Source organism: Lycium barbarum, chromosome 7 (genome assembly GCF_019175385.1).
Source record: "Lycium barbarum isolate Lr01 chromosome 7, ASM1917538v2, whole genome shotgun sequence".
In the NCBI taxonomy this organism is placed as follows: Eukaryota; Viridiplantae; Streptophyta; class Magnoliopsida; order Solanales; family Solanaceae; genus Lycium; species Lycium barbarum.
The window spans coordinates 89,425,941-89,498,029 of NC_083343.1; the positions used below are offsets into that span (position 1 = coordinate 89,425,941).

The window sequence follows — 72,089 nt, forward strand, 5'->3', positions numbered from 1 at the left end:
CCCCCTGCCTACCTACGGGCATGAACGCAGCATCCACAAGCAAAAAGATATCGGTACGAATAATATACTGAGTATGTAACGCATGAATTACAACATGACAAAGATATAAAGAAGCATGAGATAAAAGAGATAACATGTACATCTGATTGCCTCTTAAGGTGGATATCATGCATGCCTAGCTTTTCTTTTCAAACAATATCTTATACATACATATATACATATAGGATAGTGCCCGGCCATATAGGCGCGGTGTTCTCATCATCATTATCCTACGTCCGGTACGATATCATAAGCTGCTCACTGCAGCGGTGTGTGCATCTACGTGTCTGCCCGACCGCCTATAGCGCGGCGCGGTGTGAGAAATACATACATATACATACAGCATGTGTGAGAGCCCAATTAAAACGTTACCACTCTATCGGAGTGACGTAAAGTCCTTGAACCTCCGATTTCCTTTATGGAATCATCATCATCGCTATATCTCACCTTGAAAGAACAACTACTATAAGGTAAGATCAACAACAATGAATAAAAGCTATAATCATGGAGCAAGCTCAATAATATCATGAAAGCATCAAGAACTATATGCTTTGGTATCTTTGGAAATAGAACCATCATCATCATCATCATCATGAAGAGCATTTATTAACAATATCATAGGAACTTTGAGAATTATGAGCTTCTAGCATTTCTAGGAATAGGGACGTTATGGATATCATGTGTGGATTACAATAAAGGAATCATGCCTTTAGGAAGAAAGGGTTAGCCTTACATACCTTTACGTCTTCTTAAATACTTAATGTTCTCCTCCAAAGCCCGCAAAATCTACATTCAAAACGATTTATACTAAGGTTAATTCTTGAAAACATTTTTAAGTTCAAACTAGTGCAATTAACGAACTAACGAAATTTGGGCAGCATTTCCCCTATTTTGTCAACTTCCACCATAGCACAAAGCAACTCCCAAACAACAATAACAACATCCACAATATCATAATCAAGAAGGTAGATTCAATTTAATCTCAAATTTGTCCAAAATCCCTTTTCAAATTCATCTCATAGTCATCTTCTTCACTCCAACACTTTATGACTTCTCCACTTTAATTTTTTTCCTTTCCAAGAGTTACTAAACCCTTACATCAACTCAATCATATAAACAGTGGGAAGAACATACCTTATAGTAGAGGAACTTCACGTTCCTCAACTCCTTTCAAGACCAAGTTTATCATAACTTTGAAGAGAAGCAAGAACAATCACCATCCATGGATTATCTTTGGGTTTTGATGTTGATCTTCTCTCTTGATGATATGGAAAGGTTTGGAGTGTTATGGAACCTCCAAGAACTCTCAAGCTCCAAGAACTCTCCATAAGTTGGGGAAATAAATATGGGAGGTTGAAATGAAAATGGGATCTTTTCGGATTTAAAAATGTGGCAAAGTGCCCCCCCCCCCCCCTGCACCCATTTGCGGTGGAGATGCGGCTTCGCAATTGGGATATGCGGCAGCATCTCCCCTCCTATCCAAGGGGTAGAGGTTGGGAAGTGGGGGCTGCTATTTTAGTGAATTTTCGGCCCATATGCGGTCCAGCATACTGAGTATGCGGCCGCATATGGCCCCATTTTCTCCAATTTCGCGAAAATGCGATCCTTTCGATTCACTTGACCTCCAATCCTTATGGAACCTTCTTGGCACTTGTACAAAACTTTATTAACCATCTAAGGGACCTTATATCTCCCTCTCAAGGCAATACTAAGCAATGTATAACTCAAATGATATGAAATCCTCCCAAAACATGACTCAAACTCCAATTTCCTCCAACGAACTTACTTCCACTGATTCGTATGACTCCAAAACCTTAAGGTACACACTTAAAGTTATCGAATACCCTTCTTAACCTTATAAGGGCTTCATGTCCACTTTAGGTTTTTGTTAGTTCACTCATAATGCAAACGACATGAAATTTCCCAAGGTGTAACATGTACTATCGGAAAAGGGCCAAATATATCCTTTGTGGCCAAATATACCCTTTGTCATGCTTTGCGTTCAAATATACTCCTACCATGATACTATTGGTTCAAATATACCCCTCATCTGTTAAAGTTTTCCAAGGTGGATATTCAATCCTATGTGGCTGTCATGACCCAACTGGAGGTCCATAACGGGCACCCGGTGCTAACCCACCCGGGTACCTCTTATCGTACTCTCATATTCACATCTAGGTGAGCCACATGGATTACTCATAATTTATATGCGTCAATAGTTCTAATCTCGTTGGGAAACAACACATCTATATTATCGTCAACAACAATCCCATATCCATATACACAAGCCGACGAGGCTATCAAAATGATATACAAAATATGAGCCGACAAGGTTAAGGACATCTAATCATATACAACTGTCTATGAGCCTCTAAGAAGAGTAGAGTATGTCACATCATATAGGTGGGACAAAACCCCGCCATCACCATAGGTATGTACACAAAAGAATAATACCAAAAGCTGTAGCTCCGGATGAAATGGAGCTCCTTTATGTAGTCCCTGAATAAGAAATCTACGGATCAAGCCTGTCTCCCTGTCCACCTGCAAGCATGATGCAGCGTCTACAAACAAAAGGACGTCAGTACAAATAATGTACTGAGCATGTAAAGCATAACCAACATTATAGCAGGAGCATAAGAGACAGCATAAGAAATAGCATAAGATGGGAGAATCAGGAGATAGGAGCCATCATCGTAATTACTTACTTGTCTTTCATAGGGACCTTCCATTTCTAGTGCGTGCTCGTGTGAATACATATATACATATAAAAATATCCATATCCGTATCCATATTCATATCCGTATTCATATACATATTCGCATCCATAGCATACCCGACCATGTAGGTTCGGTGGTTTCACATACCCAGCTATGACAAGGCTCGGTGTCGTACATACCTGGCCCTACCAAGGCTCAGTGTTATCAGTACCCAACTGCAGTGGTGTGCGCGCAATAGGTATCATACCCGTCCATATAAGCTCGGTGTTACATAATAGTCATACATACTTAAATCCATATACGTAGGAGTTCATTAGTATCATCGTCATCATTGACATCATCATTTTTGTTATATCTATCCTTAGAGGATCAACTATCATATAAAAGAGGTAATAAAATAGTGACATATCGAGAATCGTAAGCTTGGTAATCTTAGAGACAAAGTCATTTGGAAGACATTATGGAACTCATGAAAGGATACATATAGCAAGGGAACCATGCCTTAATGAAAGAAGGGCTAGCCTTACATACCTCTTTGACTTCTTAACTATTTAGCGTTCACCTTTGAAGCTTGAATAATCTACATTTAGAAGGATTCATACCATGGTTAAGCCTTAATGATACTCTTCAATTCAAACTAGGATAATTCATGTTCTAATGAAAATTGGGCCGCATTTCCCCTATTTCGTCAACTTCCACTATATCACAAAACAACTCCCAACAACCACAATAATATCCACAATATCATAATCAAGTATTCACATTCGACTTAACCTTCAAAATTCATCCTTATGTTTAACTTATGCTAGCAAGGCCATACCCATTTTAGCACATTATCATAATAATGCTTCCTCATCACTATTAGTACCTTCCATAGCAATATTATATCCATATCATACTAAGAATCATAACTCAAGTTAGCTTACTACTCAAAAATATCATAAAAACTACATCTAGAACTCATCTTCTACTTTCTCCTTCTACCCAAGTTTTTCAACAACTAAACATTCTTGATAACATGTAATAAATATGAAAACTAACCTTTTTATCTCATAAGAATGTGCTTTGGAGCAAGCTATCAACTTATATGAAAACCCTAGCTTCAATATCCAAAGAATTCTTGGAGTCTAATAACCCTTGCAAGGCTTCTAACACATGGGTATCTTGATTTTTGCCTCTTGATATTTAATATCCTTTGGATTTTTTTGGCTTTGATTAGTTTATGGAGTGGAAGAGAGGGTTTTTGGAGAGCCTTTGGATTTGATTTGGTGAAATGAAATGTCCAAATGAAGTGGAGTAAATTATATAAAGCGAAACTTAAAATCCCGTCGGGCAATTCTGGGCCCATTTTGACGAGCCGTAAAAATTCCTACAGACCGTCAAAATGGTCCGTATAAATACCCAGTCAAATATGGTTCACTGTGACCATTTGACTCTGGGTTGTTACAATTTGACGAACCGCAGAATTTTCTGCGGGGCGACAAAATTCCTGCGGGCTGCCAAATGGTCTGCAGAATTTTCTACTCAGACAGTCTGTCATAAAACATGCGTAACTTTTTACTCAGACGTCACATTGACGAACGGTTTGTTGCGTTGGAAACTAGACTCGATGACTTCAATTTGGACAAAAGAAACACACCAAAACTCCTCATATTCTAGGAGATATGCCTCCCCCAATCTGGACTAAAATCCTGTCCGAAACGTTTACCAAGTTTTACGAAAGTTCCCACAAACTCCATTCCTTTATTTGTTTGTTATTAAATCCTTCCATAGCTCATTTCATTGGCTTAAACCCCTCATAACCATAATATGGAACATGTAATCTCATATATCCTAAGGTAACTCTCGTTTCCACGATTAGGACAACTAACGCCTAACGAATCTCAACGGACGAAACTACGAGATGTAACATTCTCCCCCTCTTAGGAACATTCGTCCTCGAATGATAGAATCTTGGGGATTCTACAAAAATTTCGCCAGAGTTTCCCCTATAATATGGCACTACCATCCTGCACAGCAACCCAAAATACATCGCCTCACAGGGCTATAATTAACACGACAATAACCATGGCCATACACGACCAAGAAAACATCAAGAAAAGCATTACATACCTGAGGTTAATGGCGTATCTGCCTGAATCTCTTCTGAAGGTGAAAATAAATACGGGTACCTGGACTTCATGTCCTCTTCGGCTTCCTAAGTCATTTCCTCTCTATTATTATTCTTCTATAAAACTTTAACTGAAGCTACATCTTTGGTTCTGAGTCTCTGTACTTGCCTATCTAGAATGGCAATGGGAACTTCTTCATAGGATAGTTGCTCAGTGACTTGCACATCATCTACCGGTACAACTCTAGAAGGATCTCCAATGCACTTACGAAGCATTGATACATGGAAAACTGGATGGACTAACTCCAAATGTGCATGTAGGTCTAATTCATAAGCCACTTGGCCTACCTTGCGTACAATTTCATAAGGTCCAATGTACCGGGGACTAAGCTTTCCCTTTTTGTCAAATCTCATGACGCCCTTCATTGGCGACACCTTCAAGAATACCTAATCTTTCACTTGGAACTCTAAGCCTCTTCGATGATTATCTGCATAGGATTTCTGATGACTCTGAGTTGTTAATAATCGATCCTGTATAAGCTTGACTATCTCTATAGCTTGCTGGACCAAGTCTGGCCCTATTAATTTGGTCTCTCCTACTTCGAACCACCCAATTGGAGATCTACACTTGTGCCCATATAAAGCCTCATACGGGGCCATTTGGATGCTAGAATGATAACTATTGTTATAAGAAAATTCAATAAGTGGTAAGTGATCATCCCAACTACCTCCAAAATCCAACACACATGCCAGTAGCATATCCTCAAGCGTCTGGATGGTGCGCTCGGCTTGCCCATCAGTTTGTGGGTGAAATGATGTGCTAAGACTCATCTGAGTACCCAAACCTTTTTGGAAAGTTTTCCAGAAATTGGCTGTGAATTGAGTCCCTCTATCGGAGATAATAGGTGCTGGAACACCGTGAAGTCGCACTATCTCTTTAACATAAAGCTTTGCATAATCTTCTGCTACATATGTAGTTCTGACCGGTAAGAAATGAGCTGACTTCGTCAGTCTATCTACAATCATCCATATGGAATCATACTTACGTCGAGAACGGGGTAAGCCTGCAATGAAATCCATGTTAATCACTTCCCATTTCCAAGTTGGGATTTCTATAGCTTGTAACAATTCGCCCATATAAAGCCTCGTATGGGGCCATTTGGATGCTAAAATAATAACTATTGTTATATGCAAATTCAATAAGTGGTAAGTGATCATCCCAACCACCTCCAAAATCCAATACGCATGCTCGTAACATATCCTCAAGAGTCTGAATGGTACATTCAGCTTGCCTATCCGTCTGCGGGTGAAATGTCGTGCTAAGGCTCACCTGAGTCCCCAAACCTTCTTGGAATGATTTCCAAAAGTTGGCTGTAAACTGAGTCCCTATATCAGAGATAATAGATACTGGAACACAGTGAAGTCGCACTATCTCTTTAACATAAAGCTTTGCATAATCTTCTGCTACATATGTAGTTCTGACCGGTAAGAAGTGAGATGACTTCGTGAGTCTATCCACAATCACCCATATAGAGTCATACTTACGTCGCGAACGGGGTAAGCCTGTAATGAAATCCATATTAATTACTTCCCATTTCCAAGTTGGAATTTCTATAGCTTGCAACAATCCACCTGGCTTTTGGTGCTCAATTTTCACTTGCTGACAGTTAGGACATTGAGCTACGAATTTTGCTATATCTTTCTTCATACCATTCCACCAATATATAGATTTAAGATCATGATACATTTTCGTTGCTCCTAGGTGAATAGAATAACGGGAACAATGGGTTTCTCTCAATATTTGGTGGCGTAAACCTGCCACATCAGGAACACATAACCTGCCTCGGCATCGGAGAACTCCATCTCTAGAAATCTCAAATGATGACTTCTCCTTTTGAGGGAGTGTATTTTTGTAATGAATTAGCAAGGGATCTTCATATTGACGCTCTTTCACTTCCACTACTAGTGACGGGACCGCTGCATTTTGAATGATAGCTCCCATACTACCCGAGTCCACTACTCGAACCCCTACGCTAGCTAACTGCTGGATCTCACAAGCTATCTCTCTTTTCTCTGGCTGAACATCACATAAACTTCCCATAGATCTACAGCTACATTTGCTTTCCCGGGATGATACAGGATGTCAACATCATAGTTTTTCAACAATTCCAACCATCGCCGTTGCCGTAAATTCACTTCTTTTTGCTTGAAGATATACTGAAGGCTCTTATGATCTGTATAAATATACATGGACGCCATACAAATAATGTCTCCACATCTTCAATGCATGAATTACTGCAGCCAATTCAAGATCATGGGTCGGATAATTTTTCTCATGTTTTGGCAACTGTCTTGAAGCATACGCGATCACCTTACCATGTTGCATCAACACACAGCCTAACCCAACGCCTGAAGCATCACAATAGACAACATAACCTTTTGATCCCTCTGGAAGTGTCAGGACTGGGGCAGAAGTTAATCTATACTTTAGCTCTTGGAAACTACGTTCACAAGCATCTGTCCATTAAAACTTAGCTAATTTCTAGGTCAGCGTCATAAGTGGTGCAGAAATAGAAGAAAAGTCTTCTACAAATATCCTGTAATAACCTGCTAAGCCCAGAAAACTACGGACCTCCGTAGGTGTTGTGGGCCTTGGAAAAGTCTTCACCGCTTCAATATTTTGGGTATCTACCTGAATACCATCGACTGAAATAATATGCCCCAAAAATGTCACTGAGTTCAAGCAAAATTCTCACTTAGAAAATTTGGCAAATAACTCTCGAGTTTGAAGAACTCTAAGAACGGTACGCAAATGATCCGCATGTTCTGCCTCGGACCTAGAATATACCAGGATATCGTCAATGAACACAATCACAAATAAATCTAAAAAGGGCCTGGACACATTGTTCATCAAATCCATAAATATTGTCGGTGCATTAGTTAGACCGAATGACATTACCCGGAACTCAAAATGGTCGTATCTGGTCCTAAAGGATGTCTTAGGAATATCTTTCTCCCTAACTCGCACTTGATGATACCCGGATCTCAAAGCTATCTTTGAAAACCATTTGGCGCCTTGCAATTGCTCAAATAAATCATCAATCCTCGGAAGAGGACATTTATTCTTGATTGTCACCTTATTTAGCTGCCGATAGTCAATGCACATTCGCAAGGAGCCATCTTTCTTTCGCACAAACAACACGGGTGCTCCCCACGGGGAAGAACTAGGCCTAATAAAACCTTTTTCAAGCAAGTCCTTCAATTGCTACTTCAATTCTTTCAACTCTGCGAGAGCCATTCTGTAAGGTGGAATAGATATGGGCTTTGTATCCGGTAGCACATCTATAGAAAAATCAATCTCCCGTTCAAGAGGGAGACCTGGAAGCTCTTCCGGGAATACATCCAAAAACTCATTCACCACGGAGATAGAATGAAGAGTTGGCGATTCAGCTTCTACATCATGAAGCTGAACTAGATGGTAAATACAACCTTTGGCGATAATTTTCCTTGCCTTGAGATAGGAAATAAACCTACCTTTTGGGGACGCAGTATTTCCTTTCCATTCTAAAACTGGTTCTCCCTGAAACTGGAAGCGAACCATTTTCGTTCTACAACCAACATTGGCATAGCAAGAAGCCAACCAATCCATACCCATGATAACATCAAAGTCCACCATTTTTAACTCATGTAAATCAACCATAGTACGATGGTCACAAATCACGACTACACAATTTTTATATACTCGGCTAGCTATTACCGGTTCACCAACAGGTATAGATACCTCAAAAGGTTTGATCGATTCCGATTTGACCCCAAACCGACCCGCAATATATAGAGTAACATATGAAAACGTGGAACCCGGATCTATCAAAGCATATACATCATGAGAAAATATCGATAATATACCTCTGACGACATCGGGGGAAGACTCAAGATCTTGGCGTCCAGCCAAAGCATAAATACGGTGCTGAGGACAACTAGAACTACGAGCTCTCCCTCTACCTCTACCATGGCTGACCGGCGCCTGTGAACCTTGCCCCATAGGGCGTTTCGATGATGAAGACCCGGCTGCCGGTCCTGAAGGCTGGACTCTACCCCTACCACCAACCGAGGGGCAATCACGCATGATATGGCCTGGCCGACAGCATATATAGCAGACCTCTAAACCTAGTCGACACTGGCCCCAATATAACTTCCCACACTGGGAGCACCTTGGCACGGGTGGCCTAGCCTGACCCGAATCACCCCTGAACTGAGAACCCGAAGCCCTAAAACTCTGACTTTGCCCAGAATAAGTAGATCTGTAAAATCTCTGGCCTGTAAACCGTGGAGGTGCACTAGTCATAGAATGGACTGAATGCCTAGAAAACTGTTGTCTTGGCTCGCCTCTAAACTCACTTGTTGGACCCGAAGATCTAGCCCTCCTGTTATACCCCATATCATGCTCACGCTCACTCTTTTGTTGTTGTTGGCTTTCTTCCAAATTCTGGGCATGGGCTTGAATGCATAAAATATCCATGTTGTCCTGAAGGGACGCAGTCAAGCACCTATCCATCAAATGTGGCCCTAGGCCTCTCACAAATCGATGCACTCGGTCACCCATATCCGCTACCATAGCCGGAGCATACCTAGCCAAAGAGTTGAAGCGAAGACTATACTCTAAGGCACTCATACTTCCTTGCCTAAGATTCAATAACTTATTGGTTGTAGCTCGCTGAACCTCTGGAGGCAAGTAGTGTCGGAGAAAGGCATCCACAAATTCCTGCCATACTGGGGGAGGTGCATTGACTCCCCGTGAAGCCATCCAAACTGTATACCAATGTACCGCGACATCCCTCAATCTATAGGATGCTAACTCCACCGATTCAATTTCCGAAGCATGCATTAATCGAAGTGTCCTCAACATCCCATCAATAAAATTCTGGGGGTCCTCATCCGGCTTCGACCCGAAGAATTTCGGAGGGTTCAAGCTAATAAAGTCACGGGCCCTTGCACTAACAGCCCTGTCACCTTGCCCTGTACCTTGCCGCTGAGTTTGGGCGGCAACTAACTGAGTAAGTAAATGAATGGTGTCACGACCCGACTAGGGGCCATGACGGGTACCCGGGGCTAACCACCGAGCACCGCTCATACCATTACCCATCGTACTCATCAAGCATTCATTTATTAATCTTATACACAAGTCATAAGAAAAAAAAACATTTTTCACTTTGAAACATAATTACCTTTATGTACATAAGCCCTTCGGCTATCAAACTAATGTACATACAATAAGGACATCGTGAGACCATACTACCCACACATACGTATCTACGAGCCTCTACTAGAGTACTAGACATATGGACGGGACAGGACCCCGTCGTGACCAAAACATATATGTACACAAAATAGTAAATCAATGGCACCTCCGGAATAATAGAGTGCTCTCAAAAGTCTGTTATTGGCTTCTATAAATCTGGGTCGCCTCCCTATCTACCTGTGGGCATGAACACAACGTCCAAAGAAAAGGACGTCAGTACGAGCATTGTACTGAGTATGTAAGGCGTGAATAAAATGAACATAATAGAGAAATCATAAGACATGAGATGAGGATATAACCTGCTTAACTTTTAAGAGTAAGTGCAATTTCATCATATCACATATACCATGAAATCACATATATCATTATATCACGTTTATCATATCTCATATGTCCTCATCGTTAACCCGCGTCCGGGTAACCATCATACGCCGCCCACTAGTGGTGGTCATGTCCGGCCCTCTAGGCACGGTGTACTCATACACAACCCACTAGTGGTGGTCATGTCCGGCCATTCATGCACGGTGGAACCATAAGCAGCCCGCCCTAGCGGTGACATGTCCGGCCATCTAGGCACGGTGGAATCATATCATCACATATATCTCATAACTTATCATGAACTTTTCATAGAGCATGCATTAGAATTTAAAAACAATCTAAGAAAATCATATCATATTCGCAGCATGAACTTCATAAAAAAAATATCGTATGATAGGCTTATAATCTTTAAACTTAGGCTCATCATTACCATTATCGTATTTATGGCATATCTCTTACCTTTATCTTATATGAAATCCTCTATGAACATAGACTCGTAATTCTTCCGAAACATTTGTCATAGGGCATGCATTAGAGCTTATAGACAATCTATGACAATATCGGGGTGACATAAGGTCAAGAACCCCCGATTACATTATGGAGTGATCATATTCATTATGTCTCACCTTGAAGGAACTAACATTTTAAGGTGAGTGTAACACAACGAGCAACCTCAAGGGATCGTAAATAGGGTCATTAGATTGTAGAAACATCATATCATATTCATAGCAAGAACTTTATGGAATTAGCATATCATGAACTTTAGAACTTTTAGGCTCAACTCATAGTCATCATCATCATACTCACATCGTATCTCTTTTCTTTATCTTATGAAAAGCTCTTTATAACCATAGACTCATAATTTCCGATGTGTAGGAAAGTCATGGAAATATAGGAGAATTCATGCCATGGAGTCATGCCTTAGAAAGAAAGGACTAGCCTTACATACCTTTTCGTTTAGCTATTCTATCGTTTGCTTGTTCTCCTTCAACGCTCACGTTGTTACCTTCAAGAGAGTTCGCATTAACATTAGTTAATCAATCACATGAACATGCTCAACTAAAGCTAGAGAAAATTGGGCAGCATTTCCTTTGTTTATACAACTTTCCCCATATTGTATATCAACTCCCAAACATCTATAATGACATTCACAATATTATAACCAATAATCTTCATTCACTCTACCGTATCCACATTTCACAATTTCACTTCAATCCCTCCATAGTTATGGTCATGGTTCACTATTACATTTACTCACATATAATGCTTATCCCATGTCCTTAATATCATTTATAACATAATTATAATCACAACTTATCAAGATTCATGACTCATCCCAAGCTACTACTAAAAATCTCATTATTCTCATCTTTGTGACCCATTTCCTATTTCCTTTCACAATCTAAGTCTTTCAACCTCTCAATATCTCAAACAACATGGAATAATCATAAAAATTACCTTAAATAGTGTGGGAATGAGCCTTGAGTGGAAATACTTCACTTGAGCCAAAACCCTAGTTCACTTCCAATGGGATGTCTTGCCTTGGATGAACTCCAATGAGTTTCTTACACTTGATTTCCTTGGTTTGATGAGGTTGATCATGAATCTTTCTTGAGTTCTTGTGGAAGAAGTGTGGAGAGTTTTCTAGAGGATTCTTGAGGTGTGGAGTGAGAAAATGAAATGAAATAATGAACTTGGGTCCTCCTTATATCAACTTAAAATCTGTCCCGACACGAACATACGGACCAACATACGATCTGTATCTTTTATACTGGCCGTATATCTGGCCGTATGTTTGGTCCTTTGCAGGTCCCATTCTGGGCAGAACATACAGCCTAACATACGGCCAGTATGTTTTATATGGCCAATATGAAAACATACTAGCCGTATGTTGGACCGTATGTTGCCCCAACTTCTCAGAATTCGCTATCGTCAACTCGTTTGATCTCCAATCCTTATGGAACCTTCTTAACATTTTTTTAACACGTCATTAACAATCTAAGGGACATTATAACTCTTCTCAAAGACATCATTAATTCATCATTAACTTATTACTCGTAAATCTTTCTTGATACATAATGTATACCTTGCCTTTCTTGGCAAACTTTCTTCTCTTACTTCGAATGTCTTTGAAATCTCAATTAGGATCATCAAATGCTATTTCTTACTTATTGAAACATCGAATGCTTGGTGCCCTTCGTTAGTCTATTCACTGTGCATCAACGAAAAAAAAATTCGAGGTGTAACAAATGGCCTCTTTTACATCTTCGCCTGACGCATCCGGTGGAGGAGCTGGAGGTGCTGGAGCTGGGGCTGAGGCTCCCTCATGCTCCTCAGAAATAGGTACTGAGTGAGAGGAATGAGATTGAGCCGCATTCTGGGACTCACTTTCCTCTACAACTGTGACGGTGCTCTTTCAGCGCGCTTTCCTACCACTGTCTTGCCCTTTTGGGTTGTCGTAGCTTTTCTGTTTACAAGTATTTCTGAAATACATAATACACGGTTAGGGTAAAAGAAATCATTATATCATGGCTCTATCGCACGATCTTATGAAGAAATAAGGTCATTCATTCCTAAAATGCTCGTAGCCTCCTGTTTATAAGTGTGGCGCGCAACACACCCATAAACAAGACTCTACTGGACACGGCTCATAGACCCACCCTAGGACAGAACTTCTCTGATACCACTTTTGTCACGAGCCAATCGGAGGGCCATGAAGGGCACCCGGTGCTAACCCACCCAGGTACCTCTTATCGTACTCTCATATTCACATCTAGGTGAGCCACATGGCTTACTCATAATTTATATGCATCAATAGTGCTAATTTCGTTGGGCAACAACACATCTATATCATCATCAATAACAATGCCCATATCCATATACACAAGCCGACGAGGCTATCAAAATGATATACAAAATATAAGCCGACAAGGCTAAGGACATCTAATCATATACAACTGTCTACGAGCCTCAAAGAAGAGTACAGTATGTCACATCATATAGGCGGGATAGGACCCCGCCATGCCCATAAGTATGTACACAAAAGAATAATACCAAAAGCTATAGCTCCGGATGAAATGGAGCTCCTCTATGTAGTCCTTGAATAAGAAATCTACGGATCAAGCTTGTCTCCCTGTCCACCTGCGGGCATGACGAAGCGTCCACAAACAAAAGGATGTCAGTACGACTAATGTACTGAGTATGTAAAGCAAAATCAACATCATAGCAGGAGCATAAGAGACAGCATAAGAAATAGCATAAGATGGGAGAATCAGGAGATAGTAGCCATCATCGTAATTACTTACTTGTCTTTCATAGGGACCTTCCATTTCTAGTGTGTGCTCGTGTACATACATATATACATATACAAATATCCTTATCCGTATTTATATACATATTCGCATCCATAGCATACCCGACCATGAAGGTTCGGTGGTTTCACAAAACCGGCCATGACAAGGCTCGGTGTTGTACATACCTGGCCCTACCAAGGCTCAGTGTTATCCGTACCCAACTGCAATGGTGTGCGCGCAATAGGTATCATACCCGGCCATATAAGCTCGGTGTTACATAATAGTTATACATACTTAAATCTATATACGTAGGAGTTCATTAGTATCATCGTCATCACTGACATCATCATTTTCGTTATATCTATCCTTAGAGGATCAATTATCATATAAAAGAGGCAATAAAATAGTGAACGTATCGAGAATCGTAAGCTTGGTAATCTTAGAGATAGAGTCATTTGGAAGACATTATGAAACTCATGAAATGATACATATAGCAAGGGAACCATGCCTTAATGAAAGAAGGGTTAGCCTTACATACCTCTTTGACTTCTTAACTATTTAGCGTTCACCTTTGAAGCTTGAATAATCTACATTTAGAAGGATTCATACCATGGTTAAGCCTTAATGATACTCTTCAATTCAAATTAGGATAATTCATGTTCTAATGAAAATTGAGCAGCATTTCCCCTATTTCGTCAACTTCCACTATATCACAAAACAACTACCAACAACCACAATAATATACACAATATCATAATCAAGTATTCACATTTGACTTAGCCTTCAAAATTCATCCTTATGGTTAACTTATGCTAGCAACTCCATACCCATTTTAGCACATTTTCATAATAATGCTTCCTCATCACCATTATTACTTTCCATAGCAAGATTATATCTATATCATACTAAGAATCATAACTCAAGTTAGCTTATTACTCAAAAATATCATAAAAACTACATTTAGAACTCATCTTCTACTTTCTCCTTCTACCCAAGTTGTTCAACAACTAAACATTCTTGATAACATGTAATAAGTATGAAAACTAACCTTTTTATCTCATAAGAATGAGCTTTGGAGAAAGCTATCAACTTATATGAAAACCCTAGCTTCAATATCCAAAGAATTCTTGGAGTCTAATAACCCTAGCAAGGCTTCTAACACATGAGTATCTTGATTCTTGCCTCTTGATATTTAATCTCCTTTGGATTTTGGCTTGGATTAGTTTATGGAGTGGAAGAGAGGGTTTTTGGAGAGCCTTTGGATCTGATTTGGTGAAATGAAATGTCCAAATGAAGTGGAGAAAATTATATAAAGCGGAACTTAAAATCCCGTCGGGCAATTCTGCGCCCATTTTGACGGGTCATAAAAATTCCTACGGACCGTCAAAATGGTCCGTAGAACTACCCATTCAAATATGGTTCACTGTGACCATTTGACGCTGGGCTGGTGCAATTTGACGGACCGCAGAATTTTCTGCGGGCCGTCAAATGGTCCGCAGAAATTTTCTACTCAGACAGTCTGTCGTAAAATATGCGTAACTTTTTACTCAGACGACACATTGACAAACGGTTTGTTAAGTTGGAAACTAGACTCGATGAACTTCAATTTGGACAAAAGAAACACACCAAAACTCCTCATATGCTAGGAGATATGCCTCCCCCAATCTGGACCAAAATCCTGTCCGAAAATTTTGCCAAGTTTTACCAAAGTTCCCACAAACTCCATTCCTTTATTTGTTTGTTCTTAAATCCTTCCATAGCTCATTTCATGGGCTTAAACCCCTCATAACCATAATATGGGAACATGTAATCTCATATATCCTAAGGTAACTCCCGTTTCCACGATTAGGACAACTAACGCCTAACGAATCTCAACGGACGAAACTACGAGGTGTAATAGTGGCACTGACATTTAGTGAGGTGGATGCCACGCGGCATGCCACCTCAACGCCGTTAACACAATTTATCCCCCCTTTATTTGTTCTTCTACTACTAAAACTTCCTTCCCTTCCACCGCCATTACTGCCACCATCAGTAAGAACAAATTGTGGTGAGAGAGGAAAGAGAAGTGAGGGTCAATTATGTCAGATGGGTCTACAGAGAAATCGATTTTTTTTCCAATCAAACACAGTAAAATCAACAAGGACTACCAGTGTTCTTGAATTCTATGAAATGGGTCTCCAACAAAATCAATCTTTTCCCCTTTTTCCTTTTACAATGCAGTGCTCACCAAATGGGTTCACACGAAAAATATTACTGTTACAGTTAGCTTTTATGCTCTCACATAAAAAGTTCTCATAACTTTGGCTCTTTGTCGTGAACAAACAGAGTCGTCACCTAATTTATTGAATGCGAATTAGGAAACCAGTTTAAAGGTAATGTTTTGAAAACAAAACCTTTAAATAAAAATCCAGAGAAATGGGTAAAGGTTCTAGTGATCCCCCGGAGAAGGTGTTAGGCACCCCGGTATTAAGTATTCGCCCAATGCGGTTTACCTACGGATCTAACATTTTATGGCTAAAACTTGTTTGTAAAAATGTGTTTAAATAGCCATATGTATAAGGTTTGAAAGAGGCATATCATGGTTTTAATTAAAAGTGGAAGCATATTTTATTTTATTTTATTGGAAAATGAAGTTTTTAGGTTATCGTTTTACTTTTGAAAATCATTTTTAGCATTTAATTATGTCCTTAATTCAATTAATGAATTAATTCTATAATTGGGCTAATTATGAAGGAATTAATACCTTCAAATGTGCATGGCTTATTAAGACTTTGAATTATAAGTATAATCTAACTTCTTAATTCGTCAGTGAATTCACTTATTTATAACTCAAAAGATACGAGAGATCTTTAAGCTATTTCAACAAGTGTTTTAACTTTGAAAATCATTGTGTTTAGCACTTTAATTATTTCATTAATCCAACTAATGAATTAACTTAATAATTTGACTAATTTAAGCTTTGTTTGAGTATTCATGAGTTCTGGATTTTGAATAAAATAGTTAATTCAACTTCTTGAACTCTTCACGCATATTCTCGCTTTTCTTTCGAAAAATCTGCTTTTGAAACAAATTGCACTTAGGCCTTAAAACTTGATTTGAAAGTTGGAAATCAATAATATGAGCCTTAAAGCTTTCTGGAAAACCCCGTTTGGAAAAAAATGGAATCTGAAGCATGTTCCCATCAAATTAATTCTTATTAATTCTAAGAGATGTTGCTTCTTAGATTTTCTCCAAGGAGTTTACTTTGTTAAAAATTCAAAGTTCTGGATGTACTAGAAGCCATTTGAAGAATGTTCTTTTTTGTGATGCTTAATATAAAACAATTACTTTTAGCATTTCTCCTATTCCAAGTGAAGCTGCTCGTTAATTTTGGACATTGCGACTGATGGAAAAAACGTCATTTAACCAATTTAGCGACAATAACTCTCACATTCTGCTGGGATAAACATCTGGTTAAATAAAACAAAGTAAAACGTTAGTCAAGTTTTACAACACAAAATGCACAACAAAAAAATGAAGTAAAAGTAAAGGAAGAGTGAACTAATTGGGCTTCACTCAATTCTGCTTCTCCAATGTCATCTAGTTGCTGCTACGGTTGGTTAATAATGGGGCTGACTCGAGATAGCGCTATGTTGGGCTGTCAGCCCAACACCTAATGCTGGAGGAAGATGGAATGAGTCCAATGGACTCAGTGGTCATGCACGAAAAAACAAGAAAGATAAAGATCAGCAAAAGAAGATATTAAAGTTAAACTAATACTTGACAAGTACTTGAAACTAATAGTAAAGGGAACGGTTTTTATCTGAGAATTGGACTTCCTTAAGGGTAGGGGTGGTTTATATAAACTATGGTTTATTCATTCAAAGAATAAATCCAACTTAGATGCTCTCTTAACTTAATTCACATAGATCACGAAAACATGAACAAAATAGAATCGTATGAATATTTGATTGGATAATGGTCTTGCTAGCTTGAGAAATACACTCTAGACCAACTGAACTTAGGCAAGTAAACACGATGAACACAGCAAAGAAAAGGAGACGGAAATATGCTTTACGCCACTTGGATTAAGAAAACAACACAAGCAAAGAATCAAAATATCAACAGGTGCTTAACCACCTTCACCCCAAACCCGAACCAACATTCATCCTTCCATTCAAACTAACAAACCAACATAACAGATATGGTATCGATAAAAGCATAAACTGGACTGAACGATTGGAAATAGAGAGATTAAATGAAAATCCACTCACACTTAAACAGTAACTAAACGTAGTTAAATCATGCTTCGCCTATAATTAATATATCCTAAGTAATGAAATACATAACTGAAGGATCATGAATCGATTAAACACACACAGAAAATGAGTGCAGAAATTAAATACATAATTACATCCCGAAACTTAACAATACAAGAAATAAATAAAGGGGAAAGAAGATTACCTGTTGCGGAGCAGCGACTGCGGCGGCGAGAGCGAAAATGCTTCCTTTCACCAAAGATTTGAACACTCGAAAGAAGACGAGAGAAAATTTTAAGTGAAAATGAACTTTAAACTCAGAAAATTGGTTTAGGATAAGAATCCTTTTTCCAAAATTTCTTTGTAAGAACACTTGTTCTAGCCCTTCCAACCGTGGTCTGAGATGAAGAATATGGGGTTCTATTAAATGGATGGGTTTTAGGTTGAAAAGCGATGTGAGACACTTGAATTTCAGATTTGAAACTAGGATTTTGCTGAGTTTCTTTGAAATCCGAAGTTGAAATTCAAATATTCTACTGGAAGTCAACAAAAATCGAAAAGAAAAGGAAAAAGAAAGGGATTTTACCATTTTAATTGGTTGGACAAAGGAGAAGGAGACAATAAACCATTAATTCATTACCCGAATTGGGCGAACAAGGACTGCAACGATGATGACGCGTTGAAACTTTGCCGAATATGGGCGGAGATAGCTCACTTAGAGCTGGGTTTACGTTGAAGATTGGGACGGCGTTAGGGTTCGTTTGGTTTGCTGTAGATTTTTCGTGAAAAAATGAGAGATTATGGGTTTTGTTTGGTTGCTTTAGGAATTGAGGGATTAAGGCGATTCCCCCTTAACTTGGGCCGGGGCGGTTGAGTAATTGTGGGCTGGATATTGGGCCAGCATTTGGTCCAAAAAAGAACTTAACAAATGCTGATGTTTAGAACATGGCCATGATTAAAATCAATTTTGTGGCCAAAGCCCTTTCAAATAAACTTTTTTCTTTTTAAAAAAAAAAACCAATCTTGAAATAAAATTGGGACGAATTTAATTATTTATTCAATTAATCAAGCTTCTTATCTTTAACAAAGTAGAAATACCTATTTTGCAAATACATACTAATTATAGTAATTAAGTCATAAATGACTTTATTTTGACAATTTGAAATAAGTTGACAATTTGAAATAAGTACTAAATTAACACTTATTTTGAACATAACTAATACTCACAATTATATGTAAAAATATATATTTATGATATTTTGCCAAATAACACAAAAAGTAGTTTAGAAAATATTTTTTGACTATGTAAAATAATTATTTCACTCTGTTTGAAATTCAAGAAGCTTGACTATTTAATTTAAAATATGAAGGGCAAAAATTGAGTGTGAACATTTACTCCCCTCCATTTCTTTTTCCAATCAATCACAGTAAAACCATCAAGGACTACTAACTAGTTCTTGAATTCTATAAGTGGGTCTACAGAAGAACCGATTTTTCCCTTTTGCAAAGCAAATGGGTTCACACTGCACACTGAAACTTCATTCAATACTTTTTTTTTGAGCTAATTAACTGATTATTTTATTTAAAATTTTGGGATTTTTTTTCTTGGAGTCCATGATATGTGTATGTATAGGAAGTTAGGAACATGGGCATTTTATGATTGTGAGTGAAGCAGGTCTAAAAGAATTGAATGCAGACGTACGCGGCACTCAGATGAGAGAAGTCTGGCCAGCTACAACATTAAAATTAACGGAATGCCAGTTATGTTGGCGGTAATGGTGGCAATGGTTATTGCGGTAATGGCAGTAATGATGATGGAGGGGAAGGAAATTTTAATGGTGGAAGAACAAATAAAGGGGAGGGATAAAATGTGTTAGGGGCTCTGAGGTGGCATGCCACTTGCCATTCACCTCACTGAATGTCAGTGCCACGTAAGATTGACTATCCACCTTGAACAACTTTAATGGTTGAGGGTATATTTGAATCAATAGTATAACAGCAGGAGTATATTTAAGCTGAAAATATAACGAAGGATATATTTGATCCTTTTCCGATAGTACAGGGTATATTTGGCGCTTTTCCGCTTTAAGAATATTCAAACTTTATCAATATCTAAAATTCCTTTTTGGAACATCGGAATATTTATTTTTCTTCTCCGCTACAACAACTACATACAGTTATAAGGGGCATTTAATTATAAGTGACTTTTAAGTTTTAAAATTGAAGGGAGGTGATTCAAGTTTTAATTATTGAGTAGAGGTGACTAAATTTGATTAGTGATTAAGGAGCTTTGAGCTTGCCCAATAGTTTTATTTTTGACACTTTGGCCCTCTATTTTATTTTTAATACTTTGCCCTTAAGTTTTATTTTTAATATTTTGACCCTAAACTTTACTTTTAATACTTTTCCCCAAAGTTTTATTTTTAACACTTTGACCCAACCACTATAAACCCTAAAATCCAAAAATCGGGGAAAAAAAAATCCTCTTCAGCGCCGTTTCCTCCATTTTTGTTCTTCCCATCTGTTCTTCGTGTTGCTTTCTTCTTCTTCTTCTTCTTCTTCTTCTTCTTGGTTCGCCCCTGCTTTCTTCTTCTTCTTCTTCTTCTTCTTCTTCTTCATCCGCCATTGCTCAAGAAAAAAATCATCCGATTTTACAATTTTTTGATTGAATGTCATTGGTGTAGCACTGGCATTACTTCATAAGTGTTTTCGGGTCCATTGGTAAGTTAAACAATACTGTTTCTTTCAATTGTTCATCTGGGTATATTTGCCTTATTTGCTGATTTTCCCAGATTCGTAGTTACAGCAGTATAGTTGTTGCAACAAGTTCTAAAGCTGCTGTGTAAGAGCTTCTGAACTTTTTGCATCAACTGTTGTGGTCCTAGTGTTTCTGCAAGAGTTGTTGATAAATTATGAAGTTGTTGCAATAGATTTACTAATCTGTTAAATCTGTTGCAACAATACAAAAAATGTGAATAAATAATTTACAACAGCTGTTGTACTTTATGCAATAACTGTGAAATCTGTTGGAGAGCTCCTACTCTTTTCAACAACTGAGTTACTTGTTGCAACAAGTATGATACTTGTTGCATCAATTACAGCAGCTGTTAGACATATTTTACAGTTGTTGGATAAAACAGAGACTGAAGTTGTCTCCAACAAATAAGTGAGTTGTTGCAACTAGTAACCTACTTGTTGCAACAAGTATGTTATTTGTTTCAATAAGTCACTTAGTTGTTGCATTTTGTTATGAAAGAGACAAAAATTGAAGTTGTCTCCAACAAGTAATCAAGTAGTTGGAACAGGTTACATACTTGTTGCAACAAGTATGCTAGTTGTTCTAACAATTCATATAATTGTTCCATTTTGTTATGAAACAGAGACAGAGACTGAAGCTGTCTCCAACAAATAAGTGAGTTGTTGCAACTAGTAACCTACTTGTTGCAACAAGTCAGTTATTTTTTCCAACAAGTCACTTAGTTATTGCATTTTGTTATCAAACAGACAAATTGAAACTGTCTCAACAAGTTACCAAGTAGTTGGAACAAGTTACATACTTGTTGCAACAAGTACGTTAGTTGTTCCAACAAGTCATATAGTTGTTCCATTTTGATATGAGACAGAGAAAAAACTGAAGCTATCTCCAACAAATAAGCGAGCTGTTGCAACTAGTAACCTACTTGTTGCAATAAGTCAGTTACTTGTTCCAAAAAGTCATTTAAAGTTGTGATTAAGTTAACTAATTTGGGTCCAAAATTACAGGAAAAACCACTCAACTATGAACTTAATCATAAATTTAAGTGGCCTTTGGGCTTGGGGTGGTCAAAGCTGTCACCTAGAGTAATTTCAACACTTGACATTCAAGCATTGTAATTACTAGTTGTGACAACTTTGAACATCCAAGCTCAAAGGCCGCTCAAAGTTGTGATTAAGTTAACTAATTTGGGTTCAAAATTACAGGAAAAAATCACTCAACTATGAACTTAATCATAAATTTAAGTTGCCTTTGGGCTTGGGGTGGTCAAAGCTGTCACCTAGAGTAATTTCAACACTTGACATTCAAGCATTGTAATTACTAGTTGTGACAACTTTGAACATCCAAGCTCAAAGGCCGCTCAAAGTTGTGATTAAGTTAACTAATTTGGGTCCAAAATTACAGGAAAAAACCACTCAACTATGAACTTAATCATAAATTTAAGTGGCCTTTGACTTGCGCTGGTCATGACTGATTTTCTTAAAACAAAATATCTTCAGGCACCATTAATGGGGGACTCAATAATAATAGGTGTTGATTGCCATGGTGAATGGATCGAGGTGAACAATCGATATATTTGGCGATGGAAGGGTAATCACATGTCAGAGACGATAGCGATGACTGTCCCAAGAGATGTTGAGTTTGATGATTTTGTGAACTTAATCATTAACTATTGTGAATTAACTTGTGAACCGAAAGACCTTGTCATCACTTACATGCATAGCTCTTTTGAAAACCAGAGGGTCTTGCCTTTTAAGATAACCGATCAGAGTCGTTTGCGTACTTATTTGAAAGATGTAGCTAGGCCCATTTTAAGGGCATACGTGGTTGGAAGCCCGGTCGAGAACCATAATTTAGATCAAGACCAACAAGATGTATTAAATGATAAATTGGAAGGGGTGGATATGGATATTCCAGATAATAGAAGTGCGAAGCCCCATGGAAGTGGGGGTGAGCCGATCCCTATACCCGAACTTGCGAATAATACACCGTGTGCTGCACAATCATCACAGTCCAGCCATGTTCAAGATGACGAAACAGGTTTTTATAAAGGAATGTCATGCAATTCGCGAAGTGTGTATTGCTTTAGGTGTGAACATCTGAAGTGCAAGCGGTGGCCAAGGGATGTGAAGATTTTAAGTTCTAACAAACACGGAAGAAGGTGGACAAAGAGGGCTATGCGGAAAAACAAATGCTCCTTATGCAAAACAGTTGGCCACAAAAAAATAACATGTCCAAGCCGAAATGCTCCATAGTTGTAGATTGCATTGTGTTGTAATAATAGTTACCTATTGGATCTTTATGACATTTTAATGTTATTATTTCTTAACATGGTAAGTTATATTCTTGGTGATTATGAACTTGGTTTATATGATATGTTGTTCATGTTCAAATCACTAATGTAAATATTCTTGTTAATAAATTGTTGTACAGTTTCCAACAAGTAATGAATTTGTTGCAACAACTCTGTAACTTGTTGGGTTTTATCGAACAAGTAACAGGACTTGTTGCAGCAACTAGTAAGTCATTGAACATATTACAAAAAATCGGAGTTTTTAAGCAGATGAAACTAAGTTATATGTTGGGTTTTTTCTAACAAGTGGAGTGACTCAAGTTTTAATTAGGGATAAAGCATCATTACCCCCCTCACCTACTAGCGTTTTTGCTACGACACACCTTACCTAATTTTTTGTCCTATCACCCTCCTAAACTATTTAAAACCGTAATATTTTACCCCCTTCAGGTTGACGTGGCAAGGAGAGTTGCTTCACTCTCTTGAGAGAGTGAGAAACATAAAAAGGGGGAAAACTTAATTTTTCTTAAAAATCCGTATTTTCTTAAAATAAGAATATAAATCTAGTTTTCCACATTTTAAAAAAATAATTAATTTTTTCAAAATTTTATAAAAAATCAGTTTTATTTTCAAATTTTGACAAGAAAAACAATTTTTCCAGATTTTATTTGAAAAATAAAAGTGTCCTAAGAAAATCAAGATCTTTTAAGACATTTTAAAAACAATAATCAAGCTTTCCATATTTTTAACAAATCCATTTTTCCATATTTTAAAAAAAATTCATGTTTTCAGTTTTTTTTTTTTTAAAAAAACATATGGGTTTTTAAAAAAAAAAATCAAATTTTCAATTTTTTTAAAAGGGTTTTAAATTTATTTTTTTAAAGAAAATTCAGTTTTTTAATTCGCATTTTCAGTTTTTTTATTTTATTTTATTTTTAAAACGGGTTTTAAAAATAATTTTTTTAAAAGAAAAATCAGTTTTTTATTTTTTTATTCTTAAAAATTGACACGTAAGCTGAAATTTTTATTTAGTGATAAACAATGGAAATCAAACAAGTGGAGTGACTTGTTACAAAAAATGGGTAACTTGTTGCGTCTTATCCAGCAAGAGTAAGGACTTGTTCAGCAACTTACTCAGTTTGCTGCAACAGATACTACACTTGCTGCAACAGATACTAAACTTGCTCCAATAGATACTACATCTGTTGCAACAGATACTACTTGATTCACCCACATTTAGTGATCAATAGAGGGAATCAGCCACATTTAGTGATAAACAATGCATATCAGCCACATTTACTGATAAACAATGAAAATCAAACAAGTGGAGTGACTTGTTACAGAAAATGGGTAACTTGTTGCGTCTTATCCAGCAAGAGTAAGGACTTGTTCAGCAACTTACTCAGTTTGCTGCAACAGATACTACATTTGCTGCAACAAATACTAAACTTGCTCCAACAGATACTACATCTGTTGCAACAGATGCTACTTGATTCACCCACATTTAGTGATCAATAATGGGAATCAGCCACATTTACTGATAAACAGTGGAAAATCAATCATATTTATTGATCAATATATATACTTAAGCAATTTCATGGTATTTTGGGTCAGGATAGATGATCAACTAAGTCCAATACGCACTAAATGGAGTGATCATTGAAGTGAATTGATGGGATTCACCCACATTTAGTGATAAACAATGGAAATCAATCATTGTTATTGATTAATATATATACTTAAGCAATTTCATGGTGTTTTGGGTCAGGATAGATGATCAACTAAGTCCAATACGCACTAAATGGAGTGATCATTGAAGTGAATTGATGGGATTCACCCACATTTAGTGATAAACAATGAAAATCAATCATTGTTATTGATTAATATATATACTTAAGCAATTTCATGGTGTTTCGGGTCAGGATAGATGATTAACTAAGTCCAATACGCACTAAATTGAGTGATCATTGTAGTGAATTGATGGGATTCACCCACATTTAGTGATAAACAATGGAAATCAATCATATTTATTGATTAATATATATATATACTTAACCAATTTCATGGTGTTTTGGGTTAGGATAGATGATCAACTAAGTCCAATACGCACTAAATGGAGTGATCATTGAAGTGAATTGATGAGATTCACCCACATTTAGTGATAAACAATGGAAATCAATCATATTTATTGATTACTATATATACTTAAGCAATTTCATGGTGTTTTGGGTCAGGATAGATGATCAACTAAGTCCAATACGCACTAAATGGAGTGATCATTGGAGTGAATTGATGGGATTCACCCACATTTAGTGATAAACAATGGAAATCAATCATATTTATTGATCAATATATATATACTTAAGCAATTTTTAGTAATTTGTTGCAACTTCTTTCCACAACTGTATGATCTGTTGCAACAGATTAGTAACTTGTTTCAGCAGATTACTTACTTGTTGGAACGGATTAGTAACTTGTTGGAACAGATTATTAATTTGTTGCAACATCTTTCCACAACTGTATGATATGTTGCAACAGATTAGTAACTTGTTTCAACAGATTATTTACTTGTTGGAACGGATTAGTAACTTGTTAAAACAGATTAGTAATTTGTTGCAACTTCTTTCCACAACTATATGATCTGTTGCAACAGATTAGTAACTTGTTTCAGCAGATTACTTACTTGTTGGAACAGATTAGTAACTTGTTGGAACAAATTATTAATTTGTTGCAACGTCTTTCCACAACTGTATGATCTGTTGCAACAGATTAGTAACTTGTTTCAGCAGATTATTTACTTGTTGGAACGGATTAGTAACTTGTTAAAACAGATTAGTAATTTGTTGCAACTTCTTTCACAAATGTATTATCTAATGCAACAGATTAGTAACTTTTTTAAAAAGATTAGTTACTTGTTTGGAACGGATTAGTAACTTCTTCAACAACTATGACCTGTTCCAATCATTTAGGCAACTTTTCTAAATAGATTAGTAGATTAGTAATTTTTTGCAACTTTGTTAACAACTGTACTATCTGTTGCATTTGTTGCAACAACATTCTTAAATAATAACAAGGATAAAAAAAAAAAATTGTTCAAGTAGTAATTTGTTAAACAACCAGCTCAGGGCTCCAAAACTTTATCTATCACACCCACTGCCCACCACCACTGCATCCTCGCCACTGAGTTGTCGCACAATAGAGTCTCAGGCTTCATCATGTTAGTGCCAGTAAGCAAATGCTCAATAAAAGCAAGTGAATACGATCCGCATGCCATTGCAGTTTCATTGCGGGGGAGATTATCCTTCAGCACAAATTTCCAAGCTTCATTGAGCAGCTTTTCAGGCAAGTGTTCAAACATGCCACTCTGCTTCAGTAGTTTCGGCCATAATTCAATGACTGACTAGATGTGGATGAAGAACTCATCCTCCTAGATTTTTGGGACGTTGCAATCATAAACATTTATCACCCCCTCCTCAGTTATGAATTCGAGGGTGACAAACTGTCTGACATTTATGCATGATAGTAAGCACCCTTTTGGCACCAACCCACTCGCGACCACCTTTGGCTGGTGCACTACCTCTACAGTAAGCGATAACATCATCATCCCATAGAAAATCATCAAGCATTTGATTGAATGGAATAGTTTCCCGCTGTGTGCTCTCATCCGACAACTTTGTGTATCGCTTGAGCATGATATTGTAGAAGTTGAGATCCAAGATTATATCTGTGGAAGCATAGTGCTCAGTGAAAGTGTTTTTCCTCACACGCATTAAGAGCATAATTTCATCAACATACTGCATTAAAAGTATAAGGAATGTCAGTCACCTAAACAACTAAGTGAGTTGTTGCAACAAGTGTGCACTTGTTGCAACAAGTATTGGTCTTGTTGCAACAACTCTCCTAGTTGTTGGAGATTGCTTACAGCAGTTGGGTCTATTTCCCCAACTGCTGTAAGCAAACTCCAACAACTAGGTGAGTTATTGCAACAAGTGTGCACTTGTTGCAACAAGTATTGGTCTTGTTGCAACAACTCTCCTAGTTGTTGGAGTTTGCTTACAGCAGTTGTGTCTATTTCCTCAACTGCTGTAAGCAAACTCCAACAACTAGGAGAGTTGTTGCAACAAGTGTGCACTTGTTGCAACAAGTGTTGGTCTTGTTGCAACAACTCTCCTAGTTGTTGGAGTTTGCTTACAGCAGTCGGGGAAATAGACCCGACTACTGTAAGCAATCTCCAACAACTAGGAGAGTTGTTGCAACAAGACCAATACTTGTTGCAACAAGTGTTCCACTCGTTGCAGCAAATATATAACTTGTTGCAACTAATACAACCAAAATAAGACTTGTTTCAACAAAAAATAATTGTTGTTTTCAAACTTACACTAGCCAGCCACCAAGCTTCCATGCTTTTCATTATCCTGAAGTCATCGGCCTTAAATTCATGCAATGAATACATCGTACCCTTGCTCTTCTTGGCATTGCCGAATTTTTCAAGCTTTTTCATTTTTTGAGCATCTGCATGCTTATACACATTTACCTTTTTAAGATCAACAACATCAGTTTCCTTGTGGGGTGTAGAAGATTTCCTTGACCTAACATCGGCAAGTGCTTTGGAAATTGCTTTTCCCTTCTTGCGAATGCGAATAGGAGTATAGGGTGAGGTCAGCTTCTTGGATGGATTGACACCCCTCTTGGATAACAAACTCTGTAAAGCAGAATTTGTGTCTTTTTGTACCTTCACCAACTCCTCAACATTATTTATCAAATCATTCATTCGCTGCTTTCAATAGGTGCATTCACAAGCACATTTCGATGTGTCGGCACCAACAAAGGAAAATCTACAACCAAATCCGCCACAACTAACATCTCCATCAATTGGAGTTTGTCCACCGTACTCACCACCAATTGGAGTTTGTCCACCAACAACACCACCAATTGGATTTTGTCTACCAAAATCAACATCATCATCTATTATTTTTTCACCGGCAATTTCTGCCGCAATGTCGTCAACAGCAGGTTGACCACCAGCAATAACACCACCACCATCAACATCTACCACAACTGATTCCCTTTTGATGGTTGTCACTCCAGCCAATTCTAATTTCATCCCCTCAATCATTTTATCAGGAACAGATTGTAATGGCTCAAAGGAAGCAAGGAATGGCATCTCCAACTCCCGTACTGTCGGGACAAGCCACGGGTGCACAACCTACAACAAAAAAGTAGATATATTAAAATGGTCCTAAATCATGAAATGCAACAGATAACTAGGTTGTTGCAACGGGTGTCATACTTGTTGGACATTGTCCAACAGATTAGTAACTTGTTGCAACAGGTGTCATACTTGTTGGACATTGTCCAACATATTAGTAACTTGTTGCAACAGGTGTCATACTTGTTGGACATTGTCCAACAGATTAGTAACTTGTTGCAACAGATGTCATACTTGTTGGACATTATCCAACAGATGACCAAGTTTATTCTATATATATGTCTTAAGGCTTACCTCTTCCAAAGGAGGGTTAAAAAGATCAACACTCAATCTTGTGTTGCTCTTTGCAGTCAGCCATCTAAGCATTCTTGGAAAAGACACTTCTGAAGGGTAGTCCTTCACTTGTTGTCGGAGGTGAGGAATGGCTTCAAATGACCAAGCCTAGAAAACAAGATACCATCAAAATCAGAATGATGATATAAATACAAAAAGTACAAGAAATTGACATTGCAAATGCTTTACCATGAAAGCCCAAGGGAAGCCATATAAATTGACTGTATTCACTGTTGGCTTAAGCTCTTTCGATAAATAGTCAACAGTCAACTTGAAGCTTTCCCGGCCCCATCCATGGTTGTTGAATGCCTCATAGTCCTCCGCAAGTTTAAGCAAACCAAGTGGTATGTTCAGACTTGTATCTTTTGCCATAAGAACACAGTGCACAAACCAAACTAAACACAAGGACTGCTTATGCTTTTTTGACATGGTTTTGGACTGCAAATCTACAAGCAGCTTATCTCCTTTGTAGCTTTTTCCAACTAACTCCACCAAACCAGTTTCATTCTTATCTTTTCCACCCTTTCCTACTTTCTTGGCTTCTTTGGCTGTCTTGGTAGTCCGGGCTGGCTTATTCAATACAACAGTAGGAAGCTCACAAGGATGACATCTAAGGCCAGTAACTATGGCAAACTCTTTCAAGCCAAAGCACACAGGCATGCCACAGTAATTAATCCAAAGCTCATCCTTTGCATTCGAAAGAATTCTACACTTCATAAGCCCATATACCATTTTCATTTGAAACCGTGCACCGGTCTCTTCAGGCAGATCCAAATACACCCCAAAACAGCTTTTCCTAAAGAAATCCTCCAACCCCTGATTTTTAAGAATTAGCCTAAACATATCAAAGTTCTTGCCCATGCCTGATTTGACCGTAAGATCAACGGTCAAATCATTATTTTCATTCAATGGCATCCTCACGGCATACTTGTCAATACTGAAAACCTTGACGACCTCAGCAATGGAAGGTCTGTTATGATCTATGTCCAATCTACTAGAAGATTCTGCAATTAAATTGGCATTCACACTATTTCTCTTCTTTGTTCTTAATTCAGCTATGAACGTCGACAATTGAACTGTACTTTCGGAAGCACTACCCTTTTCATCATCTTCATCCAATCCATCTACTCCATCAGCAGTTTCTTCAGCTTCTAACTCTTCTTCACTTTGTTCATTTGTATCTACTCCTTCTTGGCTCTGTACTTCCTCTCTTTCTGAGGATTGATTGTCAGTTTGGCTGTCTCTGTCCTCTATATTTGCTGATTCAACAATAGATTTTGCTAAATCAGCAAGATTCTCTAATGATGATTGCACTCTAGCTTTTTTATTATCTCTATGACCCTCAGTTGATTTCTCAACTTTTCTTTTGGCTGGAGACATTTTATCTACACACAGGAGAAAAAAAAAAGAAGCTTCAACTGATTAGTGCATCATTCAAAGTAAACAGATAATAACAAGTGCAACATTTGATCAAACAAAATACAACAAGTAACAAAATTCCCCAACAACTGAAGAATTTGTTGCAATAAATGATGTAACTGTTGCAACAAGTGAATAGGTTGTTGCAACAGATTCTTCAGTTGTTGAATAAGTGATTAAGGTGTTGTATATCTTCTACAAACACAACCAAATAACTGAAGTAATGTCCAACAGATTTATAGTTGTTGCAACATATTGTATAGTTGTTGCAACAAGTGTATAACTTGTTGCAACAACTATAAGTCTGTTGGACATCTTCTACAAACAGAACCAAAGGACTGAAGCTAAGTCCAACAGATTTGTAGTTGTTGCAACAAGTGATACACTTGTTGCAACAACTATACAATATGTTGCAATAACTATAAATCTGTTGGACATCTTCTACAAACAGAACCAAAGGACTGAAGCTAAGTTCAACAGATTTATAGTTGTTGCAACATATGTTATACTTGTTGCAACAAGTGTATAACTTGTTGCAACAACTATAAATCTGTTGGACATCTTCTACAAACAGAACCAAAGGACTGAAGCTAAGTCCAACAGATTTGTAGTTGTTGCAACATATGGTATACTTGTTGCAACAAGTGTATAACTTGTTGCAACAACTATAAATCTGTTGGACATAACAACTATAAATCTGTTGGACATCTTCTACAAACAGAACCAAAGGACTGAAGCTAAGTCCAACAGATTTGTAGTTGTTGCAACATATGGTATACTTGTTGCAACAAGTGTATCACTTGTTGCAACAACTATAAATCTGTTGGACATCTTCTACAAACAGAACCAAAGACTGAAGCTAAGTCCAACAGATTTGTAGTTGTTGCAACATATTGTATACTTTTTGAAACAAGTGTATAACTTGTTGCAACAACTAAAAATCTGTTGGATATCTTCTACAAAACAGAACCAAAAAACTGAAGTTATGTCCAACACATTTGTAGTTGTTGACACATATTGTATACTTGTTGCAACAAGTGTATAACTTGTTGCAATAACGAAAAATCTGTTGGATATCTTTTACAAACAAAACCAAAAAACTGAAGCTATGTCCAACATATTTGTAGTTGTTGCAACATATTATCTACTTGTTGGCACAAGTGTAGAAATTGTTGCAACAACTAAAAATTTGTTGGACATATCTTCTATATATAGAACCAGATAAATACTAGGACAAGAACAAAAAAATCATCTATTGAATATCCACTCCTAAACCCTGAACCATACCAGGACAACAGCAGAAAAAAATCATTTATTTCACTACAAACACACAACAACAACAAAAACAACAATAAGAACAATAACAACAACAAGATGGATTTTATCCAAGCTTTTCCTAAACACTTAACCAAACCAAAACAACAAGCATCTACTTCCAAGACAACAGCCAAATCGTCTACTACAGACACACAATCATACAAGTTAAACAAAATACACCAAATGTATGTGTAATAATTCTTTATCCTTTCTTTTCCTAAACCATACCATAACAGGACAACACCAACACCAACATCAACATCAACATCAACACCAACATCAACATCAACACCAACACCAACACTAACACCAACAACAGTATTTCATTACAAATACACTAAATAGAGGTTTTAAAAGCAAGCAACCTCAGCAACTGTCAAATAAGTGCTGAAGTTGCTGTAGCAACTTACTCATCTGTTCGAAAAAGTCAACAAGATTGCAAGCCATTTTTTCGAAATCTTAAGGAGAACAAGAACAAAAACATTACAAAAAATCATAATTTGAGAACAATGTACGCTATTTACAAACGCAAAAACCCCAACAAGTTAAACAAATACCCTAAATAAGGGTTTTTCGAACAAGGAACAACAAAATAAACAACATTGAAGACAAACTCATGTTCTTCTTCTTCTTTTTCTACAACCAAAATCATCAATTTCTATCAAATAACTTTTGGAACAAGTGAAACAAAAACTTTACCTTGATAAAAGAAGAAGCAGCAGCAGCGGCACCTATAGACGAGGGTGAAGAAGAAGATGACAAGAAAAAAGGAGAGATGAGAGACGTCAAAGTGAAGGAGATTAACTGTTGCTTGGGAGTTTTGATTTTGAAATATGGAAGAAGTGCGAGGGAGTTGTGGAGATGAACGGTTTTGGAAGTTTTGAATATTGAGTGGGTGTTTTAGTATAATGGGCGGGTGTTTTGGATTTTTTTGTAGTTTGTAAAAGATTAAAAAATTTTAAAAATTACATTTTGAACCTCAATCTTCTTAATCCTAAATTTAATTAAGTTTTGATGTGAGGTGGGCCCTACACGTCACTTTAGTAATTTCTTTTAGTCACGTAGAGTTAATTCTTCCCAGTTATAACCCTAAATAGCACAGATAAGTGCCTAAATCAGACACGGTTAATAGTTTTGAACTGGTAACAACTCTTCCTCTATTTTCCATCTCATAGTTGATAGTAGTCCCTGAAGGTGTCATCACGACACCCTAAAACTTCTTGTTAAGTTTCATTTCTAAAGTTTTACACTTCCTTCACATAATTTAAAAGGAGGTCCTTTTTTTTTTTTTTTTTTTTGATTCTCTTGGGTATTCATGGAGCTTCTTTTATCTGAATTTCCATTGTAGTCCCTTCCTTTGGGTTGAATTTAACCTGTATACCCTCTTCTGTTGCACATACAATTTTGGCTACATTTTAGCTTTATTATGTGCTTATATGTATTTTCTCTATTACTGTTCTGATATCTCGTTGTTTCTTGTTCTTTGATTTTGTGTTTCTTGTGCTACAGTTTTCTCATTATTTCGTTGTTGTTACTGCTCTTTCTTCTGAATGCTATGTACTGCTTTCCATTTCACATTATTTTGTTGTTGTTTTTGCTTTCATTTATGTATTTTCTTTTCAAATTGCTTGAAATGCTTTTTACCTAAGCCAAAGGTCTATCGGAAACAGCCTCCCTACCCCCCACAAAAGTAGGGGTAAGGTATGTATACATCCTACCCTCTTCAGACCCCACTTGTGGGATCACACTATGTATGTTGTTGTTGTACTGTTCTGATATTGGTGTCCGGGTATAGCTTTGTAGTTGCATTTAATGTAGCAATTGGAGGGTCTAAAGTTCTTGCTTTTGATTTCCTAAAAGTGGTTTTAGTGTTGTTGATGCAGATATTCTCTTTGGAAGCTTATCTTGTAGAGGAAATTATGACGGAAATCAATTCACAAGTAAAAGAAAACTCCTTAATTTTGATTAAGCAAGGTGCCGAGGCTGTAAGTTACTAGCTGTTATTCTATTTGTTATTTTTAAGAGTTCATTCCTCATTTAACGCCCGAAACAACAGTTATTTTGGTTATTGGATTTTGAGTAGTATCTACAGAACTCCCTCCATTCACTTTTACTTGTCCACTATACGAAAAATAATTTTTCACTTTTACTGTCCACTTTAGCATATCAAGGGAAAGACTATGTTTTTCCCTCTTTATCCTTAACATTAACTACTAATTCCCAAAATCATTTCCCAAGATTTTTTGAAAATGCTAATAGTCATGGGTGTTATAGTAAAATATGCACTTCATTTATTATTTTCTTAAAGGAAGTGCAAAGTCCATTGTGGACAAGTGAACGGAGGGAGTAGAAGATAGCTAGTTTAGTTTAGCTGTCTTCCTATGTAAATCTTCTAACAATATCTTATGCTTCCTTCTTGTTGTTTTCACCTTTTATTCAGAGAGTATTTGAGTCATCTTTTGTGGGAAAGAGGTGTATAGTTAAGGAGCGGTTCTCAAAAAAATACAGGCATCCAACTTTGGACACAAAGCTCACTCTCAAACGCTTAAATGCGGTTAGTTGAACTAGAAATTGCTACTTCCTTATTGGATTATTGTTTGCCAGTACGCTTGCATGACTTTAAGATATTTTAATGCTGGAGCAGGAGGCCCGCTGTATGACTAAAGCTAGAAGGCTAGGGGTTTTAACTCCAGTTCTTTATGCTGTTGATGTTGTGTCGCACACATTGACATTTGAATATTTGGAAGGCTCTTTAGTCAAAGACATACTTCTCGATTTTGGATCACATGGTATAGTTGAAGAAAGAATGAATGACATAGCATTCCATATTGGTTCGGCAATGGGCAAGCTCCATGACGGTGGCCTTATTCATGGGGATTTGACCACATCAAATATGTTAATCCGCAAGGATACCAATCGATTGGTAGGTGTTTGTGAAAGGTCTTATCTAAGACTCTGTGGGTCTATTGGGTAATATATACTAAATGAAAAAAACTTTGTTGCAGTTTCTTTCCCTTTTTTGTTTTTCGATTTTCCTTTCTTGGAATGACATGGGCTTGAATAGAGCGTAATAGATAAGAGGTATTCATATAGTGTGCATTAGGTAGTTTGGAATTGATGCATAGTTCATTGATTGATTGATTCTTAACCTGCATCTTGCTAAATAAATTGTAATCGGTAGAATAGTGTTTGAACAGGTATTGATTGATTTTGGTCTGAGCTTTACATCAACCCTTCCAGAAGATAAAGCAGTAGATTTATATGTACTTGAACGAGCATTGCTTTCAATGCACTCTTCATGTGGAAATGTGGTAAGTATGGTCATTAGTCCTTTCTGTTTGTTTTGGTTGCCTTTTTCTTTTTGCATGTTATAAACATGACCCCCCTACTCCCAAACACCCCCTCCCCAACAAAAAGAAATACCAGCATGACCAAAAGTGTTTTCCACCCATAATCAGCGTCTTATGGAGGTGGATATAATCTTGTAACTATCTGTTTTTTGTAGATGGATAGGATACTTGCTGCATATAGGAAATCCTCCAAACAATGGTCGTCAACTCTGAACAAGTTCGCCGAAGGTGTGTAATTTCGTAGTTATGTTCCCTTCAGTCTTCTAGAGTTGTCAACAATGTGATGTTTAAATTAATTGCTGCACTGACTTCTTGTGTCTTTTTGGATTACAACTCCTTTTAGTGCGACAAAGAGGTAGAAAACGTACCATGATTGGATGAGCTGCCTCAACAATCTACTCCACATGTAGGTACGATTAATTGTTATGGGTAGTATTTATGGAACATGTTTAGTATACACTTGTGTACTAATATATATGTCTTAGTTAGAACCTCTACCAATTCATGCATTAGCTTTCTTCCTTTAATGTCCTCCGCAGAGAGGACTTCAGGTTGATAGACAAGCTTTACAAAGTTTTCTCAGATGTAAAATTTGTGAACAAGAGCTGCATATATATATATATATATAACACACACACTCTGGCTTAGATTATCAAGAAACATGGTTTTTCTGATACTCTTTCCCACTCTGTTGCTTGATTTTTGAGCTACAGGGCAATATAACTGGTCTGATCAAAGTTTGTAGATTACTAAAATACTTAAAGACTGTGCAATATGTTCAGCTTTAAAACTTCAAAAGTTTTTAACGCTTGAAGTTGCCTCCTCTTAGTTGTTCAGTAGCAGTACTATCTTTCAAAAATCCACTGTTGTCTCTTCAATACAGAATTACATAGTTGTTCAATTGCAAGTTGTTGGTGAGGCTGTTGCTTAATTTACCACCTCTACATTGATTCTACAGCTACTCTGAGCATTGCTGGGCGATAAGCAATTATACTACTGGATATTGATGGGAATATGGAGGACAGTTGTGTTATGGTTAAGTGGCAATGCAGCTATTTATGGTGAAATATTTGGATGTTTTCGATTATGTTTTAGATATTTGAGTCTATCATTGATTTTTGATATTTTATGTGCACTGAATAGGGTTCCGTTTTAAAGGGTATCTGTCAATCAAAAAGTGATAAAATTCAGTTTAAGATGGTGCAAATTTCATACAATAGCAAGCTTGTTTCAGATTATGAGCTACATTAACTTCTGCTTTGTGGTGTTAACTTATTTCCTAGTTTTGACTGGATTAATTTGTTCTGATCCTTTATTCACGGTGACACTAGAAGACGTTTGTGCACACTATTGTATTTTAATTTGTATATACATAATTACTTATCAAGAAATCGCACCCATAAAGAAGTTGCTGTCTAATTGATTTGACTTTGGATTTTGGTCAAATTTTATTATTCTGCTAACATTATTTAATTACTTATCAAGAAATTGCACCCATAAAGAAGTTGCTGTCTAATTGATTGACTTTGGATTTTGGTCAAATTTTATTATTCTGCTAACATTATAAAAACTTGCCTATGATTGCAGTACCAAATTTTAATTTTGTAAAGAGATATACATATTGAGGAATCTTAGGTTGTGTATTCACTGCATTAGCTCGATACCTAAACATTTTGAAGATTCACTTGCTCCTAGATGGGGAATACAAGATTCTGAAGAAACTGTACATTAATGAAAGTTTTTCTTTTCAATCAACTATCGAATTATCATTCAAGCGACAACGTTGGAATTTAACATGAATGACCATAGATAAGCCACAGCAGCAAAAAGAAGTAATTGCTTAAAAATAACCTTTTGCATACTTTCATCTCAAAATCGGTAGTCGCAGTGGTTTATTATGACAACTGAACTGATAATTTTAATAATTAATTAGTTATTCTCGGAGTTACATGTCACATTTTCAATTTAACTAGCACCAAATACTCTGGGAATATCGTCACATTTGGTAGAGAGCGTTCCCAGCAGGAATCCGAATTAATCGTAAGCAGATATTGGGCACGGATGGGAAGTCCAAACAAAAGAAGAGAAATTGACATAAATAACCGCCCATCAACATAATAGCCAGCAAATGTATATTGTTTGTATATTAATGTATAATATAAATAAACTATATACTTTTAATACATAACAGTGTATATATTTTGTATATTTGGCTAGTGAATGTAATTATTTCGCCGACCGGTCAAATGTGTATTTTACCAAAAAAAAAAAAAAAAATTGCACAAAACAGGGCCTAAATCTTCATGGATCACAGTCTAGACCCAATCTGAGAAACTACTGAAATATATGAGATTGGATCTTTTCCCTTTTCAAATAAAACACAATAACTTGTTTCAAACACATAATTAAGAACTTATTATGACTATTTTCTAAGCTTTTATTGTTCTTGAAACAATTAGTTCACAATTATTTGCTTCTCTACTTGTCCTTTTTCAAGTTGCACTTTTCTGATGGGCAAACATTTGACCCTTCAAGTGAGCCTAAAACTAGTTATTTTCCATATCCAGTAATTGCTTTCTAGCTTTAGGCATTCTAGTGGCGCTGAAACTAAGATGGATCGAAACTGGCAATCTCCATTTTAGAATACATAAACCATTATTTCCTTTCGCGGAATACATCCAATTCACATGTAAAGTACATATGTTACAACACAACAAACATATGGATCAACTACTTGAATTGCTGTTTCTAAATAACAAGATTTGTTACGTAAAGTGCCTTCATTGGGAATTATGTAGTTCAGAGTCTGGAACCTTGATCTGCTTGAGAAAACTGCTGCCTCAGTACCCTTCTCATGACTTTATTTGTTGCTGTTCTTGGAAGGGAAGGGAGAGGAACTATACTGGAAACCTGCACATTTTGTATTTAGATGAGACAATATCTCCTAACATACTAACAACCTTTCAGGCCTATGCTATACCTTGAACAATGGATTCAACTTCCTCTGCAAAGCTGTGTTGAAAGAAATCAGCAAATTAACCAAGTCGTGCTCCAATTTATCTGAACCCTTGAACACGACAGCAATTACCAACTTCTCGGGCCCACCTCCAGCAGGCGGTACTCCAACTGCTGCTGTCTCTAGTATATTTTCATCTACTACATTGCATATTCGCTCAATCTCAAGTGAACTCACCTGCCAAAACAGACTAGCAGAACTCTTAGGAAAGCATACAATCCAGTACGAAGAAACGCTTGGCAACTCAAATGTTCATTCGTATGCATAGTTTACTGGATCTTAATACTAAACAGATACTTTCGGATACAATTCGAGGCTAAATGCAGACCTTTATACCCCCTAGGTTCATTGTATCATCTGCACGACCATGTGCATGGTAATATCCTTTAGAAGTACGTTCAAACACATCCCCATGCCTTCTTAGAACCTGTGATACAAATAGTGTCAAACAAGCTATTGTTGGTAAACTGAAATAGCTTAGACTATGGGATTTGCATTACCTTTCCATTAAAAACAGGCATTCCTTTGAAGTAGACCTCATTGTGGTCCGCGTTCAGCAATGTACTTGAAGCTCCAAATATGAGAGGACCAAGGGCCAATTCACCGATCCCAGGAACATCTGATGGCTACACAAAAGGAAAAATAGCAGTCTTAAAGTGTCCCACACTAGTGGAGGGAATGAGCTATTGTCTCCTACTCCCCTTAATTCTCACCTCATGAGTTAGTTAGCCTATGGGATTGAGTCAAACTCAAGTATCATTTTTTTTTTTTTGGTATCAAAATCAGACCTATTCCTATCTTGGTTCCCAATTTTAGGCCTTATATTATATTGTCCACACACTGGATGTCCTGTCCTGAGCGTGGGGGGAAGTGGGGGATGTTAAGTTTCCTACATTGGTTGAGGGAACTATGTTGTCTCCTTATATGGTCTTGGGCAATCTTGATGTGGGCCAAGCTTCACCAAAGGCATTTACTAGAAGCCAAGCAAGGGAGTTCAAGGACTTTAAGGCTTGTTCATGAAGATGGAAGCTATGGGTGGAGTATGAAGAAGTGAAGCTGAAGGAAAGAAAATCTCAAATTGGACCCCAGGGAGGCTTTTTGGAACACTGCTGATGCAGCATCGGAATTTTCTCGTGCAGAGTACCTCCATACCGCGTCTGCAGACACCATTCCACTATCACAGAGAAGCCAGGCCTGACAAAAGCCTGAGATCGCAACAAGAAGTCTGCTTTTGCGGAAGGTGCTGACTTTGACCAGGTCCATAATCGCGCCTAAGAGTCCGCTATTGCAGAGGAAGTTGACCCAAGACCGGACCGCGATTGCGCCCCAGCATACGTGATCACGAGAATAACCTGAACATTTCCAACTTTCCCTTTTTAGCCTCATTATATTTCTAATCCCTAGCTGGAGATATTTTAGACTTTATTAACATCTTTAAGCAGTAATATAAATATCGTACTTTCCCAATTTAGTAGAGTTAGATTATATTGATGTATGAAGTTGGCAGGCGTAGCTCTTTGATCAATTCCAACTTTGCAAGGGAATTTAACTATCTTCTTGATGGGTTCTATAGCTTAGGTGCTAGCGTTCTAGTGAAGAAGGTGACTTTGTTGCCTTTCAATCTAGTCATTGTCTACTTTGTAGAATTTCCTTTATGTCAGATCTAATTTCTATCCCTTAAATTTCTTTTTGTTGTTATTTTTTATTACATCAAATCATCACTCTATGAGCGAGCATCTGGGGTTGAGTTAGACTCAAGGTCAATTTTCTTAGCAATCAGCTTAAAATATCACAGTAACAAGCAATAAGGGGTTGTGAATGTTTTAAGATGTGGCAAAAAGAAAACAGGAATGTGAATGATTTCCTTATGAGGAACCCCAACAGAATTAGCAAGTCGAAGTTGCACACGAACTGATCACATTTGGTAAACACTCAACTCTCACTAGCTTAAATAGAACTTTTTATGCAAGCACAAAATGCATCATCATACAATATTGATTGCAGTTTGCTCTAGAAAATACTATTGATGTTCCAGCTATGAGGTTGCAGAGTGCTTACTATAGGAAAACCATCATCGCCTAGAATATGAAGACTACATCCCATGACTGCTGTGCTGAAAGCGGCTAAAGACTGCGGCTGCAACAATGACCCAGAGACGAAGGAGCCACCAATCTCTGTACCGCCGCAATACTCAATTATTGGTTTATATTCAGCTCTTCCCATCAGCCAAAGATATTCATCCACGCTAGATGCCTCACCAGTGGAGCCAAAGCAACTACCATCATGTATGAACTACGTTAAGCCCAAGAAAGGGACAGGAAAAATAGACTTGAGCAGAATTCATTTAATGTGCATATGTATAGGAAACATATTTGTTTTCAAGTAATGTCAGTATTCTGAAATATGAAGTCATAAATCAACCATGCGCAAGCTTGCCAGCAATTCAGTCAATTTGAAAGGAAATAAGAGTTAAGGAGATAAAGAAAGAGAAGGAAAACAAGGACGAACATGCAAATTAAGCTCCTGGTGAAACAAAAACATAATGTGAGGGTTGCTTAGAAACTACCGGATGGTCGACCAATCATAGCCATCAGGAGAATTCTTCGCTTTCCAAGTCCTCACTATACTTGGGATCACCCCAAGCATAGTTACTTTAGCATCCTGGTTAGTTTGCAAGAGAGATTTTTCGTGAGCATAGATAACAAAAGGTATTCAAAATTTAAACAATGTAGGTTTGCGATGAATCAGCTAAAATATTTCAAAATACCATATCTATCAGAGATTGCGATGCCTTGATTAGTTCACTGATATTTGGGCGGTTAGAACCCACAAGCTTAGCAATAATATTATTAAATTGCAAAAGTGTACATGCAATAAAGTGTTCTCTTTCTACTCATCATTTTTTCCCTTTTCGATTAAATCTAGGAATTCCCCACATTGTGGGAATCTACTGGGTATGTTGTTGTTGTGATTAAATCTAGGAATTGAGAAACTCAGCCTGTTTATTTTCTTGATAGGACACCCAAAGTATTGTCGCAAGCTTACGCATGTAGGAAGAGCAATAGATTCAAAAGACTCAAATAAATAGATACCTTCCCTCGCTTAAAGTAACAAAATACACCAGATTAGAAGAAAACAAAGTAACATGATATTAGCAGACACAAGAATTATCTTAAATGTATATAATTGTGATACAAAGTGATTTTCACCAAGTCGTTCAACACGAAATAGGAGACCAAGAAAGTAAAACAATGAAAGAAAATAACCTGTACAAACTTGGCAAAGCCAGAACCAAGGGGAGATCCATTATACAAGGCAATGGATGCCCCATTCAACAGTGAAGCGTAAACGAGCCAAGGTCCCATCATCCACCCAAGATTAGTGGGCCAAGCAACAACATCGCCTCTTTTAATGTCCATATGGCACCACCCATCAGCAGCCGCCTTGAAAGGTGTGAGGAGAGTCCATGGAATTGCCTTTGGATCTCCTGGACCATTTAGGATTTTAGTTGTGGCCATTTATTCAATTGCTTCATTTGCATTACCAATTCAATGAGTTCTTTATAATCAATTGGTAAACATAAAGAGGATATTGTACACTCCCATTTCAGTTCGACAGTTGACTTGACTACTAAATTTTCCATTCTTGTTCAGAAAGAGGATATCTATATGTGAATGTAACAGCATTATTGATGTGAGTTCTTCAACCTTTAATTTATTATGAAATAAAGCTTCTACAACCATTCACCTTCCTCCCAACCTTTCCCCCAAAAAGAAGAGGAAGTGTTGGTACCAAAAGAAAAACAAGATTGACAAGTTTTCCCGTGGAAACCCAAGAATTATACTAAACTGGGATCCAACATCATGTAAACCACCCCTGCAAGCACAAACCTGTAAAAACTCAGATCTCCCTTCCAACTTGGCACAACCACCTGCATATCACTCTTGACCTAAATTATTCTAGGTCTCTGTGTAGTACAAGCAACTTTAGCGAAGTGTTGGCTTGCAGTTCTTGATTGGAGAAACATGTGAATGCTCTACAATCATGAGAGCTTTGTTGATAGGTTAGAGGTGGCAATTTTCAAGATATAAGCTGTACATCAGGGCTCAGGCCTTCCTTTACGCTATCCATTCCGAAGTACCCTTTTCCCTCTTTACTGTGTTGTTCACGTGAGAGGCCCCAACTTAACGATGCTACAGTGGTTACATGTGGCCCTTAAGTGAAGCTGCAGTGATTACACATGAACCTTAAATTAACTGCCTTGTTTCCTTCTTCAAAAATTACTATTGTTAGAATACTTTTGAATATTCTAGAATAAGTGCAAATATAGTAGGTAGCTTAATTTACTCCTATTTGTAATTAGGTATTGATTTCCTTTGCTTTTTAGAATAAGTGAACATAGTTATTTAAACCCCAATAGCTTGAGGAAATAATCAAGTCGAGTTCTCTCTTATTTTCTCTTCCAGTTCACATGGTATCGGAGGCTGGTTAAGGCCACAATATAAAAGAAGAGAAAATTATGAACTCAGAAATTTTCCAGCAACTTATCATGGCTGTCCGGAGAGAATTTGGTTTCAACAGGTGTTGCGGTCAAACCAATACCACCACGAGAATTGGAACACCAACACGAGAGAAACCCAGCCAGCTCTGCCATCCCACGAGCCCTCACGCGCCGACCACAGCAGTCCAAATTCCGGCGAAATCTGCTCACGTGCCCGCGCATGATCCCTTTCCGACCAGATTCCGGCGAGCTTTTTTAAGTACTCGCCCCTCAAGTTCGAGCAGATCCAAACTGGTTACACCATCTTCCGACCAGATTAATCAGAAGCAGTTCACTATTTCTGGCACTTCAGAACTTTATTAGACTCTGTAATAGTCTCTTGCTCTTGATTTGAGGATTGCTTCATCTAGTATTTGAACAATGTCATTTGGATCGGATGCGTTTGGTTCTAAAACCATGATTTCCAGCAACTCAGAACCACTCTATCACTATTGAACCTTGATAGTAGTGCAAATTACTTATCTTGATCATCTTCAATTCAACTTGGCCTAAGGGACAAGGTGTTCAGGATCACTTGATTAAATAGGCTAATGATATTAATGAAAAAGATAGGGGAGAATGGGAGAAGATTGATGCTCGATTGTGTAGTCTATTGTGGAAATCTATTGATTCGAAGTTATGTCATTATTTCGATCCTTCCAAACTTTCTTCTTAGTTTGGGAAAAGACTCATGGGCTATACATAAAATAACATCTCCCACTTTTATAATGTGATTTCTCAGTTGACTAAACTGGTAACTGTATTCTATATCATATGAGCAAAACAGTACATGGGTTGCACTGAAACCATATTTACAAAAGTACTCCAACACTCTACTGTTTTATGCCTATATTGAATCTAAAACATCAATGATAGTAACAGGATCATCTAAGTAGACCTGATTACACCAAAAACAAAGCAGTAAGATACAGTTCAGCTTGACCCTCTGCACACCATTCTCTATGTTATCAAAACACCTAGAGTTCCTCTCCTTCCAGATTGTCCATCATATGCTGGCAGGGACAATTCTCCACCTGATTCTGTTCTTGGCCTACAAGCCTGCTTCCTCCCAACTCTTTAAAGTCTCAGAGACCTTTCCCGGCACGGTCCAAGATATACCTTTAAGATTTAAGAATATTCTCCAGAGCTGTTGTGTAAACTTGCAGTGAAGGAATAGATGATTTAATGTCTCTGCTGTTTCTCCACATAGGAAGCATCTAGAACACAAAGGTATCCCCTTTTCATCAGATTATCCTGTGTCAAGACTGCTTCTTTGGCTAAGAGCCACATAAAACATGAAACTTTGTGTGGAATTTTAGTTCTCCAAATGTGCTTCCAAGGCCAATTAGTTATCTGTTGATTTGATAGATTCATCATCCTATATGCTGCACTAACTTTAAAAACTCCTTTGTTGTTCCCCAACCACCAAAAAACATCCTCTCCTACCTGAAGGCCATTGAATTGTTCTAGTATATTGAAAAAAATCAGCCACTCTGTGTATTTCCCAATCATTGATGTGTCTTCTGAAGGTGAAATTCCAGCCTTGAGGTGTCTACAACTCTACAACAGTCCTTTGCTAATCTAGGACCATGCTGTAAATATGTGGAAATAAACTCTCCAAAGTACCAGCCTCATGCCATTTATCTTTCCAGAATCTGGTTTTGTTTCCATCAACTACTTTGGTCTTAGAATTGTTCTTGACTTCATCCCATAAGGCTATTATGGATCTCCAAAGACTGACCCCATATGGTGTGGTGACCTCCTTTGTCATCCCAGTATCCTCCTCCTCATATTTTGCATTAATAACTTTCCTCCAAAATAGTTGATGATTCTTTAGCATACTAACCTTAAAAAGAAAAATTTGGGTATGTCTACCATTTTGGACAGGTTCAGATGGTTATGGAAGAATTTAATGAGTTGCTGCTCGCTACTACGAGTGTTGAAAAAAATTGGACCAACCAGAGAATGTATTTGGTTGTTATACTTGTTGGACTTCCACCTGATCTTGACTCAGTGCGGGACCAAATCTTGACTAGCCCTACTGTTCCTGCTATGGATGACCTGTTTGCTCTATTATTACGACTGTCTGCACCACCTATGTGGTCTAGTCATGCAGTAGATTCATCTGTTCTAGCATCTTAGATTGCATGTCAGACTAGAAATCGTACCCATGATGTGTGCTACTCTCTACATAGTAAACCAAAGATTGGTCATGTTGCTCAGACTGAATCCATCAGTAATCCAACCAATCAACTATACCCTTTATCTGAGGTAGAATACAATGACTTTCTTTAGTATCAGGCGAGTAAACATCTCCACCAATATCTTCCGTTGCTCATACTGATAATCATATTTCTTGCATCTCATAGTCCACCACACTTGGTCCTTGGGTCGTGAACTCGAGGGCTTCCGACCACATTTCTGGTAACAAATCTTTATTGTCTGATATTACTTATTCTCCATACTTCCCCACAGTTACCTTAGCTAATGGTTCTCAAACTATGGCAACTGAAGTAAGTCAAGCCAATCTACCTTAACTCTGAATAATGTTCTTTTTGTCTCTGGTTACCCCTTTAGCCTTCTGTGAATCAATTGTTTGGCTAGAGCCTTAAATTGTTTCATCTCATTCTTTAGCGGCTTCTTTGTTATACAGGACCTCAGTACGGGAAGGATAGCAAAGGACGTGAGTCAGATAGACTTTATTATCTTAATTCTCCAGCTCAGGAGCTACAGTCTGTTCAGCCTCCGACTCTCTAGATTTAATCCACAGACAATTGAGACACCCTACAACAACAACAACAACAACAACAACAACATACCCAGTTGAATCCCACAGTGTGGGGTCTGGGGGGAGTTAAATGTATGCAGACCTTACCCCCACCATGGTAGGGAAGCTGTTTCCGAAAGACCCTCGGCTCAAAAGAAAACAAGAATGAGGTACCTAGCTTGTCAAAATTGTCTAAGTTAGATCGTGAGCCGTATCAATTGGGGAAGCACACCCGAACTACTTTTCCACATACTCTTAATAATCGCGCAAAGTCTCCTTTTTATTTAGTTCATTCTGATATTTAGTGTCCTAGTAGGGTTGGTTCCACATTGGGATTTATGTATTTTGTTAGTTTCGTTGATCATTAGTCAAGATGTACTTGGATTTTCTTAATGAAAGATTGTTCCAAATCATTTTCTATATTTCAAACTTCGCGAAAACACAATATCAATTTGGTGTTCCCCCACGCACTTTCCATAGTGATAATGCATGTGAATATTTAACATCTCAATTTCAATAATTTATGTCTTCCAGTGGAATTCTTCATCAGACATCTTGTCCATACAAGATTGCTCGCACCCTACTCATGCAAGAACACGTTCCATTGCACTTTTGGGGGATGCAGTACTCACATCTTGTTATTTGATTAACTATATGCCTTCTTCTGCCATTCAAGATCAGGTTCCGCTTTCTCTGTTCTGTTTCTCAATCAACCTTGTTCTCTTTTACACCACGTGTCTTTAGAAGCACTTGCTTTGTTCAATTCCCACTCTAGGAAAAGACAAATTGGCTCCTCGTGCTCTTAAATGTGCCTTTCTCAGTTATTAGGAGTTACATAAGGGATATCGATGCTACTCACCTAACCTCCTGTGATACCTTATGTACGCTTACTTTCTTTGAGGGTTAGCCCAACTTTACATCCACTTTTGTTGAACATCTAGGCCTTTATGATATTTTACCACGTCCATCTTTTGGGGATTCCGCCATAGTCTATCCGTCCGCTCCACCTTCTACAGCTCCGTCTTCGTCAGCTCCACCTCCACCACTTTTGACTTATCATCATCGTCTGCACCCCTCATCCGGTCCAAACAATTCACATCCACCACCAGAGTCCTTGCCTGATGCGGACTTGTCTACACAAAATCTCCAATTGCCACTTGGAAGCTATTTGTTCTACTCGTAACCCTCATCCTATCTATACTTGTTTGAGCTATGAGCTATCGACGTTTGTCACTGGCTCATTCCGCGTTGGTATCATCACTAATATATGTTTCTGTTCCTAGGACTACAAGTGAAGCTCCTTCTCATTCAGGCTGGCAACAAGTTGTGATTGAGGAGATGTTTGCCTTACACTCTAGTGGTACTTGGTAGCTTGTTCTTCTACCTCCAAGTAAGTCTATAGTTGGTTGTCATTAGCTAATATACAGTGAAGGTTGGCCCTCGCTTAAAGGCACGACAAGTCGCCAGGGTTTATACCCAGATTTATGGTCTTGATTATGTAATACCTTCTCTCCTGTGTCTAGGATTGCTTCGGTCCGTCTCTTTTTATCTATGGTTGTTTGCCATTGGCCTCTCTACCAGTTGGATATTAAAAATGATTTTCTTCATTGGTATCTCGAAGATTAGGTATATATAGAGCAATCATCAGGCTTTGTTGCTCAGGGATTCCAATAACATCGTGTGCAGACTACGACGGTCAATTTATGGCCTAAAGCAGTCTCCTCAAGCATGGTTTCAAAAATTTAGTACGGTATCAGGAATTTGGCATGGTTAGAAGTGAAGCTGATTACTCGGTGTTCTATCGTTGCTCTGCCCAACTTTGTGCATGTATTTGGTGGTTTACATTGATGACATAGTCATCACAGGTAATGATACAAGGGAATTGCCAGTTGAAACATCACCTTTTTCAACACTTTCAGACCAAAGATCTGTATCTAAATCAGGAATTGTTATTTCGCAAAGGAAGCATGCACTTGATATTTTTAAGGAGACAAGATGACAAATTATAGGCCTATTGATACCCCAATGGATCCAAATGTTAAGCTTCTACTAGGTTAAGGGGAGTCTCACGGTGATTATAGAAGATATAGGAGGCTGGTAGAAAAACTGAATTATCTCATTGTGACTGGACCTGAGATTAACTTCCCGGTTAGTATTGTAAGTTCTTGGATCTTCTCATTGTCATTGGAATGCAGTTATTTGCATTCTTAGATACATAAAAGTTGCTCCAAGGAAAGGACTACTTTACAAAGACCGAGGACATGAGAAAATTGTTGGACATACAGATGTAAACTGGGCGAGGTCACTCTCGGACAAACAATCCACTTCTGGATACTGTGTTCTCGTTGGGAAAATTTTGGTGTCTTGAAAAGGTAAGAAATAAAACTTGATTGCTAGACCGAGTGCAGGAGCAAAATATCGGGCTATGGCCGAGGCGACATGTGAACTCATATGGATCAAGCAACTAGGAGGAGTTGAAATCTAGAGAGATTAAAGAAATGGAACTTGTGCGTGATAATGAGGCTGCACTTCATATTGCATCGAATCCAGTATTTTACGAGAGGGCCAAACACATAAAGATTGATTGTCATTTTGTCAGAGAGAAGGTACTCTTAGGAGACATAGTCACAAAGTTCGTGTGGTTAAATGATCAGCTTGCAAACATATTCATCAAGTCCCAAACCGATCCCAGAACAGGTTATATATGTAGCAAGACTGGTACATATAATTTGTATACACCAGCTTGAGAGGGAGTGTTCAAATCCTTGTGAATTCTACAATATATGTAAATATAATAGGTAGCTTAATTTACTCCTATTGTAATTAGGTATTGATTTCCTCCCAGTTTAGAACAGGTAAACATATTTATTTAAACCCCAATAGCTTGAGCAAATAATCAAGCCGAGTTTTCTCTTATTTTCTCTTCCACTTCACAATTATCATCTCAACAAGTATGCCTCAATCTCACCACTCATCTTCCTCGTTATTGTACCACCTTAAACCACCATAACTTCCCTAACACTATGAGTTAAGTCACTGTTGCCTCTCACTTTCTTCCAGCTTGCTCTGGAATCCTTACCCAAGAATCTCGATCCTATTTTTACATAGTAATATCCCCAGCTTTACAATTTTGGCAGTCTCATTCAGTTCAAACAAAATTAAAATGCATGTTGGCATGAGAGAATTGGACATAATTTTAACTTTTACTGCACCTGTTGTGCCAGATGAGAACAGAATGTTCGTAAATGCATCAATAGGTTGTTCAACAGCAACAAACTCAAGTCCCCTGCAATGCGAGGAAATAAAACTATTATTCCTAGCATCAGGGCATTTCAAACAATGAGCATTCAATGGGAAATGCAGGTAAAATTTTGTAAATGAAGATATAGTCAGAGATGACAAAAGTAGACTTGTTTTTTATAATCCACCTAAGAAGGTCGGGTGGGGGTTTAGGCTCTGACCCCTACCCGTTGTTGGAAGCAAGTAAGGCAAAAATTACAAAATAAGCAGGGAGACATTTGTCGATACCTCCATAATTACAAGCTAAGGGTGGACAAGCCCACCCAGTTATGTTTTGAGGTTATGTAAAAGATATAAGCCTATTGCTAATTTCCTAAACTAAGTCATGTGGGGAGGATTCCTCTCCCGAACACTAGAAGACAATTACGAGGTTGCAAATGAAGATGAAATATGTCTTGAAGATTAGTATCCTTTGAGAAATCTAAACAACCCTATCTAGTCATCCAAAATGATAAAGATAGGATTCTGAGAGTATCTACTTTCTTCTTCTTGTTGACAAGGCTGAACGTATTATGATTGGCCTAAATTTTTGAATATCCTCTCGGGGATATTCAAGAACACCACCAATGCCGCATCTTTTTATGTACTCATGCGCATAAACCAGCTCTTGTCCTTCTTGCATTATAAATGATCTAGGCCCAAAGGTGGTAATAATATCACGTGTTAATTTATCTAAATCTCTGATTATTCTGTTTTCATTCCCTTTCTTTGTTACTTCCCTTGAAATCAAAAGACCTAGTTTATGATGTAATGACTCAATTTTTTTTTTTCCAGTGCATGAACCTTTATTCCCTTCACTTTCTTTTTCCAGTTCGGTCGATGAAGAGGAGATCTGTGCCTCAATAATTTCAACAGAAAGGTCAGTCTGGTATTGTAGATCCTGAGATGGTGCAATGTCCTTTTTATCTAGTATTTGTTTAGTGCTTATAATGAAATTATCTAGATATACTTCGCTCGACATAAGTTATGTAATATTTTTATCTTCGGAAACTGAACTGATGCCTCGCTCGGCACAAGTTCTGTAGGAATTAAGTTATGCCGAGCGAAGTATATCTAGATATTTTCATTAGAAGCTCCTGTAACTGTAGTTTCCACTTCAGCACTTGCATTGTGATTATCTTCCGTCTGTGTTACTTCCTTGCTAGCTTGCCCCTTGTGGTTGACAGTGAATGTATCAATGTTCTCACTACTAGGTTCTTCAATTGTTGGCTACTTTTGGGTTGAACATTGTCTCGTACTCTTGTTTGTCTTTTTAGTGTCTTAGCACAGGCCTTTTTTTCCTCCTCTTTTTCCTCCTGAGTACTTCTGTGATTTCGCCAACCATTGGTTCTTGTTCCTCCCGTTTCAGATTTTGAGTCTGAGCAAGTCTGCCCTGGTTTGCCTATGTGGTTCCTATCCTAGCATATTTGTGAATGCATTAAGGGCGTGGGCGTTCTTTCAGTAATTCTGTGCTGCTTAGCCCTGCCTCCTTCCAAAGTGTTTTCAACATGGTTCTAACAGTCACCGACGTCCAACCTGCTTACTTCATTGCCACAAGATGAGAAGGGGTTTCGTTTCATTCAATAGAATTAGTTTGCAAAGTTTCAGCTGCTTCAACAGTTTGCAGCTCATTCTCCTCTTGTCCGCTTTCTTCCATAACTTCATCTACTATTCTGCTTTACATTCTTACACAGCATGCCGTTGATGTTTCCATACCCTGCAAGACATGGATAACGTACTCAAAATTGCAGATTTTTCCAGAATCCTTTCAAATGTCGTGTTTTTAACACCTACAGAAACTCTTCTCATCAAGTTCACCTCAAACCAGATTTTCGCCATGTCAGGCATGCTCCTCTTCACTGTGGCTACATCCACTACTAACAGGTTCCAACGTGACCTAGAATTTGCTTCAAGAAATCATACCCGATCAGATCCCGAGGTAGACTTGGCAATAGTACTCACAATGGTGAAAGGGAGGTCTCCTCCTCCGTTGAAGGTCTGGAGACCAGTTGAATACCTCATGTAGAAGCCCACAATGCTCAATATTCTTTTGTTCTCTTGCAATACACAGCTATGGTCTGATTCGCAGCTGAAGTCCAGGAAAAATGTCTTGCATAATATAGGCCCATGAACTTGTCCTTTGAAGTGGAGTTTTGACAATGAAATCTGCCGCAATAGCCTTGGTTTTTAGTTTTCCTTGGGAGAACTTCCCAATAAGAGTCCATTTACACTTAAACAGTTGTCCATGGTAGTCCTTAGCTCAGAATATCGCCAGAGGCCTACGCATGCAAATGGTGGTGTTTGCGACCACAGAATTGAGCTAGGGCTCATTTTAGCACCTAGTATAACTGCAAAGGAGGGTGGCAACAGGTATGGTCCTCCATCTCTGGCAGCAGATGTACGGGAGATGCTATTGGTGGGAAGATAAGGAGCTGGTTTGACAAGAGTGGACTTAAAGTCCGAAGAGGTAGTAGTGACACCACCTACTTGCGGAGAAGCATTTCTGACCTAATCTGCCCCAATTCACTTTTCAAAAAAATATTCCAACAACATGCAAGGAAGTTTGTTAGATCAAATTTACTACTTTAGATTCAAATTGAGCTTCAACATATTGCAGAACTAAATCACATAAAGCTCATGTATCCAAAGGATCAATACCTTAGCTTTTAAGGCAAGTTCTATAGGAGAATTATAATATTGTCAACGCAGTATGGGGGTGAATGTTGGCCTCTAAGGTCCAATATCCACAAGATGAGTGTCATAGAAATGTATATATTCGGATGGATGTAGTCATACAAGATTAGATAAGATTAATAACAATTACACTTGAACGAAGGCGCAAGTAACACATTGCAGATTAAATGAGGGAAGGTTGCTTTTTCCAACTAATAGTTGGTAATACTCTAACCAGAACGATAAGATGGTTCAATCATGTCCTACATCGGCCTCTTGATCAGTCACGCACTTGCCCGTAGGTGTGAGACCACAGTGATTGAAGGTCTTAAAAAGGGACGAGGTTGACCTATAATGACATAGAAGGAAGTCTCGAAAGACTTACAATTCCTTGGAATTCTTGCAGACTTGGCAAACAATAGGCACAATGGAACGAAAAGATTCATATAGGCAATACCAATTAGTTGTGAAATTACGACTTAGTCATGCTGGTATGCTTACTTTAGGTCCCATGTTACTAAGTGTCTTTTAGGGTGTCTGGTATGAAGGAAAATATTTTCCATGGAAAATGTTGTTTTGGAAAATGTTTTGTTGGAAATAAGTAGCTTTCTTATTTATTTTCTTGTGTTTGGTACGTAAGCAGAAATTGTTATCCCAAAAGCATTTGTATATAATCTAGGAAATACTATGGGAAGTGGGGGTAGGGAGTCGGAGGTAGGGGTGGTGGGAATGGGGCTACGGTGGTGAGAGCGGGGACGGGATGTGTTGGAGGTGGGGAGGAGACAATCAGTGTGGAATGCCACTTGTAGAACTTGCTTTCCCTACTTCTACTAGGGAAGTCATTTTCTTCATTTTTAAGGAACTTATTTTCCTAGAAAAAAAAATTGACCAACGAAATATAGGAAATTAGAAAACATTTTCCCATGCCAAACACAACCTTAATCTTGTTAAAAAATTGTATACCAACAAAAAAATATATAGAGAACTCGTAGTGTTAGCAGGCATTTGGACATAGATATTATTTGCAAATAATGAAATATTATTTTGCAAATCATTGGCGGTTTTACAATTTTGTCCATTATTTAAACTACAACTTCAAATAGAGTATTTGAACAACTGGTTTAAGGAGTATTTCAAGTGAAATAATCGTTCACTCACAAACTTCAACTTTTTTCTCCGAATACAGTTCATGTTCAAACACAATTTCAATCTCATATCCTTATTTAACTTCAAATACTCAGTTTTTCGACTTCACCTAAATGTTGTCCAAATAACCTTAGCGAACCTAATGTATGAATATTGGATTGAGAGGGGCCGAGATGGAATTACATGGATAATGAGCATTCCTATAGCTGAACCCAATTTGGGATTGAGGTGCAATTGTTGTTGTTGCATTGAACATCGGAAACAGCCTCTCTACCCCATAAAGGTACGGGTAAGGTTTTGCATACACCCTACCTTTCCCAGACCCCACTTGTGGGAATACACTAGGTATGTTGTTGTTGTTGCATTGAACATACAAATCAATGCAGGTTCTGGTTTGTGCTCAAAATTCAAAAAAAAAAAAAAAAGATACGTTATTTCTGGCTCAAAGTAAAGCAAGTATATTATGTGATACTTCAAAAGATTTATTTCTACAGATACATTTTCCTACATACCTACCTCTAATGTAACTTGCATCCACACATATGGAAAAGAGCTCTCAAACTACCGGCATATTATACAGCAAATGTATAGTGAACATCATACTTCTCGTGTAAGACTGTATTCTTAGCTCGGGCAACTGCTGTTGGAACTCATCTTACACACTTCTTAATGTTAGAAGAAGAAGTTGATACAACATTCCAACCTCTGACCCAATTCATTGGTAACAGTACAGTATGAAAAATAAATAAAGAACAAGCACTTTACTGTCCTTTCCTAGATGAAACATGTAGAAAAGAAAGAAAGAAAGAAATGACAAGAATCTCTGTGAAAGGGGTTCTTACTTGGAATCTTTCACTCTCTCTAAAAAGTCAGGCCAAGAGATGTCTCCATCACGTAATTCTATGCTCAAGCTGGAGGCTCTATTGGGAATCACAATTGCCATCGGTGAATGAGCATCAACAACTCGACTGCAGTTTCAACAGGTGAGAACATAAATAAAAAAGGGAAATGCAGAATTTACTAGTGACACTAGCAGTTAGGCTCCTATGAACCTCGATACAGTTCAGAATGTCTGAAGCAGAAAGAGAAGAAAGAGGTTACCTGTACAAGGGTATCTTTTTATCTCCACGGGAAATAAAATCCTGGATAGATTTTGACAGAAAACAAACTTAAACAAGAAAAGCACCAAAAAATAGTAATCATAAAGAAAGAAATGGGAATCAGAATGAGTACAACTGCATACGCTAAAAGGAATAATAAGAATGAGAGAACAACCATTTGCACTAAAATTCACCATTTATCAGAATTTTATCAAACTTAAGGAATATAAGCTACAAAAGTATAATTTGATCATAGAGGAGTCCATAAGAAGCAAAAATCAAATACGAGACCAACAAAATAGTGTTTCCATACTGAATATTACCATAGAATGTTAATCCAACTAGATTTTTGGAGGCCTATCCTTAAACTACTGGATCTCTCCAGAAATTCTTCAAATGCCCTTAATAGAGACAAAAAGCCGCAACGTTCTGAAGAGTTTACTTCTCCACATTCAAACTGTTTTATTTCGTTTCAAAGGATTATAAATGAAGCCATAACCAATTTGCTGGAAGCTAATATTTGAATCATTGATACATTTCTTTATATTTCAAATTCATAGTTGTCTAAAAGTATAAAAGTTTACCAGCTTTGAGTCTCAAATGAAGTTCTTTCATCATTTAACGCATCAACTTGACCTTACGTGCATAACAAACCAAACTCCCAAGAAAATTCAAAAATAATGAAACATCTTGAATTAATTAGGTGACTACTTCATAATTCTCCTTGATCTCTGACACATAAATTGATTGTATCCAATACTGACATTTCTAAATATTTTAAGAAGATATCAAGCCATGATTTTACAACCGTTCTCCTGTCCCACTAATTTGGTCTGACATATAATCTTCATGTATTGCCTAATTTGATCTAAAATAGAAACTCGATATTTTTTAGAATTCATTTGCATCCATTTCTGCAATCCATATTATAGTAACATTTGTAACCAATTTTTCATCAATTCTTTGCTAAATTTGGGTTATTATCGGATAATTTGTTGAATGACGAACTATAGAACCATCTAATACATCAAAACTTTGAATTTAGTACTATGTTATCAGGTGCATCAAAATCAATGCACCAGTGTGGGTCTTTCCCTTACAACCGTGCCTTTTATGAATGTGTAAATGCTAGCATAGAAAGGAGCTAGAAACTTGCATTGGTCCAATGAAACTCTAATGACCTTGAAAGAGCAAATATATATGATACAATAACTAAAAAAAGAATAATATATCCTCATTAGTAAAGCACCTGAGTAAAAATTGCTTTTGCTTTTGATAAGATGAGCCTCGTCGAAATTTCACTTGGGGCAAAACTATCAGCAATGGACACAACTACATAACCAGCAAGAACAATGGCCAAATAGATCACCACAGAATTAACATCCATCGGCATATCTATAGCTATGGCAGATCCTTTCTCCAAACCCAGGGTTTCAAGAGCATATGCAACTGCCCTGTAAGAACAGTTATAACTGTGAGAAAGTTGATGGTTCAGAGATTTCAAGAACATGGAGAAAAGCACGATGAAGAAAGTACCTCATACATGAAACCACTGGGAATAAAATAATATAAAAAGATATGAAACATGTTATATGGCTTCATTTAGGAAATTGGTAATTCACCACTACTTCATCCCACCCACTCCGCCACCCCCCTCTTTTGACCTAGCTACTCTCTAGAAAATTGAGCAAACAGGACCTAGATGAACTTTAAATCAAATCTTAATGCTCGCAGAATTTTAAAATTGGTGGTTTGCGTATTTTCATGCAGTTGACTGGTTTCTAGATCTACAACTTTTATTTAAAAAAAGAGGTTAGCATTTCTCAATATGAGATCAAAGCTGATCTAGCTAACCGTTATAAATCGAACTACATCAGTTTGTAGAGAGAATGATTAACAACACCAATTTATGTTACCAAACTGATTCAAGTAACTCCTGCAAGGTCATCTTATCAACAGGTGCTTCATCATTTCCTTCACTTCGCCACACTATGGCTACATCACTTAAAGCCCTCTTTCTTAGACAGAGGCAATTCTTTGCTGGATTCACTCGTGCTCCAGGAAGCCACTGACCACCTGGATGAGATGGAATCTCACGTAAAATACATTCAGGGGCAACTGAAAATGAAATATTCATTTCCTCCAATATGGTTTTCCAATATACCTAGCAAATTAAGTGATTGGACAGGAAATGAGAGAGTCAACAAACACATGATTACTTATTAGCATCAAAAGCACAACAGAAGTCCAGCGATCAGGAATTCATCCTCAAAGTACATTCAACCTACCTCTTGGTAGGAGACTGAAAATCTCTGAAAATCAGAGAAGCTAGAAATTGGGTCTTCATATTTTGATCCCAAAAACTCCTTTCCACGCCTCTCCAGTAGTTGACCAACATTGGTCAACCGTGCATTTCTTCTGTTCCAGAAAATATGAAATAAATTTGACATTACAAAACAAATTTAAGTTCCGGGAATTCTACACCACACGTCATGTATTATTCTTGCCATACAGTGCATGCAACGATGCAAAATCTACCCGTAGGTAAAAGGATCACCATTCACATATCCAAAAAAAAAAAAAAAAGAAGAAGAAGAAGAACAAAGCAAAGGGGAGATCACCATTCAAGTATACGAGTAATATCAAAAAATTGGCATGATTTTTTGATATCCAATACACCTTTTGACAAGCAAACCCACAAAAAATAGTACACTCATCCATTAGTTCCAAATTATTACCATCTATCCAGTTAGGTGTCTTTGCTTTCAAATTTCTTGAACATTACTCCATGCGTGAAAGTAAGTTACTAAGTGCCCATCTGGCCATGGATAGTTTTAATTTTCTTTTTTGCGTAATTTTATTCCCGAAAACTGTTTGGACATAGAATTGTAAAAAAATTCCAGAATTCAACTTGAAGTTGAATTCCGGAATTTTCTGCAATTCGAAAAACTCCAAAATTTTCACAATTTTCACTCCAAATCACTCACAAAAATTCAAAAACAAATCCAATTTCCAAATACCATTTTCAACTTGGAAATAGATAATAGTACTTTTTTCAAATTTCATAATTCTCATGTCCAAACACCCACTAAGATTTTTCACATGTACATAAATAAACTTAGCCTTTGTGAGCTTCACAAGCATAGCCAGTCAAAAACCCAGATAAAGCACGATGATCATGAAGTTGATATCAGTGTAAAAATAGTCAAATTATGGCAATCGTTTGGATACTAAAAGGTTGGAATGTCATCACAGGCCTCAATACAATGACTTCAAAGTTAAATTGACTCATACCAACCCCAACTAATTCGGAATTGAAGCTTAGTGTACTCTATAGAAATTTGACAACCAATATAAAAGTAGACTAACTATGATCAGTCATTTTAATATTCGATCCTAAATAGAGCAAAATGGAGGGATAGTTGATTGATCGACTGACTTTATAAAGTTAACACAATGTCATAAACTGAATGAATCCATATTCCCGCCTTTACCCCATAAAGAATCAAGGGAAAATTACAGCCAGATACCATTCATCCATCTAGTTTACAAAATATGTATAATTGTATACAGTGTATGAGTAGTATATGAAGTATACTAAATATATACATATAATATACATACCTACACATATAATATACATGTAATATACATATACTCTCTTTGTCTCAATTTATGTGATACACTTTTCTTTTATTTGACAACAATTTAACTTTAAACTTTAACTTTTACGCTTAACGAGATGATTTATAACCACACAAATATCTTTGGCTTGTTTTAGACCACAAGATTCAAAGTCTCCATTTATTTCTTAAACACCGTGCCAAGTCAAACTGTATCACATCAATTGGGACGGAAGGAGTAATATACATACCTATATACGTAATTTACATAACTACACAGCCTAAGTGTATAGACAGTGTATACTCCGGCCATATTTGGTAAACTAGATAGCCCAAGGGTAAAACTAGTAAGTTCCCCAAGAATGAAATAATCAAAGAAAGAGAATAGAGACTAACGGGTCGGGTAACCAGGCAGGCGGGTCAGGCCCAAAATCCTTATAGCATCCATAATACATCATCTGATGGAAAGTGAAAGGAATGTTTGGATTGAGTACTTCTTTGGAGATACAGTGCCATGTTTGGGGAGTGGCAGCCCCGTAATCACCAACAATTCGGCTCACCTTTTCGTAAATTATGCCGGCTAGTTCAGTGGGTATTCCCAGAGCTTCAACATCAGCAACAGTGACGGAATCTAAGCCTTTGTAGTTCCGATTAGCCATAATCCTAAATGGAATGGTAAAGAGTGATTAAAACATAAATTAGAGAGAACTTGTTATTAGCGTAAGAAGAGTTGAATGAGTTGTTGGGTTTTAGATGATGATCAAATTTTCTCCACTACCACCTGTCAAGCTTTGATTAACTTGAATATTATTGGAAACGAGTTGGTGGCTGCCAAATATGTTGCTTTTTAAAAAAAAATCTTGTTATATTTAATTAGTACTTTTGTCCATTTTATGATGCCATCGTCATAAAATTATAATGTATCTATATGTATGTAATTGTATTTGGGTAGTAATAATATATACATATTTTATATTACTAATACACATGCATAAGTTACACTGTTTTTATGCGCGCGCGCGCACACACATATATACACACTATGTTCAAAACACGATTAATATAACATTGTAATTTGTATTCCGTATCCAAAACTTTATTATATTAGTGTTTGCTACGAATACAAAGTTGGCAAAAATTTATTAATACTTTTTAAAAGAGAAAACTTATTTAAAAGGAAACTATTTTAATCTCTTTGAGACAAAACAATAGCAATATTTAAGCATCAGTTGATATTTTGAATTTTAACTCGATTAATTTAAAGGTGTAAAATATTCTATTGTTAATGTACATAGATTGAACCTAAACAATACTTATTATTTTTTATCAAATTTTGATTTGGATAATTCTAATTCTAATTCAAATTATTAAATTAATTTTACATCTTTAAAACGAAACAAAGTAGAAATTTGATTTTCTATTTAAACGAAAAACTACTATTTTTTAATTTTTGGTGAATATTTTTGGTTTAGCTCATTTTACTTATCATCTTGTCTTTTTCACGTTTTTTTTAAGGAAACGTCAATTAGTATTATAATTTGTCTAATTTACCATATTTATTATTTGATCTCCATTTAATATTATTTTTTCTATTACGACATTAATCTCTTTTCATATTTATTAGAGTAAGAAAAAAATGAAAAAGTAATTAAATTCTATCTTATTTTAAAATATAAATATTTTAAGTATATTTATTTTAGTAAACATAACAAATAAATGACATGGCGGAATAGCAAATACAACAGTTAAATATCTAGATTAGATCTCAGGCTAATATAAGAAAAGAAAGGAAATTGTATAGTTTGGCTACTTAACCTTTTGAAGAAAAGCAATAATATGGGGTCTATGTTTTTTATTATACAATAATTTCATTTGCTCCTACTAATGAGTTGATACGCATGTGATAGTGAATCCATCATTATTGACTTAATGGGGATACTTTGAAAATTACATGAATATTGTTTGATTTTTTAATATGGGGCGTACGTTTTTTTTTTTTTTTGATATTGCTTTTTTAAAATATGGGGTCCCTCTTTTTTACATGAGTTTGGAGGTGGTGGGGTCTACTTTTTTTAAAATATTTTTTGTATTGCTTGATTTTTTTAGTATGGGTTCACTTTTTTTTTTTTTTACATGAGTTGGAGGTAGACAACGAAACCACCCCCAACTCATGCTTCTAATATAGTACTAGACGGCGTGTACCCGTGCACACACTTTGGATTATAGTATATTTATGTGTATGTAGTTGTGTTTGGGTAGTGATAATATATATATTTTTTATATTGCTAATAAACATACATAAGTTTGCACTGTTTATATATATATATATGTATATACTATGTTTAAAACACGATTAATATAACATTGTAGTTTATTTTCCGTATCCAAAACTTTATTATATTAGTGTTTGCTACGAATACAAAGTTGGCAAAAATTTATTTAATACTTTTTAAAATAGAAGACTTGTTTAAAAGGAAACTATATTTCTCTCTTTGAGATAAAACAATAGCAATATTTAAGCATCAGTTGATACTTTGAATTTTAGTTCGATTAATTTAAAGGTGTAAAATATTCTATTATTAATGTATGTAGATTGGACCTAAACAATACTCATTATTTTTATCAAATTTTGATTTGGATAATTCTAATTCAAATTATTAAATTAATTTTACATGTTTAAAACGAAATAAAGTAGAAATTTAATTTTCTATTTAAATGAAGAACTACTCTTTTTTAATTTTTGGTAAATATTCTTGGTTTAGCTCATTTTACTTGTCATGTTGTCTTTTGCACAGTTTTTTTAAGGAAACGTCAATTAGAATTAGAATTTGACTAATTTACCTTATTAATTATTTGATCTCCATTTAATATTATTTTTTCTATTACAACATTAATCTCTTTTCATATTTATTAGAGTAAGGGAAAAAAATGAAAAATAATTAAATTCTATCTTATTTTAAAATATAAATATTTTAAGTATATTTATTTTAGTAAACATAACAAATAAATGACATGACGGAATAGCAAATACAACAGTTAAATATCTAGATTAGATCTCAAGCTAATATAAGAAAAGAAAGGAAATTGTATGGTTTGGCTACTTAACCTTTTGAAGAAAAGAAATATTATGGGGTTCATGTTTTTTGCTGTACAATAATTTCATTACTCTTACTAATGGGTTAATACGCATGTGACAATAAATCCACCATTATTGACTTAATGGGGATACTTTGGGAATTACATGAATATTGCTTGATTTTTTAATATGGGGTGCGCATTTTTTTTTTAGGCAAAAGTCATAGACAACCCCCTAAACTTGTCCACATATTCCTCATGGCCACCTAAACTTAGACTTGTTCCGATTGAATACCATCAGTGTTCAAAAAGTGTACCTATTGAATACTTTTTACTGCCATGGTAAAAGAAGTGTTCTCCAATCTCTTGAAGCGCGTGAAACAAGTCCAAAATATTTTTTTTCCAACTTATACACCTAAATATCTATAATCTAAATAATTAAAAAAAATTAACTTAAAAAAAAAAGAATTTGTACGTCTTCCTCCTCATCTTCTCCATCTCATTCTCCTCAATCTCTTTTCCAGTCTTCCTCCTCACCTTCTCCATCTCATTCTCCTTAATCTCTTTTCCATCTTTATCTCTCTATCAGCCATTCTTCCTCCGTCTTTTTTTTTTCTTCAATTTGTAGCCGGAAAAAATAGAGATCTACTACCGCCACCTTTGCCACACCGCTGTCTTTCTCTCTCCCTCCCTCTCTTCTACCAAAAAAATTATATTCAAAATTAAAAAAATCAGATTTAAAAGAAAAACAGAATCATCTAAAAAAGAAAAGAAATAAATTGACTTTAGATTTTTATTTTTTCAGAGGGGGTTCGTTTTGGGTTTTGTGGGGGTATTTAAAGGTGGTGTTTGGATGGAAAAACAGGGCGGTGAGGTGGTCGGATGGTTGAGGGGTCTATTTTGTGGAGGAGATGAAGGTGGCGATGGGCTGGTGTTATAGTGGTGTGAACGTCGGTGGTGTGACAGAGGCGGTAACGGGGTGGTTTATGGGTGGAGAAAAAATGGTGGTTTTATTTTTGTGAAAAGAGGAAGAAGATAAAGATGGAGATGATGGTGGAGAAAGGATGGGCAATGACGGGTGGAGGAAAATAATGGGTGTTTTTTCGGTGGTTGGCGGCAGTCAGACGGAGGTGGTGACCGGACGGAGGTGGCGGCGACTGGTCATGTTGATAGAACTTTTAAAGAATCCCATGACCCAGTCTCCATTAGAGTTTCTAATGGTGCCCCAATACCATTTTTAAGTTAGTTGAACCATCAGTATTGAGCTTAAAGTGACCCCTAGGAGGGGGCTCCCATTTTAAGGTGACTTCATTCCTAGTTAACTTACAGGTATTCTTTCTCTCTTGTTGTTAAAGAGGTTGTTATTCCAGCTTAGCCAACAAAAAGGAAGGAGGTTTTCCCAAGACAGGTGGCTATTGAACTTTTCATGCATGAGTTTTATCAAAGTGTCAGGCTAGTCAGTGTTGGTGAAGAGCATGTCATTATAACAATCAGAATTAGTGCAGTGGTGGCTAAGGTTGTTCTAGTACTGCACAGAATTAGAGCAATCAAAAAAGTATGGAGAATACTTTCATCACCCCCACTACTAAAAAACTGTCAAAAACCAACGGACAAAACCGACGGCCTGCGTTAATTTTTTCATTGAAACCGACGGAAAACCGACCCAACATGGACCAGCGATTTTCATAGCGTCGCTTTCTGAAAACCGACGGATTGCGTCAGTTTTTTGCGATGGACTATGTCACTTACGAGGTCCGTCGGTTTTTTATCCAATAATTAAAAAAAAAAAAAAATCCAACGGACTGCGTCGGTTTTTTAAATTTTTAATTTTTTTAATTTAAAAAGAAATAATATAAATTTTATTTATATTTTTTTAAATAAAAAACCGACGCTTTTCTGTCATTTTTTTGGGAAATTCCTGCATGTAATTGTTGCATTTTCTGCAGCCACAGTTGCACAAAACCAACACAAAAACTTGCTCAAAACCAGCACTAAAATGCTCCAAATCAATTCTAAAAGAGCTACAACACATAAAATCATCATAAGTAACAATCAAACACATCAAATATGATCTAAATAGACCTTCGAAGTTCAAAATATTCAAATGTCCAACCAAAAGTACCATTAACTAGTTCTATATAGTTTTAACATAAGTCCATAAAGCGTAAAACATAAGTCCACTATGAAATCCAAACTACTACAACTCTTCATTCGGTGTCCGGGCTACGAAATCATCTCCATCATCATCTTCTTGGTCGGAGGAGGGGGTGGGGGTAGGGGGAGGGGGAAAAGGGGGCACACCAAATGGTCCACATGCAATGTGGCTTTTAACTTGTGCCTTGAGCGATTCAAGGTCCACTTTCATCAATTTAATTTCCTCAACTCTTTTTGCCTCAGTTTGAGCTAATTTCCGATTAAGTTCTTCAATTTGTTGCGCTATAGCTGCGACCTGAACACCATCAACTCCCTCGGCTTGTTGAGAAGACCCTTCACCTCTCAACCCTGACCGAAGTCGACTTAAGTTGTTCCTTGGGCCTAGACCGTACGCTCTACACTTTTGTACTCCCCCAACTGCTTTACACCAAAATTCTACCTCTAACTTCGATGGAGGACGGCTCGGGTGGTAAGGTTGAGTTTGGCTGTACTGGTCCACATTTTGCATATATTGCGTCTATATATTAAAAAATGAAACTTAGTATATAATGAATATATCATGATTAGACTTTATATATAATTACTTAAATAATAAAATTATCACTTACATAGAATCACGAACCTTGTTCTCAACCTATTCGATCGTATCCGACTCCTGCTTCTTCTTTTTTGTGTAGGTCTTTAGGAATAGCTGATCTTGAGTCGGCATCTATCCCGTAGCCTTTTCCTGCAAAAAAGAAGAAGTTAAAGATATAATTAATAACTCAATAATGACATATTGATCGTAGGTAACTTTAAAAGTATAAAAGTACTTACCATTGTCCTAGCCACGAGCCCCTGACTTCTTGCACCCGCAATGTGGAAAGAGCCACCTTTCTGGGACGCAGGGGCAGTCTTTGCCTGCTCAGACTTGCCAATAAACTTAGGAGTTCACCAATATTCCTTAAGTTGCTCCCATTTTCTGTTGGTTAGCCATTGGGGCTTCCTCATATACTTTCTAGTCCTCGAAAACCAATCAGACAACCTTACGCTCCCCTTCTTCTCAAAGCTCACAACAACCCTATCATTGTCTATTAGATCCCATGTACACAACATCTGCAAATTAAATCGCTAATGTTAGATGATTTATATAAAAGTAAAATTCAAGTTATGAAATGTATAATAAGATGCATACGTTAAAATATCTAACATAGCCTGTCGAGTATCATATGGGATTTCACCCCATGAAGTATAAAATCGATCACCATAAAGCCTCCAAACAACATCCAGTATGACTTTTGTAGTTTCGTGATCTGGATAGTACGTGCAGTTAAAAAATTCAACGCATATAAGATTAAGATGAAAAAAACTTTAGGAAAACTTAATGAAAGACAAATTTATCCACACATTGTTGAGGTTATAGAAATATATTATGACCTAAGAATTCTAACTTAAAATATAACTTGAGAAAGCACAATCCCAACCAATTAATTCTAACTTTGAATTCTCAATAACAATTCTAACTTTAATAACTTATGGATTCTAACTTTAATATAACTTTGAAAAGCACAATCCCAATCAATTTTAACTTTGAATTTTCGATAACAATTCTAACTTTAATAACTTATGGACTCTAACTTTAATTCTAAAAATTGAAGAGTAAATCTAATCAAATAAAGTCTAGATGTTAGTTTAGAGGTTATAAAAATATTATAACTTAACAATTCTAACTTTGAAAAGGACAATCACAACCAATTCTAACTTTGAATCAATAACAATTCTAATTTTAACAAACTTATGGATTCTGACTTTAATATAACTTGGAAAAATACAATCCCAACCAATTCTAACTAAGCTAACACAAATATATTGACAATGAACATAAAAAAATAGCACAATCTCAAGCAAAATAAAAAATAAATTATATATGAAAAGTAAACTAGTCAAATAAAGTTTACATTTTTCATAAATTCAACATCAATAATTTAAGAAAGCACAATACCAACCAACTTTGAATTCTCAATAACAATTCTAACTTTAATAACTTATGAATTCTAACTTTAATATAACTTTGAAAAGCACAATCCCAACGAATTCTAACTTTGAATTCTCGATAACAATTCTAACTTTAATAACTTATGGATTCTAACTTTAATTCTGAAAAAAGAAAAGTAAATCTAGTCAAATAAAGTCTACATTTTAGTTAAGAGGTTATAGAAATATTACAACTTAACAATTCTAACTTTGAAAAGCACAATCCCAACCAATTAATTCTAACTTTGAATTCTCAATAACAATTTTAACTTTAATAATTTATGGATTGTAACTTTAATATAACTTGGAAAAGCACAATCTCAACCAATTCTAACTAAGCTAACACAAATACATTGACAATGAACATAAAAAATAGCACAATCTCAAGCAATATATATATATATATATATATATATAAGTAAACTAGTCAAATAAAGTTTACATTTTTTCACAAATTCAACATCAATAATTTAAGAAAGCACAATCCCAACTAATTCTAACTTTGAATTCTCAAAAACAATACTAACTTTAATAACTTATGGATTCTAACTTTAATATAAAGTTGAAAAGCACAATCCCAATCAATTTTAACTTTGAATTCTCAATAACAATTCTAACTTTAATAACTTATGGATTCTAATTTTAATTCTAAAGATTGAAAAGTAAATCTAGTCAAATAAAGTCTACATTTTAGTTTAGAGGTTATAGAAATATTACAACTTAACAATTCTAACTTTGAAAGCACAATCACAACCAATTCTAACTTTGAATTATCAATAACAATTCTAACTTTAATAATTTATGGATTCTAACTTTAATATAACTTTGAAAAGCACAATCCCAACAAATTCTAAAAATTGAAAAGTAAATCTAGTCAAATAAAGTCTATATTTTAGTTTTGAAGTTATAGAAATATTATAACTTAACAATTATAACTTTGAAAATCATAATCTCAACCAATTCTAATTTTGAATGCTCAATAACAATTCTACTAACTTATGGATTCTAAAAAAAAGCACAATCCCAACCAATTCTAAAAATCAAACTAGTTAAATACAGTATGCATTTTTGCACAAATTCAACATCAATAATATTACAAAAAATGATTGTTCACACCTAATTTTTACCGCATAAGATGCGTATTTTATTTTTTCAAATTCCCGAGTCAAAGGCAGACCAAGGATGCACCCTCAGAAAATTCAAATTTCAAAATCGCGAGAAAATTGCAAAAATTGACGTTTAATTATTATTGTGTAAAAAATTGATAATTGCAAGAAATTACGAGTTATTTAATTTCACAAACATGATTTGAAAAGAAAATACATATTCCACTCCGTCTAATTCAGGAAAATCGTTAATTAAGACGATGTATAAATTACCGCTCATTTTTACCGCATTTGTTTTTAATTTTATAAATATTGTTCAAAAGTATATCAATATGGGCTCATTTTGAAGCTCGTATTTTAAAACGGCGTATTATAATTTTTATTTTGTCAAAATATTATTTTACGAGGGCGTTTTAAGTTAATTAATTTAAACTATATACTATATTTTTTAAAAATATGTGTTATATTTTAAAAAGGGGGGAGTAAATAATATACTTACCCCCCCCCCCCCCCCCCATTTTTGTTTTGCCCTAAAAACTTTCTCTACTCTCTTTTGAGAGAACCCGATGGCGGCGCTAGGGTTTTCCACCACTAGCCACCGCTCCACTGCCATTCTTCCACCATTGTTTGGCTGATTGTTGGGTATTTCCCCCACCATCTCTCATGGTGTGGGATGCCCTGGGCGGAGCCTTGAGCTCTTAGCCAACTGGTGCCACCACACCACATAAGAGAGACGGTGCTGTGGTGATTTACTCGACATCTGGCCATAGATTCGTACTTTGTACTGGTTTGCACGACGTGTAAGGTTTGGATCGATTTACAACGGTCCTTTTTGGATTTATTCTCGAGTACAATGTGTTTGTTTGTGCGATTAGGCGCATGATTTAGGATTTTTGTTATTTTTGTGCACCGATTTGGGTTTGTTTTGTCCCTCTAGTGTACTATCACACGTGATTTTTTGCAATTTGTACGATTTGGATAAAATTCCTTTTGTCTTTACTTGATTTTGATATAATCAGATAGGGTTTGTTGAAATTGGGGGGGGGGGGGGGGGATCTGATTTTTGTTTTGGTCATTTTTGTCCCTAGGGTTGAGATTTTCGTTTTCTATAAACGGAAGATGTTTGTGACATATGAGGGGTCCGAATCTTTTCTGAAAAATAGCTAGGGTTTTGGATAATGACATTGATTCTTTCCAAATTTGTCTGTTATATTCAAAATACATTATATAAAATATAAATACTATCACTAATATACTATTATTGCTTCGAAAAAAATACTATACTATACTACAAAATTAAATAACAAGAGGGCTGCTTTGAGGATTTTGAGTGTTGGTGTTGATTTGTTTGACCTAATCCCTTGTTTGATCTTTAGGTTGCCCTGCAAAAAGGTGACACCCTATTCTAGTCTATTTCATTCTTGTTTTAGATTATTTGTATGCATTAGCTTGTTTATGGTAGTTTGAAAGCTGTTTTTAGTTTCAGTTTTGTGGAATCTGTTTCATGTATGTACATTAATGTGGTTTATATATATGCTTAAAAGCTGCTTAGTCATTGTTGTTGCTAAGTTTATTAAGTTGTTGTGTTATAATGATTAATATGATTAAGAACCAAGGCCTCTTAGATGTTAACTAATAAGTATTAAGGCTAGAAACAGGTTTAAAATGGGGGCAAATCATTTGTTTTTGCTCTTGTCTACTGTTTCATTGCTTGGTTATGGTTCTAGTTGGGGGGGGGGGGGGGGAGCTTTGAGTATCCTTAGTCTCATTTTAACTGCCTTAGTTCATTTTAGTTTATTAAATGGTTTTGAATAAGTTATCGACTATTAGATTGGATTTAGGGATGATTGTCAATATTTTATGCCTAAAACTGTGTAAAGTCTAAAAAAGCAATAAGTTTATGTTCTCATGTTCATTGTCAATAGTTGAAACCTAGTCCAAATGATGTCTTCAAATGACATCTAAAAATGGTTAAATGACCATATGAAAAGAATAGGTCCTAAAAATGAACCTAAGTCTTGATTTCCTTCTTAAAAGAGTCTACTGGTATATATTTCTCTAAACTACTTGTGTGTTTGCTCTAAGTGATCTTTTGGAGACTTTCTGATTTTTGAAAACTAATTTGAAACTTTGGAATATTAGGCTTGGCCTTTGTTTTCTGCATAGTTGGATTTAAAGAACCTAGAACTAGGTTTAGTGAAACAATCTTCTTTAAAGTGATTTGCAAATGTGTTTATGAGATCCTTAGATGTGTTTTGAAAAAAATCCAAAATCTTATATGTTGCCTTGAGGGCCTTGAACTTGAATTTCTGGTTCCCTTTAAACAACTGTGTGGTTATAAAAAAAAAGATTTTCTAAAATGAAGACTGGTGATCCATAGATTTGTTTTACTTTGTTTGAATATTGTCTCGTCCCTCCTTAGTCCTATTAAGTCTCCTTTGAAAGGTTGAGTTTTTTTTCTTTTTGGATTTAGATCGTGGATGTTAAAACCTGTTGGAGATTCTGGAAACTGCTAGTGGAGTATGTGGATTTTAAGAGGAACTTGAATATAAAAGATTGCTTTGGAAGGTTCATGTCATCTGTTGTCAGCTTTATTGATTTCTGAGAGTTTAAGTGTTATTTTGAACTTTGTGTGTTGCTAATGCTTATTCTGTCAAGCTGATTATCATAGTTTAGAAGTATAAGGAGTTTTGGAGGCTTAATTTCTTGTTTGAAAACTAAGTATGACAGGTCTAGATTAGTACTTTTGAAGCAGTTGAGTGTCATTTGTGGAATTGGTCATTTGTGGAATTGGTTTCTTCTTTCATTAATCCATGTCAAGAATGCTCTATAATCAGTTGCTTTTGAGACTTGTGTCTTCTGGATTTAAGTTTTGGGGTCACAGTCCTGGGAATTTCCATCACCTAGAGTTTTAGTGTACAGAAAATATGGATGCTAAACCAAAAGTGTTAAAGGGACTAAGTGTAGGGCCTGTTTTGTGTGGATCTTTGCCTTGGCCATTCTGTTTAATTTATCCCGTGACTTGTGCACTTTATCTTCCCTTCCTTGCTTATTTCATGTGCTTGTGATCCCATTTCTGTGACCTCATTATTCGGTAATTAAAGACTAAAAATGAACGGAACATTAGATTAACTTGTTGATTACCTTAAGAACACACTTCTGAACTAGTCTAACTCACTAAGGCTCATTGGTTCCAAATTTCTAAAACTGGAGACCAGTATATTGCCCATGCCTGGTCTTTACTATGCTTTTGGCTTAATTGGAAACTTTCCTCACCCTCCTTTGTCCTTCCACTGTATTGCTGCTACTTGCCTTAGTCACTTTGAATTCTCATCTTGGTTTTTACCTATGGTGTTGCTGCCCCTGTGTTACCTGATGCTTTAAGCCTTGCTTTACCCTAACTGTTGATTTGCAAACTAAAAACTTTCACATATTACTTTATTTGCTTTACAAGTGATTATCTTCCTAGGCTCTGTTGTTATTCTGGGAATTGACTAATGAATTGATGTTTTGGTCTTGCTTATGAATTCTAAATCACTATCTTGTGTCATTTTGGTCATTTGGTTGTAGCATCTACGTGGTTTGCCTCTTTGGGACCTGTGTATCCATATTGGTTTTGATCATAGTCTGCTAGATTTCTGATTTGATGTGGTCATCTTAAGCTAAGCAACTAGAGTCTAAAACAAGATTGAAACTGTGCAAAAAGACTAAGTGTGGTGCTTGTTCTGTGACTCCCACTTTTGTTGTCCATATGAGATATTTGAGAATGTCTCTTACGTTATGTTGCCTCTGTCTACTTGATTCAAATTGAACTATGCATAATGTATTGCACCTAAGAATAATCTCATGCTCCTTTTAGTCTCACTTTGGATTCCCTGAACTGCTAGTGTCTCTGTTTAAAGTTTCCTTTGGCTATAACTAATTCTGATCACTATGTGTGCCTGCTTGATCTCTATTTTGCACCTTTGGCCCATCTATGTGACTTTGGGAATAAAACTGAGTTAGACTATCATTTGAAGATTTTACCAATGTCCCTATAAGACTTGATGTTGTTAGAAACACTTTGTAACTTGCAGTTGAACTTTTGTCTGAAAATCCTGAACTTGAACTGGTTTTGACCTTAATCTATGAAACAGGGAAATCTGAAACCTACTGCTTGCATCATTTGAGCATTTTAGTCATGTGGTAGGTTAAGAAACTTGGTTGACATGGATTCCTACACTTATGATTACCCTGTGATATCTTGTTTTGGTGATCAAAGATACATAAAAAAAGAAAAGAAAAAAAGAGGAACTTGACATTAGTCTAATCTAGGAATAGCTCTAAAAAGCACATTCCTATCAACTGGATCCTCTACCCTACCTTGTTTGCTTGGATTCCCCGAAACTGGAAAATAGTTTGGTGCTCATACCCTTTCCTTGCTTATTTCCTTGGCTTAATTGACCCTCCCCTGTCTCATCTCTTCTCTATGCTATTGTTTTCCCCCCTATCATCTGAACTCTCATCTTGTTTTATGAAACTGTTGCTTGTGAGATTTCTTGACAGTAGCTTTGCCTTGTTTATTTTGCAGACCTGAAACCTTGTCTAGATCATTTCCCATTTTGACATATTTGAGCTTATGTGCTAACTGTTTAGACTTAGTTATACTTTGGATTTGACTCTTGACTTAGGATGAGAACTCATAAGACATTTTGATCCTAGTTAGACCCAAATTGAACTTGCCATGTGGCTGTTTAATATCACCTAGTTCTTAAGGTTTGAATACCTGGTATATATTAGTGTATATGGAGGGTATGCTCTTTCAAGGGTTTTGCTCTCCATATGAGGTATGTTAGGGGGTATATCGTGTATATCACAACTCTAACACTTACAAAATTTTGGGAAAAAATGGAATAGTATACCAGTGGTATATCATGTATACCACTCCTTGACACTTAGAAAATTTTCCAGAAAAGAAGGATCTGGGCTTGTGGTTTGGGCCTGTCACTTGTGTTACCATACTTGGCTTATTATTACTATTACTTTGGACTTATTCCATATTTGGGCCATTGTTTTTGTTGTTATTTGCCGTTATGGATTGTTAAGTTGGTTAGACCCAGTTTGCCGTTATGGACTGATTTGGATTAATATTCAGAACTTGTGATACTAATTGTGACTATTTAGGCTTATACTAAAAAATAAAATTTGGCTAAGACTTGACAAAAAATAGAATAAAATGGGCTGTATATGTAGAATACGATTAATACATGGACTATAATAGTATGCCTAAAACTATTTTCTAAAAACTACTTTCTATACTTAAAAAATATTTTTTTCAAAACTATTTTGGGTGGACTTACGTAGGGTTCTATTTGGGTTAAGAGCCTTCGGATGTTAACCTAAGTGTTCTAGTCCGACACCCCAAACGCCCAATTTTGGTAAAATTTTACCACTTTCGTTTCTTGAAACATGATGTATCTCACATGAATGACCAAATGTTTTGTGGAAATATAAGCCGAAACAATTTTTCACTATAAACAATTCATATCTACAAAGGCATACTATTAGAACCCGTAGGTCAACCGTATTTTACGGATCCTTAATATCGAGGTGCCTAACACCTTCTCCGGGGGATCACCAGAACTCTTACCTATACTTTGGTTTGATTATGATTCTTTTAAAATTTTACTGTTTTGAATGAACCCTTTTCGAACTAGTTTTTTCTAATTTTCTAAAAATTAGGTGACGACTCTAAAATAAAGTCCATTTAGAGCACCATCCACGTAGAAGTATATTTTTTGCTTTTTTCCCGGTACGATTGACAATCGTATTTCCCCGGGACACTTTCTTTTTTAAATAAAGCAAGTGTAAACATTAATCGGAAAAAATAGAACCGCTACAGATGGTGAATCTGCTGGGGACAATTTAAGATTCTAACCATAAGGGTTCCAATAATTTGTGCGTTTGTATGATATAAATTGTTCAAGTGATATAAATTGTCTATGTGTTTAAATTTTCGCAAAATATAACTGTCATTCATGCATACATACTCCGCCACTCCTGGCATTTATTTTACATTTTATTTAAGGATGACAACGTGGGATGAGCCCTCACTAAGAAACCTTTTGCTATATTCTTTGGAGGTCTCTAAGGTCGAGTGGGCATGCGGTCATCCCATAGCCTTAGAGAGCCCACCCCCAGCTTGTCCACTTGGGTAACCTGTGTCATTCGCTTGAAAAACCACTTTAGAATAATTAGCGTAGAGCGAAACCAAATCCTTACTGATATAGTGCATGCTGACCATAGACCGGTTTGGGTATCTCAGACCTACCTGAATCGGACAGGAAAGACACCTTACTGTGTTCAGACAGCGTAAATATCTGAAGACACTACATCCCACTATTTGCTATTTGGAAGCATTATTGTGCCATGTGTGAAATAAATTACTGTTCCTGGGGGTGGGGAACTAACGGTGTTCTGTCTTGCAGATGTCCCCTGATGTGCAGTTTGATATGACTGTGGGTCCACCACCAGGTTTAATGATGTGGTGGGAAGGTTTGACTAATGATTAGAAGGAAGAGATAAAGGGTTCCATAGGGCATCTACCTTCGCTGATGGATATGACTAGGGATCCGGGTCTGCTAGAGATTATTACTTGTTATTGGGACAATGACAGAATGGTGTTCAGATTTGGATAAATAGAGATGACTCCCATTTTAGAAGAGATTAGAGATGTCTTGGAAAGCGTAGGGAGTGCTAACAGATCCAAAAAGAAGTTAGCTCAAAATATCCTTATCCCTCACAAACCTACCCCAAAAGAAATCAAAGACATGTTTGCTGTCAACAAAGCCGATTGGGCACGGGGACCACTATAGCCTTTAGAGAGTTATATGGGAGGTATTAATCCAAACAGGGATACGAAAGA

General features: G+C 36.6%; 2 protein-coding genes across 16 annotated transcripts; one reads left to right on the forward strand and one right to left on the reverse strand.

The window, feature by feature from the left end:
• Nucleotides 1–32,367: 32,367 nt before the first annotated feature.
• LOC132603538 (uncharacterized) lies at nt 32,368–35,889 on the forward strand. Of its 8 annotated transcripts, none has more exons than XM_060316649.1 (8): nt 32,368–32,485; nt 33,227–33,328; nt 33,784–33,897; nt 33,988–34,266; nt 34,541–34,654; nt 34,849–34,921; nt 35,037–35,103; nt 35,652–35,889. In XM_060316649.1, exons 2-7 carry the CDS (start codon nt 33,263–33,265, stop codon nt 35,072–35,074), a joined length of 684 nt encoding a protein of 227 aa, XP_060172632.1. In that variant the 5' UTR covers nt 32,368–32,485; nt 33,227–33,262; the 3' UTR covers nt 35,075–35,103; nt 35,652–35,889. The 8 variants fall into 8 exon arrangements, with proteins under 8 accessions (XP_060172632.1, XP_060172631.1, XP_060172635.1 ...); XM_060316648.1 differs by having other exon boundaries at nt 32,469–32,485; nt 33,213–33,328; XM_060316652.1 differs by lacking the exon at nt 32,368–32,485 and adding an exon at nt 32,519–32,537.
• A 1,417-nt stretch (nt 35,890–37,306) lies between these two features.
• On the reverse strand, nt 37,307–57,664 carry LOC132603541 (hexanoyl-CoA synthase-like). Of its 8 annotated transcripts, XM_060316659.1 has the most exons (16): nt 57,619–57,638; nt 57,398–57,500; nt 57,234–57,295; nt 55,503–55,632; nt 55,131–55,378; nt 54,464–54,668; nt 53,216–53,256; nt 52,957–53,082; nt 48,229–48,302; nt 40,976–41,196; nt 40,276–40,370; nt 39,768–39,984; nt 38,210–38,335; nt 38,038–38,136; nt 37,674–37,886; nt 37,307–37,603 (listed from the first exon to the last, which is right to left on the reverse strand). In XM_060316659.1, exons 2-16 carry the CDS (start codon nt 57,494–57,496, stop codon nt 37,493–37,495), a joined length of 2,067 nt encoding a protein of 688 aa, XP_060172642.1. In that variant the 5' UTR covers nt 57,497–57,500; nt 57,619–57,638; the 3' UTR covers nt 37,307–37,492. The 8 variants fall into 8 exon arrangements, with proteins under 8 accessions (XP_060172642.1, XP_060172638.1, XP_060172643.1 ...); XM_060316655.1 differs by having other exon boundaries at nt 57,234–57,500; nt 57,619–57,664; XM_060316660.1 differs by lacking the exon at nt 57,619–57,638 and having other exon boundaries at nt 55,503–55,629; nt 57,398–57,612.
• Nucleotides 57,665–72,089: the final 14,425 nt, after the last annotated feature.

What these genes read in the sequence shown, in the direction of transcription:
- LOC132603538 (XM_060316647.1), top strand. Translation starts at nt 33,047, where the DNA reads ATGTATACATCCTACCCTCTTCAGACCCCACTTGTGGGATCACACTAT. An exon ending in TTAAGCAAGGTGCCGAGGCT is followed by an intron (nt 33,329 to 33,783) that starts GTAAGTTACTAG and finishes CCTTTTATTCAG; the next exon opens with AGAGTATTTGAGTCATCTTT. An exon ending in CTCTCAAACGCTTAAATGCG is followed by an intron (nt 33,898 to 33,987) that starts GTTAGTTGAACT and finishes ATGCTGGAGCAG; the next exon opens with GAGGCCCGCTGTATGACTAA.
- LOC132603541 (XM_060316655.1), bottom strand. Translation starts at nt 57,496, where the DNA reads ATGGCTAATCGGAACTACAAAGGCTTAGATTCCGTCACTGTTGCTGAT. An exon ending in TTTCAGTCTCCTACCAAGAG is followed by an intron (nt 55,379 to 55,502) that starts GTAGGTTGAATG and finishes TTAATTTGCTAG; the next exon opens with GTATATTGGAAAACCATATT. An exon ending in TATGATTGGTCGACCATCCG is followed by an intron (nt 39,985 to 40,275) that starts GTAGTTTCTAAG and finishes ACATGATGGTAG; the next exon opens with TTGCTTTGGCTCCACTGGTG.